The following is a 72089-nucleotide window of genomic DNA, read 5'->3' as shown; positions in this document are numbered from 1 at the left end:
TAAAATACTGGCAAACCAAATCCAGCAGCACATCAAAAAGCTTATCTAACATGATCAAGTGGGCTTCATCCCTGGGATGCAAGGCTAGTTCAACATACACAAATCAATAAATGTAATCCAGCATATAAACAGAACCAAAGACAAAAACCACATGATTATCTCAATAGATGCAGAAAAGGCCTTTGACAAAATTCAACAACCCTTCATGCTAAAAACTCTCAATAAATTAGCTATTGATGGGACGTATCTCAAAATAATAAAAGCTACCTATGACAAACCCACAGCCAATATCTTACTGATTGGGCAAAAACTGGAAGCATTCCCTTTGAAAACTGGCACAAGACAGGGATGCCCTCTCTCACCACTCCTATTCAACATAGTGTTGGAAGTTCTGGCCAGGGCAATCAGGCAGGAGAAGGAAATAAAGGGTATTCAATTAGGAAAAGAGGAAGTCAAATTGTCCCTGTTTGCAGATGACATGATTGTATATCTAGAAAACCCCATTGTCTCAGCCCAAAATCTCCTTAAGCTGATAAGCAACTTCAGCAAAGTCTCAGGATACAAAATCAATGTACAAAAATCACAAGCATTCTTGTACACCAATAACAGACAAACAGAGAGCCAAATCATGAGTGAACTCCCATTCACAATTGCTTCAAAGAGAATAAAATACCTAGGAATCCAACTTACAATGGATGTGAAGGACCTCTTCAAGGAGAACTACAAACCACTGCTCAATGAAATAAAAGAGGATACAAACAAATGGAAGAACATTCCATGCTCATGGGTTGGAAGAATCAATATCCTGAAAATGGCCATACTGCCCAAGGTAATTTATAGATTCAATGCCATCCCCATCAAGCTACCAATGACTTTCTTCACAGAATTAGAAAAAACTACTTTAAAGTTCATATGGAACCAAAAAAGAGCCCGCATTGCCAAGTCAATCCTAAGCCAAAAGAACAAAGCCAGAGGCATCATGCTACCTGACTTCAAACTATACTACAAGGCTACAGTAACCAAAACAGCATGGTACTGGTACCAAAACAGAGATATAGATCAATGGAACAGAACAGAGCCCTCAGAAATAATGCCACATATCTACAAGCATCTGATCTTTGAATACCCATTTTTCAAGCACCCCCCACCCCCCACAGAATACACACCAAGACAGATGACATCCTAAGTCATAAAATCTCAACAAATTTAAAATAATTGAAATCACATAGGGAGTGTTCTCTGAGCACAGTGGGATCTATCTAGAAATCAGTAAGTTAAAGATAACAGAAAAAAAAAAATCTTCAAACGCTTGGAACTAAATAAGCCACTTTCAAAATAACCTATGGGTCCTAGAAGAAGACTCAAGAAATGTTATGGACTGAATGTGTTCCCCCCAAATTCATGTGTTAAAATCTATCCCCTAATGTGATAATATCTGGAGGTAGAGTCTTTGGGAGATAATTATGTTATGAGAGTGGAGCCTTTGTGTTGGGATTGGTGCCGTTATAAGAAAGGATCCAAGAGCTAGCTCAATCTCTTTCTGCCATGTGAACACATACAGAAAAGTCAGCAATCTACAACCCAAAAGAGGGCCCTCACCAGAACCTGACAACATGACACTTTGATTGCGGACTTCCAGCCTCCAGAACTGTAGGAAATAAAGTTGTTTGAGAGTTTATGGTATTGTTATAGCATCCTGGACTAAGACAAAAGGTTTTCAAAAATACATTGAACGTAATGAAATTAAAAACACAAAATATCAAAAGTTGTGGGACTCAGCTAAAGCAGTGCTAACAGGAAAATGTAGAGATATATCTAGCATGAAGGAGTTCTTTGTGGTGATGAAATATCACTGTATTTTTATTGCAATGCTGATATCATAGAATTAGACATGTGATTGAAAAACATATAATTACGTACACACACATGGTTCTGAGATCAAATTCCTGGTGACCATAATTATGTAAAATGTAACCATTGGGAGAAACTGGGTAAAAGATGCATGTGATCTCATTATTCTTTTAAAGAGTTATCTTAGCAATTATTGTGGCTTTTTCTTCTACACAGAGTTTAGTTGTATGGAATGTTCTTTTTCCCTTTAAGATTTTCATTACATGGAAAATTGACTTGTATATGGTAATGTTAACATATTTAAATCAGTAGAATAAAATATTTGAAAATACCTCATTCATTTAGGCCTCATAAATTTTCTGTTTTAACTTTATTTGTTTAATATTGTGTACTTATAAAAGATGTCCAATTTAAAAAAAGGCTGTTGGAATCTTCTATAAAGTATATCCAATGAAACAGCAAAATATATCTTTAAATTAACTATTTGGCTGATATCTGATGTTACCACCTTTGTCGAATCCATCCATGCTTCCATAATTGCCTCTCTGTAATTTCCACATAAAAACTCAGGTTATTTTTATATACAACATCAGTTCATAGCCTCATATTTCTTTCTCTTCCTTCAACCTTAAACCCTGCCAAGTCTTCCCATTTATACAGAATAGTATTTAAACTCCTTACATGGGCATTATTGTCATTAAAATTTTAGCTTAAATGTCACCTTCCCAGAGAAGCCTCATCTAGTAAGAGTCAAAAATATATAATCATTCTCCCTACTATGTGGCTGTATAATTCTTAGCACAGCATTTATTACTATTGCAAATGTTCTATTTGTTTACTTCATTACTCTTTCTCTTCTGTAGAGTGTAAGCTTCCTGAAAATAGATGTCTTTATTTTTCTTCACTACTGAATCATAATAATAAAAATGCATTTATAAACGTAAATTTACATTGACCAATTCAGCCCTCATAACAACAATATATATTATTATTATCATCATCATATTTTATGGTTGAGAAACTGAACAGATAAGTTAGGTAAATTCCTCAAGATCTCCCAATCTGGAACATTTAGGATACATAATTCAAACCCAGGCAGTCTGCCTCTAGTGTCTTTATTCTTAATCACTAAGTTACAATGCCTATAATTGTTTCCAGACCTTAGCAGGTTTTTAATTAATGTTCCTTGATCAGTGAAAATATTAAGTGGGTTCTATTGAAGAGGTGGTTGTGCTTTGAGTTTATTATAGAGCTTGTTTTACTAGGTTAAACATTTTATATCTAGAAATAATTTTACATGTGAACGATTTTGGAGACAATAATCTACAAATTAAAACTTTATCATTTACTAATAGATGTTAATAGATTTGCTTAAATCATTCTTATGGAAAATGTATGAAATTATATCCTGAGCATAAGGAAAAGGAATTTTCCTAATCAGAGCACAAGTTAACTATCATATCAGTGGAGTTTATTAAAGCACATCAGTATTCATTTGTTTTAGATATTATACAAGTTATATGCAAATATATTATTATTATAGAGTAGCTGAAAACTGTCTATGGCAATTTACAGCTTTATAATTTAGCATATTCTTAATCTCTTTTTTAAAAACATATTTAATGCTGTGCTCAGCTCTTAGGGAAATCTAAAGATTAGGCAAAGCCAGGGCTCTGGAAAGCCTAGAGCCTGGGCTCGCTTTAAGGCACATCCTATAACCAGGACAGCTTAATGGCAAGTTATCTTCATTTTTTTCTACATCTTGGATATTGCTAATAGGTGCTATTCAGAATATATAATTGCTCTTTAAAAAGGATAACACTTTGGCATAAAGTAAATGAGTACCCCCCAAATTCACATATTGAACCATACTCCACCATGTAATGTTATTAGAAAAGGCTTTTGGGATGTAATTAGGTTTAAACAGGTCATGAAGGTGGAAACTTCTTTATATGAAGAATAAGAGAACAGAGCTCTCTTTCTATGCCATGTGAAGATATTACAAGGAGGCGGTCTTCTACAAACCGCAAAGAGTCTCTCACAAAGAGCCGAGTCTCCTGGCATTTTGATTGTGGACTTTTTATCATCTACAACTGTGAGAAATAAATATCTGTTGCTTAATCCATCCAGTCTCTGGTAATTTGTTATAGCAGTCCTAGCTAACTAAGACAGTCTTCTTTCATGAAAGTAATGTTAGCAACTAAAGAAAAATAGAATTGCTCTTGTTTTATTCAGTTGAGTCTTTTAGGTGTTTGGATCTGCAAAGTGGTCTAGAGCTTTAATTAGAAATATACCCATGAGAAAGGTACATTATTCTGCATTAGTAAGTAGAAAAAAATATGTTATTCCTAGAAGAGAAATGAAAATATTGACATGGATGAGGAAAGAGGGAGAGAGTTAGGGACAAACAGAGAAATTACCAGAGGACTGAGCCTTCAATGGAGATGACTTAACAAAGAATTCCTGACTGTGGCCAAAACAACCCTTGGAAATAGGTATTTTATCATCTTAGGGGCTCATAGTAAACCTTGCTAATGCGTATACATACAGAAAGACCCTATCATGAAGAATGTTTTGTTTGTTCCCTATAAATTGTAAAGGTAGCTGCTTTTATTACTGTATCATAGTGGTAAAGAATGCAGACAGAATGCAGGGGAGGAAGGAATCCGACTAGTTAGAGTAGGAGTCTAATGCCAGAGATGAAAATGAGAATGCTAGCTACATAGGAATATGCACATATCTTGAGTAGATTACATATGGATAATGAGGTTTGAATACATCTGATAGTGTTGATGATGATGATTATAATAGTAACTTATATTTAGTAATCACTTACTATATATCAGGCCTGCATGAAGCCTAACATGGATTATTGTCTTAAATTTCCTGAGCAATTCCATTCTATTTTCCCCCGCTTATTAATATGTATTTGGGATTCAGTGGGACTAAGTAACCTGTGCACATTCACATTTTTAGTAACCGATGATGATGTGACCGAATTATCAAATTACTGGACATGTTAAATGTGAATTAAGGTAATCATTATTTTACTTCACATCTTATTGCACTTGATGCTAAAGAATATGAGCGATGCTTATTTCATGTCTCTGAGATTTTGTAGATATTACTGCTGTCTTCAATATACTTTCTTCCTTTTCTTTTGGGTTTTCAAGTTTCTAAATGTGATTGAACACAGATTTGGGAGAATAAAAGAACAGTTTAAACAAGATTTTTTGATACTTTACCTACAAAAAAAGTAATTTTTTCTCTATACCTTTATGCATCTTTTTTGTGAATACTTTTACTTATTGAAGCTAATCACTAGTGTCACCCTGACTTGTTTACTTGACTGAGCCCAATTTTAAACCATGAGTTCCTAGAAGAATAAAGACTGAGTCATAATTTGAAGCACTAATTAGATATCTGTCAAGATAAAATTCAATTAGAGTGAGAAGGTGACCCTCAGATTCTATTCTAGTTTTATTTGTTAATTATGACCATGATGAAGTCTGTCAACAAAAAGAGTAATCAACTCTGCTGCTAACTCCATGCTACGAGTTCTAAGAAGAGATATTATTTTGTGACTATTAAAGAGCTTTGAAACAGAAAGGAATTTACTTATTTGTAAAATATCAGACTTTTTATTTTAGGAGATGCTGATATTATAAACACTTGTATAAGCTATCAGTTGTCAAGACTGCTATAGTTTGTTGTCCAAGGTCATGGTTAAGATATCAAGACAATAAGGCTAAGAGAAATATTTGCAAGTGTAAAGGAAAAGCATAATAATATTTTCTGGGATAGTCTTTCCTTCTTTTAGTGAGTTAGAAAATTTTTGAAGACTCAACTCGGTCAACATTTTTAAGAAGCTTTCACTGAATATCCAAGTGTGACACAGCTTGACATTGTGAATCCAGAAAATCTGAGACAGGTCTCAGTTAATTTAGAAAGTTTATTTTGCCAAGGTTGAGGATGTGCCCATGACACAGCCTCAGGATGTCCTGACAACATTTGCACAAGGTGGTCGGGGCACAGCTTGATTTTATACATTTTAAGGGAAACATGAGACATCAATTAATATGTAAGAAGTACATTGGCGCAGTCTGGAAAGGTGGGAAAACTTGAAGCAAAGTCAGGAAAACTGGAAACAGGAGGGAGCTTCCAGGTGGCAGATAGGTGAGACACAAAGAGTTGCATTCTTTTGAGTTTCTGATTAGCTTTTCCAATGGAGGCAATCAGATATGCATCCATCTCAGTGAGGAGAGGGTTAACTTTGAATAGAATAGGAGTCAGGATTGCCTTAAGCAGTTTCTAGCTTGAGTTTTCCTTAGGGATTTTGAGGGCCCAAAATATTTTCTTTTCACATCTCCCCCCTTTTCTTTCTAAAAATCTTTTGGAGAAAGCATTTTACAAGACAATGAGTCTCTGGTCTCTGATCTCTCATGGCTAGGATGGCTTATTCTTAGATGGGTAGGTCCTGAAAGTTCATTTTTAGCAGGTTGTGAAGACTCATGTCCTGTGAAGAGAAAATAGTGGGGAGGAAGGGAGAAAAAACAAACAAAAGAACAATCCTAGAAAAATCGATATAGGCCACATTACTCTGAAGCCTACACATTAGTTGGCAGTGATGAAAGTGGCTTATGTATGTAAATAGCTTGCTGTTATTTTATTCTGAAGTTTAAGTTGTCTGGCTTCAGTTCATAAGGTTTTAGGAAAGCACAGCTTAGTTTTCAATGATTCCAAATTAGGAAAAAGTGGGGAAAAAAAGGAAAAAAAATGAAAACATTATTTTGAAAACTTGTAGCCAAGAAACATTAGAATTCAGTCCAAACTGTAGAAAATAAAAACTGAAGGAAAAAAAACCATTAGGCAAGATTAGAATATAACAACAGGTTTACACGTCCCTGCAAAGGACATGAACTCATCCTTTTTTATGGCTGCATAGTATTCCATGGTGTACGTATGCCACATTTTCTTTATTCAGTCTATCACTGATGGGACTTTGGGTTGGTTTTAAGTCTTTGCTATTGTGAACAGTGCCACAATAAACATACATGTGCATAGGTCTTTATAGTAGAATGATTTATAATCCTTTGGGTATATATCCAGTAATGTGATTGCTGGATCAAATGGTATTCCTACTTCTAGATCCTTAAGGAATCACAACACTGTCTTCCACAATGGTTGAACTAATTTACACTCTAACCATCAGTGTAAAAGTGTTCCTGTTTCTCAACATCCTCTTCATCTGTTGTTTCCCGATTTCTTATTGATTGCAATTCTACGTGGAGTGAGATGGTATCTCATTGTGGTTTTGATTTGCATTTCTCTAATGACCTGTGATGATGAGCTTTTCTTCCTATGCTTGTTGGCTGCATAAATGTCTTCTTTTGATAAGTCTCTGTTCATATCATTTGCCCACTTTTTGATGGGGTTGTTTTTTCTTGTAAATTTGTTTAAGTTCTTTGTAGATTCTGGATATTAGCACTTTGTCAGATGGATAGATGGCAAAAATTTTCTCCCATTCTGTAGGTTGTCTGTTCACACTGATGATAGTTTCTTTTGCTGTGCAGAAACAGTTTAGTTCAAGTAGATCCCATTTGTCAATTTTGGCTTTTGTTGCTATTGCTTTTGGTGTTTTACTCATGAAGTCTTTGCCCATGCCTATGCCCTGAATGGTATTCCCTAGGTTTTCTTCTATGGTTTTTATTGTTTTAGAAGTTTACATTTAAGTCTTTCATCCATCTTGAGTTAATTTTTGTATAAGGTTTAAGAAAGGGATCCAATTTCAGTTTTCTGCATATGGCTAGCCAGGTTTCCTAACATCATTTATTGAATAGGGAATCCTTTCCCCATTGCTTGTTTTTGTCAGGTTTGTCAAAGATCAGATGGTTCCAGATGTGTAGTGTTATTTCTGAGACCTCTGTTTTGTTCCATTCGTCTATATATCTGTTTTGGTACAAGTACCATGCTGTTTTGGTTACTGTAGCCTTGTAGTATAGTTTGAAGTCAGGTAGCATGATGCCTCCAGCTTTGTTCTTTTTGCTTAGAATTGTCTTGGCTCTGTGGGCTCTTTTTTGGTTTCATATGAAATTTAAAGTAGTTTTTTTCTAATTCTGTGAAGAAAGTCAATGGCAGCTTCATGGGGATAGCATTAAATCTATAAATTCCTTTGGGAAGTATGGCCATTTTCACAATATTGATTCTTCCTGTCCATGAGCATGGAATGTTTTTGCATTTGTGTGTGTCCTCTCATTTTTTGAGCAGTGGTTTGTAGTTGTCCTTGAAGAGTTTCTTCACATCTGTTGTAAGTTGTATTCCTAGGTATTGTATTCTCTTTGTAGTAATTGTGAATGAGAGTTCACTCATGATTTTGCTCTCTGTTTGTCTATTATTGGTATATAGGAATTCTTGTGATTTTTGGAAATTGATTTTGTATCCTGAGACTTTTCTAAGGTTGCTTATCAGCTTAAGGAGATTTTGGGCTGAGACAATTGAGATTTCTAAATATACAATAATTTCAAATGCAAACAGAGATAATTTGACTTCCTGTCTTCCTATTTTAATACCCTTTATTTTTTTCTTTTGCTGATTGTCCTCACCAGAACTTCCAATAATATGTTGAATAGGAGTGACAAGATAGGGCATCCTTGTCTTATGCCGGTTTTCAAAGGGCATACTTCCAGTTTTGGCTAATTCAGTATGATATTGGCTGTGGGTTTTTCATAAATAGCTCTTACTATTTTGAGCTAAGTTCCCTCAATATCTAGTTTACTGAGAGTTTTTAGCATAAAGGGGTGTTGAATTTTATCGAAGGCATTTTCTGCATCTATTGAGATAATCACGTGATTTTTGTCATTGGTTCTGTTTATGTGATGGATTACATTTATTGATTTGCATATGTTGAACCAGCATTGCATCCTAGGGATGAAGCTGACTTGATCATGGTGGACAAGTTTTTGATGTGCTGCTGGATTCGGTTTGCCAGTATTGAGGATTTTCACATCAATGTTCACCAGGGATATTGGCCTGAAATGTTCTTTTTTTGTTGTGTCTCTGCCAGGTTTTGGTATCAGGATGATGCTGGCCTCATAAAATAAGTTAGGGAGGAGTCCCTCTTTTTCTATTGTTTGGAATAGTTTCAGAAGGAATCGTACCAGCTCCTCTTTGTACATCTGGCAGAATTTGGCTGTGAATCCATCCAGTCCTGGACTTCGGTTGGTAGGCTATTAATTATACCCCTGTTATTAGTGTATTCAGGGATTTGACTTCTTTCTGGTTTAATCTTGGGAGGGTGTACATGTCCAGGAATTTATCCATTTCTTGTACATTTTCTAGTTTATTTGCATAGAGGTGTTTATAGTATTCTCTCATGGTAGTTTGGATTTCTGTGGGATCAGTGGTGATATTCCCTTTATCATTTTTATTGCATCTATTTGATTCTTCTCTCTTTTCTTCTTTATTAGTCTTGCTAGCAGTCTATCAATTTTGTTGATCTTTTCAAAAAACCAGCTCCTCACTTCATTGATTTTTTGAAGGGGTTTTCATGTCTCTATCTCCTTCAGTTCTGCTCTGATCTTAGTTAATTCTTTTTTTTTTTATTATACTTTAGGTTTTAGGGTACATGTGCACAATGTGCAGGTTTGTTACATATGTATCCATGTGCCATGTTGATTTCCTGCACCCATTAACTCGTCACTTAGCATTAGGTATATCTCCTAATGCTGTCCCTCCCCCCTCCCCCAACCCCACAACAGGCCCTGGAATGTGATGTTCCCCTTCCTGTGTCCATGAGTTCTCATTGTTCAATTCCCACCTATGAGTGAGAACATGTGGTGTTTGGTTTTTTGTCCTTGTGATAGTTTACTGAGAATGATGTTTTCCAGTTTCATCCATATCCCTACAAAGGACACAAACTCATCATTTTTTATTGCTGCATAGTATTCCATGGTGTATATGTGCCACATTTTCTGAATCCAGTCTATCGTTGTTGGACATTTGGGTTGGTTCCAACTCTTTGCTATTGTGAATAGTGCCGCAATAAACATATGTGTGCATGTGTCTTTATAGCAGCATGATTTATAGTCCTTTGGGTATATACCCAGTAATGGGATGGCTGGGTCAAATGGTATTTCTAGTTCTAGATCCCTGAGGAATTGCCACACTGACTTCCACAATGGTTGAATTAGTTTACAGTCCCACCAACAGTGTAAAAGTGTTCCTATTTCTCCACATCCTCTCCAGCACCTGTTGTTTCCTGATTTTTTAATGATGGCCATTCTAACTGGTGTGAGATGGTATCTCACTGTGGTTTTGATTTACATTTCTCTGATGGCCAGTGATGATGAGCATTTCTTCATGTGTTTTTTGGCTGCATAAATGTCTTCTTTTGAGAAGTGTCTGTTCATGTCCTTTGCCCACTTTTTGATGGGGTTGTTTTTTTCTTGTAAATTTGTTTGAGTTCATTGTAGATTCTGGATATTAGCCCTTTGTCAGATGAGCAAAAATTTTCTCCCATTCTGTAGGTTGCCTGTTCACTCTGATGGTAGTTTCTTTTGCTGTGCAGAAGCTCTTTAGTTTAATTAGATCCCATTTGTCAATTTTGGCTTTTGTTGCCATTGCTTTTGGTGTTTTAGACATGAAGTCCTTGCCCACGCCTATGTCCTGAATGGTATTGCCTAGGTTTTCTTGTAGGATTTTAATGGTTTTAGGTCTAACATTTAAGTCTTTAATCCATCTTGAATTAATTTTTGTATAAGGTGTAAGGAAGGGATCCAGTTTCAGCTTTCTACATATGGCTAGCCAGTTTTCCCAGCACCATTTATTAAATAAGGAATCCTTTCCCCATTTCTTATTTTTGTCAGGTTTGTCAAAGATCAGATAGTTGTAGATATGCAGGATCATTTCTGAGGGCTCTGTTCTGTTCCATTGATCTATGTCTCTCTTGTGGTCCCAGTACCATGCTGTTTTGGTTACTGTAGCCTTGTAGTATAGTTTGAAGTCAGGTAGCATGATGCCTCCAGCTTTGTTCTTTTGGCTTAGGATTGACTTGGCAATGCAGGCTCTTTTTTGGTTCCATATGAACTTTAAAGTAGTTTTTTCCAATTCTGTGAAGAAAGTCATTGGTAGCTTGATGGGGATGGCATTGAATCTATAAATTACCTTGGGCAGTATGGCCATTTTCACGATATTGATTCTTCCAACCCATGAGCATGGAATGTTCTTCCATTTGTTTGTATCCTCTTTTATTTCATTGAGCAGTGGTTTGTAGTTCTCCTTGAAGAGGTCCTTCACATCCCTTGTAAGTTGGATTCCTAGGTATTTTATTCTCTTTGAAGCAATTGTGAATGGGAGTTTACTCATGATTTGGCTCTCTGTTTGTCTGTTATTGGTGTACAAGAATGCTTGTGATTTTTGTACATTGATTTTGTATCCTGAGACTTTGCTGAAGTTGCTAATCAGCTTAAGGAGATTTTGGGCTGAGACAATGGGGTTTTCTAGATATACAATCATGTCATCTGCAAACAGGGACAATTTGACTTCCTCTTTTCCTAATTGAATACCCTTTATTTCCTTCTCCTGCCTGATTGCTCTGGCCAGAACTTCCAGCACTATGTTGAATAGGAGCGGTGAGAGAGGGCATCCCTGGCTTGTGCCAGTTTTCAGAGGGAATGCTTCCAATTTTTGCTCATTCAGTATGATATTGGCTGTGGGTTTGTCGTAGATAGCTCTTATTATTTTGAGATACGTCCCATCAATAGCTAATTTATTGAGAGTTTTTAGCATGAAGGGTTGTTGAATTTTGTCAAAGGCCTTTTCTGTATCTATTGAGATAATCATGTGGTTTGTGTCTTTGGTTCTGTTTATATGCTGGATTACATTTATTGATTTGCGTATGTTGAAACAGCCTTGCATCCCAGGGATGAAGCCCACTTGATCATGGTGGATAAGCTTTTTGATGTGCTGCTGGATTCGGTTTGCCAATATTTTATTGAGGATTTTTGCATCAATGTTCATCAAGGATATTGGTCTGAAATTCTCTTTTTTGGTTATGTCTCTGCCAGGCTTTGGTATCAGGACGATGCTGGCTTCATAAAATGTGTTAAGGAGGATTCCCTCTTTTTCTATCAATTGGAATAGTTTCAGAAAGAATGGTACCAGTTCCTGCTTGTACCTCTGGTAGAATTCGGCTGTGAATCCATCAGGCCCTGGACTCTTTTTGGTTGGTAAGCTATTGATTATTGCCACAATTTCAGAACCTGTTATTGGTCTATTCAGAGATTCAACTCCTTCCTGATTTAGTCTTGGAAGGGTGTATTTGTCGAGGAATTTATCCATTTCTTCTAGATTTTCTAGTTTATTTGCATAGAGGTGTTTGTAGTATTCTCTGATGGTAGATTGTATTTCTGTGGGATCGGTGGTGATATCCCCTTTTTCGTTTTTTATTGCATCTATTTGATTCTTCTCTCTTTTCTTCTTTATTAGTCTTGCTAGCAGTCTATCAATTTTGTTGATCTTTTCAAAAAACCAGCTCCTGGATTCATTAATTTTTTGAAGGGTTTTTTGTGTCTCTATTTCCTTCAGTTCTGCTCTGATTTTAGTTATTTCTAGCCTTCTGCTAGCTTTTGAATGTGTTTGCTCTTACTTTTCTAGTTCTTTTAATTGTGATGTTAGGGTGTCAATTTTGGATCTTTCCTGCTTTCTCTTGTGGGCATTTAGTGCTATAAATTTCCCTCTACACACTGCTTTGAATGTGTCCCAGAGATTCTGGTATGTTGTGTCTTTGTTCTCATTGGTTTCAAAGAACATCTTTATTTCTGCCTTCATTTCATTATGTACCCAATAGTCATTCAGGAGCAGGTTGTTCAGTTTCCATGTAGTTGAGTGGTTTTGAGTGAGTTTCTTAATCCTGAGTTCTAGTTTGATTGCACTGTGGTCTGAGAGACAGTTTTTTATAATTTCTGTTCTTTTACATTTGCTGAGGAGAGCTTTACTTCCAACTATGTGGTCAATTTTGGAATAGGTGTGGTGTGGTGCTGAAAAAAATGTATATTCTGTTGATTTGGGGTGGAGAGTTCTGTAGATGTCTATTAGGTCCACTTTGTGTAGAGCTGAGTTCAATTCCTGGATATCCTTGTTAACTTTCTGTCTCATTGATCTGTCTAATGTTGACAGTGGGGTGTTAAAATCTCCCATTATTATTGTGTGGGAGTTTAAGTCCCTTTGTAGGTCACTCAGGACTTGCTTTATGAATCTGGGTGCTCCTGTGCTGGGTGCATATATATTTAGGATAGTTAGCTCTTCTTGTTGAATTGATCCCTTTACCATTACATAATAGCCTTCTTTGTCTTTTTTGATCTTTGTTGGTTTAAAGTCTATTTTATTAGAGACTAGGATTGCAACCCCTGCCTTTTTTTGTTTTCCATTTGCTTGATAGATCTTCCTCCATCCCTTTATTTTGAGTCTATGTGTGTCTCTGCACGTGAGATGGATTTCCTGAATACAGCACACTGATGGGTCCTGACTCCTTATCCAGTTTGCCAGTCTGTGTCTTTTAATTGGAGCATTTAGCCCATTTACATTTAACGTTAATATTGTTATGTGTGAATTTGATCCTGTCATTATGATGTTAGTTGCTTATTTTGCTCGTTAGTTGATGCAGTTTCATCCTAGCCTTGATAGTCTTTACAATTTGGCATGTTTTTGCAGTGGCTGGTACTGGTTGTTCCTTTCCATGTTTAGTGCTTCCTTCAGGAGCTCTTTTAGGGCAGGCCTGGTGGTGACAAAATCACTCAGCGTTTGCTTGTCTGTAAAGTATTTTATTTCTCCTTCACTTATGAAGCTTAGTTTGGCTGGATATGAAATTCTGGGTTGAAAATTCTTTTCTTTAAGAATGTTGAATATCAGCCCCCACTCTCTTCTGGCTTGTAGAGTTTCTGCTGAGAGATCAGCTGTTAGTCTGATGGGCTTCCCTTTGTGGGTAACTCGACCTTTCTCTCTGGCTGCCCTTAACATTTTTTCCTTCATTTCAACTTTGGTGAATCTGACAATTATGTGTCTTAGTTAATTCTTTTCTCCTGCTATCTTTTGAATTTGTTTGCTCTTGCTTCTCTAGTTCATTTAATTGTGATGTTAGGGTGTCAACTTTAGATTTTTCCTGTTTTGTTGGCACTTAGTGCTACAAATTTCCCTCTAAACAGTGCTTTAGCTGTGTCTCAGAGATTCTGATACGTGGTGTCTTTGTTCTCATTGGTTTTAAAGAATTTATTTATTTCTTGCTTCATTTCATTAATTCCCCAGTAGTCATTCAGAAGCAGGTTGTTCAGTTTCCATGTAGTTGTGCAGTTTTGTGTGAGTCTCTTAATCCTGAGTTCTAATTTGATCACACCGTGGTCTGAGAGACTGTTTGTTATGATTTCAGTTCTTTTGCATTTGCTGAGGAGTGCTTTACTTCCAATTATGTTGTTGATTTTAGAATAAGTATGATGTCGTGCTGAGAAGAATGTGTATTCTGTTGATTAGGGGTGGAGAGTTCTGTAGATGTCTATAGGTCTGCTTGGTCCACAGCTGAGTTCAAGTCCTGAATATCCTTATTGATTTTCTGTTTCATTGATCTGTCTAGTATTGACAGTGGGGTGTGAAATTCTCCCACTATTATCGTGTAGGAGTCTAAGTCTCTTCGTAGGTCTCCAAGAACTTGCTTTATGAATCTGGGTGCTCCTGCATTAGGTACATATATATTTAAGTTAGTTAGCTTTTCTTGTTGCATTGATCCCTTTACTATTATGTAAAGCCCTTCTTTGTCTCTTTTGATCTTTGTTGGTTTAAAGTCTGTTTTATCAGAGACTGGGATTGCAAATTCTGCTTTTTATTTTCTTTCTATTTACTTGGGAAATATTCCTCCATCCCCCTTTATTTTGAGCCTATGTGTGTCTTTGCATGTGAGATGGGTCTCCTGAATACAGCACACCGATGGGTCTTGACTCTTTATCCAATTTGCCAGTTTTTATCTTTTAATTGGGGCATTTAGCCCATTTATATTTAAGGTTAATATTATTTTCCTGGAGTTCATCCTGTCATTATGTTGTTATCTGCTTATCTTGCCCGTTAGTTGATGCAGTTTCTTCATAGTGTCGATGGTCTTTACAATTTGGTATGTTTTTGCAGTGGCAGTTACTGGATGTCCCTTTCCATATTTAGTGCTTCCTTAGGAGCTCTTGTAAGGCAGGCCTGGTGGTGACAAAATCTCTCAGCATTTGCTTGTCTGTAAAGGATTTTATTTCTCCTTCATTTATGAAGCTTAGTTTGGCTGGATGTGAAATTCTGGGTTGAAAATTCTTTTCTTTAAGAATATTGAATATTGGTCCCCACTCTCTTCTGGCTTGTAGGGCTTCTTCAGAGAGATCTGCCATCTGATGGGCTTCTCTTTGTGGGTAACTCGTCCTTTCTCTCTGGCTGCCCTTAACATTTTTTGCTTTATTTCAACCTTGGTCAATCTGACGATTATGTGTCTTGGGGTTGGTCTTCTCAGGGAGTATCTTTGTACTGTTCTCTGTATTTCCTGAATTTGAATGTTGGTCTGTCTTGCTAGGTTGGGGAAGTTCTCCTGGATAATATCCTGAAAAGTGTTTTCCAAATTGGTTCCATTCTCCCCCTCACTTTCAGGTACACCAATCAAACATAGGTTTGGTCTTTTCACATAGTCCCATATTTCTTGGAGGCTTTGTTTGTTCCTTTTCATTCTTTTTTTCCCTAATCTTATCTTCACACTTTATTTCATTAAGTTGATCTTCAATCTCTGATATCCTTTCTTCCACTTGATTGATTCAGCTATTGATACTTGTGTATGCTTTACGAAGTTCTCGTGCTGTGTTTTTTCAGTTCTATCAGGTCATTTACATTCTTCTCTAAACTGGTTATTCTAGTTAGCAATTCCTCTAACCTTTTTTCAAGGTTCTTAGCTTTCTTGCATTGGGTTAAAACATGCTCCTTTAGCTCCGAGTAGTTTGTTATTACCCACCTTCTGAAGCCTATTTCTGTCAATTCATCAAACTCGTTATCTCTTCAGTTTTGTTCCCTTGCTGGAAAGGAGTTTTGATCCTTTGGAGGAGACGAGGCCTTCTGGTTTTTGGATTTTTCAGCCTTTCTGCTCTGGTTTCTCCCCATCTTCATGGATTTATCTACCTTTGAACTTTGATGTTGGTGATCTTCAGATGGGGTTTCTGCATTCACGTCTTTGTTGTTGATGTTGATGCTCTTCCTTTCTGTTTGTTAGTTTTCCTTCTAAGAGTCAGGTCTCTCTGCTGCAGTTCTGTTGGAGTTTGCTGGAGGTCCACTCCAGACCCTGTTTGCCTGGGTATCACCAGCAGAGGCTGCAGAACAGCAAAGGTTGCTGCCTGTTCTTTCCTCTGGAAGCTTCATCCCAGAGGGGCACCCACCAGATGCCAGCTGGTGCTGTCCTGTATGAGGTGTCTGTCGACCGCTGCTGGGAGGTGTCTTCCCCAACAGGCAGCACAGGGGTCAGGGACCCACTTGAGGAGGCAGTCAGTCCCTTAGCAGAGTTGGAGCACTGTGCTGGGAGAACTGCTGCTCTCTTCAGAGTTGGCAGCCAGGAACTTTTAAGTCTGCTGAAGCTGTGCCTACAGCAGCCCCTTTCCCCAGGTGCACTGTCCCAGGGAAATGGGGATTTTATCTATAAGCCCCTGACTGGGGCTGCTGTCTTTTTTTTAGAGATGCCCTGCCCAGAGAGGAGGAATCTAGAGAGGTAGTCTGGCTACTGTGACTTTGCTGAGCTGAAGAGGGCCTAGCCCAGTTGGAACTTTCCTGAGGCTTTGTTTACACTGTGAGGGGAAAACCGCCTACTCAGGCCTCAGTAATGGTGGACCCCCCCTTCCCCCATCAAGCTCTAGTGTCCCAGGTCAACTTTAAACTGCTGTGCTCACAGCGAGAATTTCAAGTCAGTGGATCTTGGCTTGCTGGGCTCTGTTAGGGTGGGATCTGCTAAGCTAGATCACTTGGCTCCCTGGCTTCAGCCTTCTTTCCAGGGAAGTGAACGGTTCTGTCTCTCTGATGTTCTAGGTGCCACTGATGTATGGAAAAAAAAACTTCTGCAGCTAGTTTGGTGTCTGCCCAAACAGCCGCCTAGTTTTGCACTTGAAACTCAGGGCCTTGGTGAAGTAGGCACCCAAGGGAATCTCCTGGTCTGTGGGTTGCGAAGACCATCGGAAAAGTGTAGTATCTGGGCCAGAGCGCACCATTCTTCTCCACACAGACTCTCACAACTTCCCTTGGCTAGGGGAGGGAGTACCCTGACCACTTGCATTTCCCTGGTGAGGCGACGCCCCACCCTGCTTCGTCTCACCATTTGTGGGCTGCGCCCACTGTCTAACCAGTCCCAATAAGACGAGCTGGGTACCTCAGTTGGAAATGCAGAAATAACCCGCCTTCAGCATTGATCTCCCTGGGAGCTGCAGATTGGAACTGTTCCTATTCAGCCACCTTGGTAAGTCCCGACAATCTTTTTTTAGCAAGAATGTTTTCCTACAACATATATTAATTGGAGAATACACAGATGATGAAATATCTATTATTTAATAGAACTTTATATTCTAAATTATGACCAGTTTATTTATAAGTATTTACCCCATTATATTTACCTATTTTAATCATTTACCTAGATTATTTATGAAAACTGTGATAGCTATGATTTAATATTATAAAACACCATTGCAAAGTTATAACAGAGACAGTGAAAAAAGATTTGACATAACTGATTTCACCTTCCTCTTAATGTCCAAGCTGTCCTTGGTCATTCCTGGCCATAAGGAGATCTAACTTTGAGAGAAACTTACTTTATAGTTTAGCTTTGAAACAAAGACAATAAGAGTTCTTTCCCAAAACAAGCCTCCTTGTTGTCTGTGGACTAGAATGCCTAAAGCCACAGGATTAGAAGTTATGATAATCTTATTACATTCAAGATGCAGCTATTTTTATTAAACCCATATCAATGCCTTATTTATTTAAAATTACACAAGCAAAGATCATTCTCTTTGGGGTTCGGTTTATAGTTTTGTAACCCCCATGTCAAATTTTGACACCCTATAGTATTTGACAGTGATAAGCATGAAATTGCTTCATTAATAAATGCAAACAAAAATGTATGCTGGTAATTCTTAAGACATTTCTAATATTACTTTACCAATAATTTTAAAGGTAGCTTATTTTTTAAAGATTTTACTTAACTTACATAAACTTGAAAAGGCATTTGACTAGTCTGTTCTTTTTTAGTACCTGACATAAGTGCTTTTATTTTTTAAGCCAATTAATTAGAGCTCTTTTATATATTTTTGCAGTGAAACAGTATATACACAACACATAAATATATAAAAAGATATATTAGGCATGCCAATAGAAGTACATTGCATAGATTTATAAAGATCCCCCCTCCCCCTTTTTTTCCCTATCTTAGACTTTTAGCTTCTTGATAACCTCTTTTATAACCCTAGGCAATTCTCAGCTAAATAGCCTTAAATTTTCACATTAAAGGAAACAACTCAGATGAAAATCAAACAGCAAAATTTATATCATAAGGTACAGAGAGAAAAAAGTTTCATGGTGCTAGAAAGAGATGCTTTAATTTTTGGGGGGCCAAAACATAAAATTAAACTATACTCTTCCTTAAAAACCCAAGAGTAACTTCTATTGCAATAACTGTTTTAGTCAAAAAAATCAGGTGAAAACAGAATTCGGTCAACTGAGAAGAAGAAGAAAAAAAAAAACTATTGCTCATAAAAAGACAAGGTATTAGGAAAGAAAAACAAAAAAAAACATGAAGGCCTTTCAAATACAAACATGCACACATGCATACACACACATCTTGCACGTTAGACTTTTAATTAAGCTAATTCTTAACCATTAAGCACCTATTATTACCATATTTAAGCTAAGACAAAACGCTGCTATTTCAGAAGTATAGCCATTGCTCTTTCAGTTTGGTCTTGCTGGCAAAAATGTGGCCTTGTTATGTAAATATGTAAATAAAGCCCCTTTAGTAGTTATAGTTACATTAAAAATCAATTGTTTTCCTTTTGTAGGCCATTTTCCTCCCACTTCAGAGGCCTTGTTTCCCATAATTTAGGGTTCCCCTTCAGATTTGACAAGGGCAGAAAAAACCAATAAAACAGTTAAGCAAAACTAACAATGATCACATAAATTATACAATTTCTGAGCATTCTAAGTGTAAGCAGAAATTAACACCAGCTGGTTGTTAAATGCTAACTTTAGTCATTTGCAAATAATTTGCAAGACAGGATCCCAAACCAGTTTGTTACCCAGTGGTGGGTCTCATGCTGTAGACTGCTCTCTACCATCCTAGAAGCAGGGGAAAAAAAAGTCTCATCTTTCCTGTTGGAAGCAAGCTCAAACTCCATAAAGGACTTAGCTGCCATCCATCCTCATGGAAGCTGGAAAACTTGCCTTCCTTGTTGAGGCAATTAAACCCCCCCCCCAAAAAAAAAAAAAAAACCACAGTTGTACAGCAAAATAAAATTTAGATCTCGACCAAATTTGGGGAGATAAAGGATCTCTGGAGAGGATGCTCTCAGACCTCAGCAATTTGTCCTATTGGTTTGAGCCATACAGTTAGTTCACGCTGGTAACAAGTACTGATAGAAGATTTGTCAAAGGTCAAGGGCATTTCCATTCAGAATCCTTCCATGGTTACCAAATTTTGAACCCAAAAACTCTGAAACAGGTCTCAGTTAATTTAGAAAGTTTATTTTGCCAAGGCTGAGGACGTACCTGTGACACAGCCCCAGGAAGTCCTGACGACATGTGCCAAAGGTGATCAGGGCACAGCTTGGTTTTATACATTTTAAGGGAGACATGAGACATGTATCAATATATGTAAGAATACATTGGTTGTGCCTGGAAAGGTGGGAAAACTTGAAGCAAAGGCAGGAAGAATTGAAGCGGGAGGGAGCTTCCAGGTCACGGATAGGTGAGACACAAAAGGTTGCACTGCATTCTTTTGAGTTTCTGATTAGCCTTTCCAAAGGAGGGAATCAGATATGCATCCATCTCAGTGAGCAGAAGGATAACTAACTTTGAATAGAATGGAAAGCAGGTTTGCCTTAAGCAGTTTCCAGCTTGGGTTTTCCTTATTGATGTTGGGGGCCCAAAATATTTCCTTTCACAACATAACATTACTGTTTATTTTTTTATCTCTGTATTGGTCCATTTTCACACTGCTGATGAAGACATACCTGGAATGGGGCAATTTAAAAAACAAAGATGTTTAATGGACTTAGAGATCCACATGGATAGGGAGGCCTCACAATCATGGTGGAAGGTGAAAGTCACCTCTTACATGGTGGCAGAAAGAGAGACAATGAGAGCCAAGCAAAACAAGGTTCCCCGTATGAAACCATCAGATCTTATGAGAGTTATTCACTACCACGAGAACAGTACAGGGGAAACCTCAGCCAAGATTCAGTTATCTCCCACCAGGTCCCTTACACAACACATGGGAATTATGGGAGTAAAATTCAAGATGAGATTTGTGTGGGGACACTGAGCCGAACCACATCATTCTGCCTCTGACCCCTCCCAAATCTCATGTTCTCAAATTTCCAAACCAATCATGCCTTCCCAACAGTCCTCCAAAGTCTTAACACATTTCAGCGTTAACTCAAAACAGCGTTAACACAATCCAAAGTCTTATCTGAAACAAGGCAAGTCCCTTCTGCTTATGAGCCTGTAAATTCAAAAGCAAATTAGTTACTTCCTAGATACAATGTGGGTGCAGGCATTTGGTAAATATAGCCATCCCAAATGAGAAGAATAGGCTGAACCAAAGGGGCTGCAGGACCCATGCAAGTCCAAAATCCAGCAAGGCAGTCAAATCTTAAAGCTCCAAAATGATCTCCTTTGACTCCATGTCTCACATCCAGGTCACGCTGATGCAAGAGGTGGGTTCCTATGGTTTTAGGCAGCTCTGCTCCTGTGGCTTTGCAGTGTACAGGCTCCTTCCTGACTTCTTTCATGGGCTGGTATTGAGTGTCTGTGGCTTTTCCAAGAGAATGGTGCAAGCTGTTGGTGTATCTACCATTCTAAGGTCTGGAAGATGGTGGCCCTCTTCTCACAGCTCCGCTAGGTGGTGCCCCAGTAGGGACTCTGTGTGGGGGCTCTGACTCCACATTTTCCTTCTGCACTGCCCTAGCAGAGCTTCTCCAGGAGGACCCCACCCCTGTAGCAAACTTCTGCCTGGTCATCCAGGCATTTCCATACATCTTCTGAAATTTAAGCAGAGGTTCCCAACCCCCAGTTCCTGATTTCTGTGCACCCAAAGACTCAACACCATGTGGAAGGTGGCAAGGCTTGGAGTTTCCATCCTTTGAGGCAACAGCTCAACCTGTAACTTGGCCCCTTCCAGCCAAGAGAAGATGGGATGCAGGGCACCAACTCCCTAGACTGCATGCAGCATGGGAACCCTGGGGCCAGCCTCCAGGCCTGTGATGAGAGGGGCTGCCATGAAGACCTCCAACATGCCCTGGAGACATTTTCCCCATTGTCTTGGGGGTTAACATTCAGCTCCCCATTACTCATGCAAATTTCTGTAGATGGCTTGAATTGTTCCTCGGAAAATGGGATTTTCTTTTCTATTGCATTGTCAGGCTGCTAATTTTCTGAACTTTATGCCATGCTTCCCTTATAAAACTGAATGCATTTAACAGCACCTGAGTCACCTCTTGAATGTTTTGCTGCTTAGAAATTTTTTCCTCCAGATACCCTAAATCATCTCTTCCAAGTTCAATGTTCCATACATTTCTAGGGCAGGGGCAAAATGCTGCCAGTCTCTTTGCTAAAACATAACAAGGGTCACTTTTGCTCCAGTTCCCAACAAGTTCCTCATTTTCATCTGAGACCACCTCAGCCTGGAGTTTATTGTCCATATCACTATCAACATTTTGGGCAAAGCCATTCAACAAGTCTCTACGAAGTTCCAAACTTTCCTACATTTTCCTGTCTTCTTCTGAACCCTCCAAACTGTTGCAACCTCTGCCTGTTATCCAGTTCCAAAGTCGCTTCCACATATTCAGGTATCTTTTCAGTAGCACCTCATTCCTGGTACCAATTTACTGTATTAGTCCATTTTCATGCTGCTGATAAAGACATACTTGAGACTGGGCAATTTACACAAGAAAGAGGTTTAATGGACTTACAGTTCCACGTGGCTAGGAAGGCCTCAAAATCATGGCAGAAGGCAAAAGGCACTTTTTACATGGCACTGGCAAGAGAAAGAATGAAAGCTAAGTGAAACGGCTTTCTACTTATCAAAGCATCAGATTTCGTAAGATATATTAACTACCAGGAGAACAGTATGGGAGAAACCTCAGCCATGATTCAATTATCTCCCATTGGGTCCCTCCCACAACACATGGGAATTATGGCAGTACAATTCAAGATGAGATGTGGTGGGGACACAGAGCCAAACCATATCAGTCTTCTTCACTAAATTTTAGCTGCATGAAGAACGTTTTATGGCCTGAATTGTTTCCCTATCACTTAGAATATTTGCTGGCAAATAGTAGGTATTCATAAAATTTTTTTGAATAAATAGAGGCTAATATATATTTGTATTATAGATAGTATATATGATTTATATATTATCTATGTATTTATTATACATAATATATAATACATATACATTATATAATGTATGTGTATATTTTACACATACATGAGTGTATACACATACCTCCACACAAATTTGAAAATTACATTAGAACAGTGATGGTGGGTGTTTTAGTTTTATGCTCCCTTAACCTAGTACAATATCTGATTCTTGGTAAATAGTAGTTGAATACAATGAAACATCAGTGGCATCCTATTCACAAGATTAATCAGTTCGTTGTATGATTCTTTATAAATCTAGTGTGAAATGTAGTAAATATCTACTAGCTCAAAATATTTAAATTACTGAAACTGGATATAATAAAAATATTAAAGCCACTTAAAACTTTAAAATAAACTATAATTATTATGCATTCATGGTTCTATTTATATGTCCATTTTTCATAATTTTCTTCTAAAAGTATTTGTGTACTGATATCCAAGTATTTGTGTACTGATATCCAAAACAAAAGCTCTAAACTTAATTCAACAGTTGCTTTTTGCATAAACTTTTTTCATATTATTTACATTTAAATAAGTAGAATTAGATTTTTATCAAAATATATTGTTATAAACCCATTGTACTATTTTAAAACTCCAACATCAAGTTAGGGCTTGTTTACCAAACAAGTATTATTGATTTCTTGCTGAAACCACCTTTGCAAAAATTATGTCAGATAACCATGGTGGTTGAGGAGATCTGATCTAGCCAACCGCCATCTTGCCTTTAGCCTTGAAACTGCTTTAAGTAATCATGGGCTTAGGCCAGCTAACTTTGGGAGACATTTAGTTTATAGTTCAAATCATTTAAACTACACTTAGTTTGTAGTTTAAATCATTTAAACTACACTTAGTTTGTAGTTTAAATCATTTAAACTCATCTGCCTTTGTAAAGCTAATGAGAGTTAACAAAGCTAGGGGTAGGAGAGAAGCCTGAATTATGCTAAGGTGTAGACCCAGAAACCATTGTCAGGCATTTTTCTGGAGGTCCTAAGATGTGCAACTTCCCCAATTTCCTTTGCAGATAACAACATCACTATTGTAGAAACTAAGATTGGGCTTTTGAGATATTTTTTCTGTTTTTTTTTCATGTCTCATGATTGATGGCTCCACCTTCACCTGCCTATCACTCCTGTGGTCCCACCCAGAAATGACTCAGCCAAAGAGGCCAGCTTCGACTTCCCCATGATTTCTTTTTTTTTTTTTTGTCATTCCAAAAAATGATTATTATTATTATTTTTATTATTATACTTTAGGTTTTAGGGTACATGTGCACAATGTGCAGGTTTGTTACATATGTATCCATGTGCCATGTTGATTTCCTGCACCCATTAACTCGTCATTTAGCATTAGGTATATCTCCTAATGCTGTCCCTCCCCCCTCCCCCAACCCCACAACAGTCCCCGGAGTGTGATGTTCCCCTTCCTGTGTCCATGAGTTCTCATTGTTCAATTCCCACCTATGAGTGAGAACTGTGGTGTTTGGATTTTTGTCCTTGCGATCGTTTACTGAGAATGATGTTTTCCAGTTTCATCCATGTCCCTACAAAGGACATGAACTCATCATTTTTTAAGGCTGCATAGTATTCCATGGTGTATATGTGCCACATTTTCTTAATCCAGTCTATCGTTGTTGGACATTTGGGTTGGTTCCAACTCTTTGCTATTGTGAATAGTGCCGCAATAAACATACGTGTGCATGTGTCTTTATAGCAGCATGATTTATAGTCTTTGGGGTATATACCCAGTAATGGGATGGCTGGGTCAAATGGTATTTCTAGTTCTAGATCCCTGAGGAATCGCCACACTGACTTCCACAATGGTTGAACTAGAATTAAATATTTCTTGTCTAACACAAAATAATTTTTCAAATATACCAAATAAAATTAGTAAAATGAAATCTTTTAGGTTTTCTCAAAATGTAAATGTCATAAAACGTTGTTTTTCATTAAAAATAAAAATCTGATTTTGTTGGTTCTCAACTCAAAATCTTCACATGGCTTTTTTTAGAACTTTATTAAAATATTTATTTTTCCCATCTGTGGCTGGAGATAGATATATACATATCTGGTGAGAATAAAAGGAATTCTGATAATACTAGCCTGAAGTATAAAGTAAATCAAGTTTTTCCAAGTCTTTCTCCAGTCTCATCTCATATAGCTTTCTGCTTATTGAACACTGTATTCTCTAGTCATATTGAAGTATTCACAATTTTTGGCATATCTATTTTGATTCCCGTAATTCAATTTAATTCAATAAATAAGTCCTTAATTGATAACACGCCCAGTGCCAGAATCCAAAGACAATATCCCTTTTGTGAAATTGACATCCTGATGGAGTGGCCATTTTCTCTGACTGGGTTACTCTCCCTAACTGAAAAATCCCTATATTCTTATGTTTTTATTCCAGTTCCTCTCCTCAATTAAGCCTTTCTTAAAACATCCAGGCAACAGTAATTGTTTCCTGTTCTGAGTTTCCAGAACTACATCTATATATCTCTTCTATAGCCATCAGTTTGCATTATACACTGTCCTATCACTGTTTATGGTAATTTTTGCTAACATCTATTAAGTTCTTTCAGTGGACAATACATCATGCTGCACTTTACACTCATTATCTTAACAAATTCCATCCCTAATCTATAGTGTGCATTCTTAGTATCACCATTTATACAAGAGTAAATTGAGGAATACAGAGGTTTATTAATTTGGCCAAAAGAAAAAGTGTGTCTCCCAAAAATTTGTATGTTGAAATGCTAACCTCCAAAGTAATCATAATAGGAGATGGACCCTTTTGGGAGGTGACTGGGTCATGAGGACAGAGGTCTTATGAATGAGATTAGTGCCCTTATTAAAGAGCCTGATAAAAATCTATAGCCCTTCTACCATGAAAGAACATAGAAAGAAGGCACCCTCTGTGAACACCTACGAAATTGACTTTCACTAGACCTTAAACCTGCCCGTGCCTTGATCTTGGACTTTTCATTCACCAGAACTGTGAGAAATAAATTTCTGCTGTTTATAAGCCACCCAATTTATGATATTTTGTCATAGCAGCCCAATGGGACTAGAGCACCAACTATTTTGACCTTTAGCAACACATATTTCAAAAATAAAGACGTTTCTTTCATTTTGGTTTGGCACTGGTTTTGATGTTAAAAATGTGTCCAAAAGCATCTTGAAGTTGGATGTCATTATATCTGTTATCTTCATTTTTTCATAATGAAAAGGTTATCTGTTTTTCATTATTTTGATTGAGCTATCAAAATCCATATTGCATTGGCTAATTCAGATTTTAGATCAGTTTCTGATTTCATTTTGGAGTATTGGACAACAAAATTTTTTACCTTCTGTTTGCATTTCTTTTTTTGGCATATTTACAAAAAAATGATATTGATAGCAAATTTGAAGAAACCCACTGAAAAATGTCAGAACATTTTTGAGTGGTTGGATGACATTTAATTGGGTAGCATATAAACAACTTAACATTCACAATTTCTAGCACAGTTAACAACACCTCACAAAATCATTTGTCAAAATTGCCAATTTAAAGACTGGGTGACAGAGCCAGACTCCATCTCAAAAAAAAAAAAAAAAAATTAACAGATTCTAAAGATTATGATAAAATAGGCCAAATTATAGGCACTCATCTAATCAACTGGTAACTTCCACAACCCTCTAGTTCCACATCACAGTTTTAGGGAGAAGGAATTATCCAAATCTCAAAGCTTAGGGAATTCTTAAATAAAAATGACCTATCGTATTTTTTCCCTGATAATTACATCTACATATATTAAACATTATTAAACATGATATGCATTGTTTGTGATGGCCATTTTGTGTTTCCATTTTTATTTTCAGAATTAAATTGCTGCCAGCTCTGCATCCCATTCAGATCTTGTTACCCATATAACATCTGAGCAGTTACATTGTGCCTCTACAAGGTATCACAGGAAGAGATAATGACTAGAATTACGTAGGACTAGTCTCATGGGAAGATACTGTACTTGAAAAAAGAAGTGTTCATATTCTCTATATTTTGATATATTAAATCTTATTGACAATTTATAGGCAAACTCTAATCATGTGTATTGATTATAACAAAACCATCATAAACAAAAGCAATGACTTCAAAGTATTTGAATTAAAGCAGCAGGAGGATATCATCAAAGAATTTCCAAAGGAAAATGAATTAAGAAAATTATTCTGGTGTGTCATGTTCCACTGTATTGGATATAAGTGGCCATATCTTGTCATCTTCTTGGGAACACAATTTGAGTCTTAAAGTCCTAGGCTTCTGGAGGTTTTTTTTAAAATAGTGTTAATTTGAGCTCACTCATGAGTGTAAAATTCCACTGGTATACAGGTTAGTAGTATGCCTGCACCGTTTTGAATCTTGACTGCTATTGCTATGATCAGAAGGATATAAAATGTTCTCTTCAAGCAAGGATAAACAACTTTTTTATTACTATTAGTCTCTCTTCCAGTAGATCCAGTTTCCATGCGGAAAACCATGCAATGTTTGGAAGGTGGCTTGTACTTGCTAAATCTAATTATAACAAGTAAGTCCTTGACTGTATTTAGCTAGATCTATGTGTAACATGAAGCCAGTTACTGGAAAAATTTTTCTAAGTATTACAAATTCCATGAAATGTTTTGATATGATTTCACAGGGAGAAAGTTGCTTTGTACTCTGAGATTTTTTCCATGACCACTAATGTTAGTGAAAAAATTTTAGGCCAAGACTGAGAAGCAAATTCTTATATTTTGGACAATTTTAACTTCAGCATCATGTTTACAGTTACTAATTTTCCTAATAACTGGGGGTGATATAAACAGTGAACTAATTTCTGAAGTAAGAGAAGAAGCTTGACGGACTCTTTCTGTGTAGGGAATAAACAGTGTAGTATTTAGGTTGGTGCAAAATTAATTGCAGTCTTTGACATTACTTTTGCACCAACCTAAATAGTATTTTTGTCACTTCATCAGCTATAGCCCTCTATCAATGAAGATATCATAGCTAACCAGAAACTTTATAAACAAGAACTTTATAAAATATACTCATAAAGATTTGGGCTGTTGCATGAAATTCATTTGTAAATAAATGCTCGATAAGACTTTGAGGAGGAAGCCCTGAACAATTTTTCATCTTTACATATTCTCAGGATTTTGCTGCTTATAGATGAGCCATGTAGAAACTATCTTTTTAATTATGTAAAGAGCAATAAAGAAGCAATTTGACCGGGATCCATTAGCTGAAATGTAATGTTTCTAGGAAGCCAGGATAAAATCAATCACCAGTATCCATCATTAAAGAGGGAGAAGTCCTCTGATAGTGGATATATATTTTTTCAGAAGTTTGAGCTGATTGCTTTGAGTCAATCACAATTTTATAAATTTATTAGCACTTAATATATTGGGTGGGTAAATGCCACATTTACCAAGGGAATAAGACAAGCCATTGCCCTTAGCTTCAGGAGTGGTCTCTAATATGGAGTACTAGTTTATTTACAAATATCACTTTGCTGCACTGAATAGTTTTTTAAACTGCACTGTTATTTACCATTTTCAATTGACCTGTGTATTTCAGCCATATATTGTCAAACAGCACAAAACTCGGAAAGCACATCTACTGTTTGCATAAGTGTTTACTTTTTAAGCTTTTTCCAGGGTTCATGCTCAAATTGGAGATGTTGAGTTTAGTTACATGGGCAGTTTAAGGGTTAAGAATAGAACTTCTTTGATAACTTGAAGTTCAGTGGTAATAGCATATCCCACATAATGAACACCTTCACCATTTCTAAGAGCCATATCAAACAATATTAATTTAGTATTGAATAAGAGGGATCTGTACAATCATAATTGAACATTCTTAATTCTTGAGTTACTGCTAAATAGTCATGTGGTTCTCCATGTAGAAGAAGTAAACTTGCAGGATTAAGATTTTAATAAAGTTTAATGGTAGTATAAACAATAAAAACTTTTCGTGAGTCTTCATGTGGTAAATTAAGAATTAACCAGAGTTATCTGCATGTGGAACCTGTCAAGTTAGCACAAAGCAATTTGGCTGCCACTGATACTGCACACAAGCAGAAAGCTATGCTTTACCTTTTGAGTGGAGGGTTAAGCTAACAGCATGGGTCTGGTATAAAACTACTTTACCATGTTAGTAGTCCTAATTCACAACCTCCTCTTTCATAAACAAAAAGACAGAAGGATTTAGCATAATTAGGGATACCCAAAGTTGGAGGCTGCTGCAGACAGGTCCTTAAGAGAAGGAACTGTTTTCCTTTTCTATACCATGGGAGATACCAGTATTAGTAAACACATGTGAAGGCTGATATATTTTAGGGGAAAAGGCATTATTGCCTACACAAAGCAGTCAATCCTAAAAAAAAATTGAAAAAGCTTTTAGTTGTTTTTAATTTGGAGTCAATGTAGTCAAATAACCTTATTCTCACAGAGTAGAATATATGTCTGCTGAGATCGCAACCTAAATATTGCATAATTTCTTCACAGATTTGCAAGTTTTCTCTAGGTGCTTTCTGTTCCTCTTCAGTTAATCTTTTCGAGCAATATATGGACTTCTCCTGTAGACTCCTTCAAAGAGCACAGCACTAAATCATCTACATTTCATTCCAGGGTGTATTTTCAAGCAAGAGTCAAATCTATGGTTATTATTTAGACATCGGGAGAAATATAGGGAGTTTTCATAAATACCGGAGGCATAACCAACTAGGGAGATTGCTGATTGTCCCAGAAAAGAGTAAATAAATACTGACTTCCCTTACCTACTAGTTCCTAAATAAGACTGCAAATAAATCTGCCATCTTAAAGTGTTTACTTGGTGGTTAGAAGCTTCGGGAAATCTAGGGATCACAGTTCTATTGATTGCCCTGAGGCCTTGTACACATAAGCAGCCTTTTACACTAGGCTGCTTAACTGGCAATATGGGAGTACTGCAAGGACTCATGCCTGACACAGTGAGTCCTCAATAATAGGTCTTCTTCCTGAGGTTGCTTGAGGTCTCAAAACACATTGAAATATAATTCGGGTAAGGGCTTATATGGAATAATTTTAATTTTAATAAAGTAAGCTCCATGTTTTCTGCTCAGTTCAATAAATCTTTGGCCCAAAGAGTAGAGGGTAACTAATCTCATATTTGATTTGTAGAGGTCATTATTGGGTGCACAGAAACTGGGGTATACATGATTGCTATAAATTGGTTTACACAGCCTATTCCTTTGGGATCTCTAGATATCTACCAGCTTAAAAAGATTTAATTTGACAGTTTTGACCTAATAAATGTTGCTGGAGCAGTGTTGCAAAATAGAAAGTCATGTTCTTCCTCCAATTATTTGCTTCAAATTGTTAAGGTTGTGAGGCTGCTAGGATCATAGGTTCATTTGAGATGTCCACTGCCTCTACTCTATTTGTATCTTAAGGAATATTTTGGCATAAGTAAGTCACAAAATTTATTCTGAAAGAGAAGCCACTGTATCTGTGCCAGCCTTTCCTGAGCAATCATATTAATTTCATTTTAATTATCTAGAAAAATCAGTAAATATATTAATTTGATCCGGATCCATATAGATGGGGAATTGTTGAATCCCTAAGTTGGCTCAGTAGACCCCCTTTTTAGTTTCTGAGGAGCAGTAAATTTTTTAGTGTTCATATTTTCCAGTCAAGTTCTCCATACTAGTCTACTGCTGGTCTTTGCTTTGTTAATATAAATTATGCCAAATATTTTGCCCAAATATACTTTCATAAAGAAGACATTTAGGATGCCCTGAGGCTATCCTATTTCTTTAGTGTTCTACACATTTTCTTCTGACTTGTGATATGCTAATAATCTTCAATTGAGTTTCAGTTTGCTCTTTGGAACCATCTGTAAGCTTCTGATGGTGAGACTATTATATGTATAGGTGGATAAAATTCTAGCAGAACTGGACTTTAGCAGTAGAAAATATTTTAATTGCAGGAAATGTGTTGGGTCTCAGTAGGCTTGAAGAATCATTTTACTGTAACATGGAGCTTCACTTGTGACCAGTTTTCAAAAACAATGGCATAAACTTTCCCTGGAGGGTGGGAATAAAATCTTAGTGGGGATTGTGAGATAGTTTTTCCTTTACTGAGATTAAGCTCAACAATGAGGAAGAATATGGGGCTAACAATGAAAGCAGGAGTTTGGAAAACCCCATGAGGATGATATTGGGAGAATATTGCAAAGTTTTAGTCTTCTAAACAGTCAGAGTATTATAACTAACTTTGCAGGATACAGTAGAAGTAGACTGTAAGGTCTAGGAAGACAGAAATGGAGAGAAGTAGAGAAAAATAAGTGGTACAGTCATAAATGGTTAACTTGATAATTAGCTAGCCTTTTGCTTAGTATTTACTACAGGATTCTTTAAAAAGTTAATTTTGAATTATGAAAACACTTAAATCCTTTGACCCACACTCAAATAAAGAGATCATGAAAGATAGAGGCTTACTTTACTTTCTTTTTGTTGTAAGATGCAACAGAAGTGTAAGGCCTTGTGGAAAAATGAACATTATTCAAAATTCAATTCTAAACATTTTTAGATATAGGTGTGCGATTTTATTAGCCATATACATTAATCTGACATGTAGCAAACATAAATATAAGTCATAGGGATCCTGGTGTGTGGTAGGGTTTGATTTTTTGAATTGACAGAATGTTATTATAAACAACAAAAAGGAGATTACGTCAATTGTTGCTAGACACCTGTAAACAAGGCACTCTCCTCACTCCACAGTTTGGGCTGGGCTACTGGTCTGAATTACAAGATGCTGATTCCAAGTAATGGAATAGCTTATATTCCAAACAATGAGCTATTTGAGAAACTCCTTGACAATACACAGATCCACTAACAGAACAGATCAGACATTGCAGAGATTCCCTCTCTTTGTGGCATTCAAAGGAGAAACTGTATTACTTCTCTGTATTCAAGCATGAAGAGACTAGAAGGCTGTGAATCAAAATGAACAGAAACTCATAAGAAAGAACAAGAAAAAACTCAGTGAGATCCAAAATTAATGTAGTAACTATAATGTACTCAGTCAAACAAGCCAAAAAATAGTTGAAATCAAGACTTGATGGGCCCATGAGGTATTTAGTTCAAGAGTCACTGGTTAATTTACTTCAAGAGGTATTGTGATCAAGTAATTTTGGTGGCACTTCTAGAATGTTAAAGAGTATGAAGACCAAAAGCATTGCTACCAACAATATAAGCTGATACAACACAGAGTCTAGGTACGTTCTCAGGAATAAGATAAGTAAAGTAAAAGGGAAGTTGATCTTCAAAAGCCAAAAGACTCATATTAAGAAGTATACTGATTGGCCCGCAAAATCTAGATTTGTTGGTTGTGAGAGCACTACACTGGTAGAAAGTGTTCTGTCTGTCTCAAGATTATAAATACCTTTACTGGATACCTGAAGTTTCCATCTTGAGATTATGGCTTTCAGCTGTCTCTTCACGTGCCCAGTTCACAGTTATTTCACCCAGTTGAATCTGCATCAGTGTAAACAGGGTAGGTGGCCAGATCAAGAATTCTCAATCAGGTCTACAACAGTATCAGACAGCTAGATGATCAGTTTGAGGACTCAGTCAAGACACTTTTATACTCTCTTAACAAAAATCTTGACTTAGTATTATTATAAACAATGACGTATAATTGGAAGTCTAGGAGTAGGTCTGATTCCAGGGATATCTGAGCAGTAGCTTAATAATGTCATCAAAGACTGAAGCCCTTCTATTCTGTGTGTTCTCTGATAGCAGTATCACACAGGGGTTAAGAGAATAGGTTCACAAGTCCAACTGCTTGCCTTGCTTGAACTCTCTTACTAATGCACCATACAGAGCCCAGTACCAACTACTGCTAGTAAAACACACACATACATACACACACACACACACCCCATAGAAAAGTACCTTAAACTAAATATTAGTTGTTATTCCATCTTATTTGCTTTAACATTTTGTTGTAGTAAGATGAATATCGATGCCATATACAATTTGTTCTTCCTATTCATCATTCCATATGTACATAGTGTGACTCTATGCTAAGTCCTGTTCCGTGCCACAGAAGGAAAGAAATACTTCATCTTAGAAAATGAATTATTGGTCTTTCCATTTAATTAAGTAAAGTAGATGAATATGCAATGAAAGAAAGAAACCTGAACCAGAGAGGCAGTCTAGTAGGAAAGAGAAAGGTAGAAAAGAAGGTTGGGAAGGCAAAACGTATTCACCACACATATAAAAATTAACACATAAGGTACAAAGATATAAAAATAAAATCAGTAAAAGTTAGTGTATTGCTATGCCATTAATATAGCTAACATCTGTGAAAGTGAAATGGGAGAGTTCCCTGATCCCCCTCACAGGACATGTGACAAGAGTGTGGCTCATCTGTTCGCCCACTGTGCCCTCAAAGCCCTTACAGGAGGGAGAGAATGCAGACCGGCAGGTTCAGGAGTCAGGGTGAGCACTTTTGGCTTCAGCCCCATGGTAGCGTCTAGGGATGGGTGCCAGCAACTCCCAAAACCCCAGTGTGCACATTACAGTGCTCTTGTAGCTCTGCCATCTGCAGATGGCTTAAGTGTTAACCAGCTCAATGCCCTCCCCAGGTTCTTGTCTGGCATCCAGGAAGAATCAAATTGAAGGATGGTAAATGCGGGAGTTTTATTGCTGGATGGAGGTGGCTCTCAGTGGGATGGATGGGGAGCTGGAGGGGGATGGAGTAGGAAGATGATCTTCCCCTGGACTTTGGCCGTCCCATGGCTGATCTCCTCTCTGACTGTCCCCAGCTGAACTTTTGACGTTCAGATAATCCTTCTCTTCTCTCCTTCTCTGCCACGCAGCTCTTCTGCTACTCTGCTCATCTGCTCATGGAGCCTCTGGTTTGGATTTATATGATGATATGGTTTGGCTGTGTCCCCATCCAAGTCTCATCTTGAATTATAGCTCCCATAATTCCCAGGTGTTGTGGGTGGTGGGGGCATGCTGGGAGATAATTGAATCATGGGGGTGGTTTTCCCCACACTGTTCTCATGGTAGTGAATGGGTCTCATGAGATCTGATGGTTTCATAAGGGGAAAGCCCTTTTGCTTGGCTCTCATTCTCTCTCTTTGCTGGCCATCATTTAAGACGTGGCTTTTGCCTTCCACCATGATTGTGAGGCCTCCATAGCCATGTGGAACTGTGAGTCTGTTAAACCTCTTTCCTTTACAAATTACCCAATCTCAGGTATCTCTTTCTTTATCAGCAGCGTGAAAACAAACTAATACACATGGGTACAGGATGGGGTGGGGGGGGGCGCGTTGTGGGCCAAAAGGCAACATATCGGTGCAAAAACAGGAATGCCCGTTTTCACTTAGGGCCGTAGGTTTCCAGGCTTGATGGTGGGGCATTTGCTCTGGAATCACTCTCTTCCACTCAGAATCTGCCTGCCTCCTGTCTGTATCAAAAGGTTACTATGTTCTGAAAGTTCAGTTAGTCATCATTATTTCATTTAATCTTTAATAACTTTTCAGATACTCTATTAAATATTTTTACCTGAGAAAATTAAAACAAAAATAATTTCATAATTTACAAAAATAGCTTATAAAAGGTAAAGCTAGTAAGAAAACCTAAATTCAACTGATTCTAGAACTTAAGCTCATAAACCCTATTCTACCTTTGATTACCTGAATTTTCATTATACATAAGCAAAGTAGAGTGTTACTACAAGTCATTGGGAAAAATAATTATTCAAGAAAAAACTCTGGAACAATGAGATTAGTGCACAAAAACATTTCACTAACCAAATACATAGCCACATGATACAAGCATGCTAAAGAATTAAAATTATAAATAAAGCTGTCAATCAACTGTCAACAAAAGAAAGCAAATAGATATTTATCAGCTAAGGTATAAGGTTATCATTTTTAATCATAAAAGTTTCAAAAATTTGTTATACACATTTTAATAACTTTGTATTTATATCAATCATTTTAAAACTAAATATTTTAAAGCAAAAATATGGAATGACATAAATTAGAAAACATTTTGGTATACAATATATAAAAGTCTTTTATTAAAATCAATAACAGAAATACACCTTAATAAAAAGTAATGATCATGACAAGAGAGTTTACTAAAGAAATACAAATACATTTAGCAATGAAAAATTTTATTTGTTTGCTTTGAAAGAATAAAGAAATGCCATTTTATTCGGTTAAAAGTGTACCATCTTGAAAAAACAAAGATACCTTATTTGGATAGGGTAGGCCTAATAATCACTCTATTATAATTCTTCTTGGAAAGTTCATTTTTGCAATCTTTCTAGAAATACTTAAGGTAGGGATCTACCAGTCACCAGTGCTTTCTCACATAAGAACTTAAATGAGGATAATCAGAGATTAATATTGTATGTCCCTATCAGATTATAAACTAGTGAGTAGCTTCTTTTTTATTTTATTCCTCAAATATTTAGGACACTTTAGGCTCTGACTAGACCACGAATACCCTCACCCAATGAGATCCTGAGAGAAGTATATTTAGAAGGTAAAATAGCTGTAAATAAATGCAAACATTTCATAGTTAGCTCATATGTGTAGAATAGAAAATAAAAAACACAGGGTGGAGCCAAGATGGCCGAATAGGAACAGCTCCAGTCTCCAGCTCCCAGCCCCAGCGACACAGAAGACTGGTGATTTCTGCATTTCTGCTTGAGGTACCGGTTTCATCTCACTAGGGAGTGCCTAACAGTGGGTGCAGGACAGTCGGTGAAGCGCACTGTGCGCGAGCCGAAGCAGGGCGAGGCATTGCCTCACTCGGGAAGCGTAAGGGGTCAGGGAGTTCCCTTTCCTAGTCAAAGAAAGGGGAAGCAGACGGCACCTGGAATATCGGGTCAGTCCCATCCTAGTACTGCGCTTTTCCAACGGGCCTGGAAAACGGCACACTAGGAGATTGTGTCCCACACCTGGCTCAGGGGGTCCTATGCCCACGGAGTCTCGCTAATTGCTAGCACAGCAGTCTGAGATCAAGCTGCGAGGCGGCAGCAAGGCTGGGGGAGGGGCGCCTGCCATTGCCCAGGCTTGCTTAGGTAAACAAAGCAGCCAGGAAGCTCGAACTTGGTGGAGCCCACCACAGCTCAAGGAGACCTGCCTGCCTCTGTAGGCTTCACCTCTGGGGGCAGGACACAGACAAACAAAAACTCTGCAAGAACTTCCACAGGCTTAAATGTCCCTGTCTGACTGACAGCTTTGAAGAGAGTAGTGGTTCTCCCAGCATGCAGCTGGAGATCTGAGAACGGTCAGACTGCCTCCTAAAGTGGGTCCCTCACCCCTGAGCAGCCTAACTGGGAGGCACCCCCCCAGTAGGGACAGACTGACACCTCATTCAACCCAGTACTTCTCTGAGACAAAACTTTCAGAGGAACTATCAGACAGCTGAATTTGTGGTCTCATGAAAATCCGCTGTTCTGCAGCCACCGCTGCTGACACCCAGCCAAACAGGGTCTGGAGTGCACCTCTAGTAAACTCCAACAGACCTGCAGCTGAGGGTCCTGTCTGGTAGAAGGAAAACTAACAAACAGAAAGGACATCCACACCAAAAACCCATCTGTACATCACCATCATCAAAGACAAAAAGTAGATAAAACCACAAAGATGGGGAAAAACAGACCAAAAAAACTGGAAACTCTAAAAAACAGAGCACCTCTCCTCCTCCAAAGGAACGCAGTTCCTCACCAGCAACAGAACAAAGCTGGATGGAGGATGACTTTGATGAGTTGAGAGAAGAAGGCTTCAGACGATCAAACTACTCTGAGCTACGAGAGGAAATTCAAAACAACAGCAAAGAAGTTAAAAACTTTGAAAAAAAATTAGAAGAATGGATAACCAGAATAACCAATGGAGAGAAGGGCTTCAAGGAGCTGATGGAGCTGAAAGCCAAGTTTCGAGAACTACACGAAGATTGCAGAAGCCTCAGTAGCAGATGCGATCAACTGGAAGAAAGGGTATCGCTGATGGAAGATGAAATGAATGAAATGAAGAGAGAAGGGAAGTTTAGAGAAAAAAGGATAAAAAGAAATGAACAAAGCCTCCAAGAAATTTGGGACTATGTGAAAAGACCAAACCTACGTCTGATTGGTGTACCTGAAAATGATGGGGAGAATGGAACCAAGTTGGAAAAGACTCTGCAAGATATTATCCAGGAGAACTTCCCCAATCTAGCAAAGCAGGCCAGCATTCAGATTCAGGAAATACAGAGAACGCCACAAAGATACTCCTCGAGAAGGGCAACTCCAAGACACATTATTGTCAGATTCACCAAAGTTGAAATGAAAGAAAAAATGTTAAGGGCAGCCAGAGAGAAAGGTCGGGTTACCCACAAAGGGAAGCCCATCAGACTAACAGCTGATCTCTCAGCAGAAACTCTACAAGCCAGAAGAGAGTGGGGGCTGATATTCAACATTCTTAAAGAAAAGAATTTTCAACCCAGAATCTCCTATCCCGCCAAACTAAGCTTCATAAGTGAAGGAGAAATAAAACACTTTACAGACAAGCAAACGCTGAGTGATTTTGTCACCACCAGGCCTGCCCTAAAAGAGCTCCTGAAGGAAGTACTAAACATGGAAAGGAACAACCGGTACCAGCCACTGCAAAAACATGCCAAATTGTAAAGACCATCGAGACTAGGAAGAAACTATAGCAACTAACGAGCAAAATAACCAACTAACATCATAATGACAGGATCAGATTCACACATAACAATATTAACGTTAAATGTAAATGGGCTAAATGCTCCAATCAAAAGACACAGACTGGCAAACTGGATAAGGAGTCAGGACCCATCAGTGTGCTGTATTCAGGAAACCCATCTCATGTGCAGAGACACACATAGACTCAAAATAAAGGGATGGAGGAAGATCTATCAAGCAAATGGAAAACAAAAAAAGGCAGGGGTTGCAATCCTAGTCTCTGATAAAATAGACTTTAAACCAACAAAGATCAAAAGAGACAAAGAAGGCCATTACATAATGGTAAAGGGATCAATTCAACAAGAAGAGCTAACTATCCTAAATATATATGCACCCAACACAGGAGCACCCAGATTCATAAAGCAAGTCCTCAGTGACCTACAAAGGGACTTAAACTCCCACACAATAATAATGGGAGATTTTAACACCCCACTGTCAGCATTAGACAGATCAACGAGACAGAAAGTTAACAAGGATATCCAGGAATTGAACTCAGCTCTACATAAAGTGGACCTAATAGACATCTACAGAACTCTCCACCCCAAGTCAACAGAATATACATTTTTTTCAGCACCACACCACACCTATTCCAAAATTGACCACATAGTTGGAAGTAAAGCTCTCCTCAGCAAATGTAAAAGAACAGAAATTATAACAAACTGTCTCTCAGACCACAGTGCAATCAAACTAGAACTCAGGATTAAGAAACTCACTCAAAACCGCTCTACTACATGGAACTGAACAACCTGCTCCTGAATGACTATTGGGTACATAATGAAATGAAGGCAGAAATAAAGATGTTCTTTGAAACCAATGAGAACAAAGACACAACATACCAGAATCTCTGGGACACATTCAAAGCAGTGTGTAGAGGGAAATTTATAGCACTAAATGCCCACAAGAGAAAGCAGGAAAGATCCAAAATTGACTCCCTAACATCACAGTTAAAACATCTAGAAAAGCAAGAGCAAACACATTCAAAAGCTAGCAGAAGGCTAGAAATAACTAAAATCAGAGCAGAACTGAAGGAAATAGAGACACAAAAAACCCTTCAAAAAATTAATGAATCCAGGAGCTGGTTTTTTGAAAAGATCAACAAAATTGATGGACCGCTAGCAAGACTAATAAAGAAGAAAAGAGAGAAGAATCAAATAGATGCAATAAAAAACGAAAAAGGGGATATCACCACCGATCCCACAGAAATACAATCTACCATCAGAGAATACTACAAACACCTCTATGCAAATAAACTAGAAAATCTAGAAGAAATGGATAAATTCCTCGACAAATACACCCTCCCAAGACTAAACCAGGAAGAAGTTGAATCTCTGAATAGACCAATAACAGGTTCTGAAATTGTGGCAATAATCAATAGCTTACCAACCAAAAAGAGTCCAGGACCTGATGGATTCACAGCTGAATTCTACCAGAGGTACAAGGAGGAACTGGTACCATTCCTTCTGAAACTATTCCAATCGATAGAAAAAGAGGGAATCCTCCCTAACACATTTTATGAAGCCAGCATCGTCCTGATACCAAAACCTGGCAGAGACATAACCAAAAAAGAGAATTTCAGACCAATATCCTTGATGAACATTGATGCAAAAATCTTCAATAAAATACTGGCAAACCGAATCCAGCAGCACATCAAAAAGCTTATCCACCATGATCAAGTGGGCTTCATCCCTGGGATGCAAGGCTGGTTCAACATACGCAAATCAATAAATGTAATCCAGCATATAAACAGAACCAAAGACAAAAACCACATGATTATCTCAATAGATGCAGAAAAGGCCTTTGACAAAATTCAACAACCCTTCATGCTAAAAACTCTCAATAAATTAGGTATTGATGGGATGTATCTCAAAATAATAAGAGCTATCTACGACAAACCCACAGCCAATATCATACTGAATGGGCAAAAACTGGAAGCATTCCCTCTGAAAACTGGCACAAGACAGGGATGCCCTCTCTCACCACTCCTATTCAACATAGTGCTGGAAGTTCTGGCCAGAGCAATCAGGCAGGAGAAGGAAATAAAAGGTATTCAATTAGGAAAAGAGGAAGTCAAATTGTCCCTGTTTGCAGATGACATGATTGTATATCTAGAAAACCCCATTGTCTCAGCCCAAAATCTCCTTAAGCTGATTAGCAACTTCAGTGAAGTCTCAGGATACAAAATTAATGTACAAAAATCACAAGCATTCTTGTACACCAATAACAGACAAACAGAGAGCCAAATCATGAGTAAACTCCCATTCACAATTGCTTCAAAGAGAATAAAATACCTAGGAATCCAACTTACAAGGGATGTGAAGGACCTCTTCAAGGAGAACTACAAACCACTGCTCAATGAAATAAAAGAGGATACAAACAAATGGAAGAACATTCCATGCTCATGGGTTGGAAGAATCAATATCGTGAAAATGGCCATACTGCCCAAGGTAATTTATAGATTCAATGCCTTCCCCATCAAGCTACCAATGACTTTCTTCACAGAATTGGAAAAAACTACTTTAAAGTTCATATGGAATCAAAAAAGAGCCCGCATCGCCAAGTCAATCCTAAGCCAAAAGAAGAAAGCTGGAGGCATCACGCTACCTGACTTCAAACTATACTACAAGGCTACAGTAACCAAAACAGCATGGTACTGGTACCACAACAGAGACATAGATCAATGGAACAGAACAGAGCCCTCAGAAATGATGCCGCATAGCTACAACTATCTGATCTTTGATAAACCTGACAAAAACAAGAAATGGGGAAAGGATTCCCTATTTAATAAATGGTGCTGGGAAAACTGGCTAGCCATATGTAGAAAGCTGCAACTGGATCCCTTCCTTACACCTTATACAAAAATTAATTCAAGATGGATTAAAGACTTATATGTTAGACCTAAAACCATTAAAATCCTACAAGAAAACCTAGGCAATACCATTCAGGACATAGGCGTGGGCAAGGACTTCATGTCTAAAACACCAAAAGCAATGGCAACAAAAGCCAAAATTGACAAATGGGATCTCATTAAACTAAAGAGCTTCTGCACAGCAAAAGAAACTATCATCAGAATGAACAGGCAACCTACAGAATGGGAGAAAATTTTTGCAACCTACTCATCTGACAAAGGGCTAATATCCAGAATCTACAATGAACTCAAACAAATTTACAAGAAAAAAACAAACAACCCCATCAAAAAGTGGGCAGAGGACATGAACAGACACTTCTCAAAAGAAGACATTTATGCAGCCAGAAAACACATGAAGAAATGCTCATCATCACTGGCCATCAGAGAAATGCAAATCAAAACTACAGTGAGATACCATCTCACACCAGTTAGAATGGCCATCATTAAAAAATCAGGAATCAACAGGTGCTGGAGAGGATGTGGAGGAATAGGAACACTTTTACACTGTTGGTGGGACTGTAAACTAGTTCAACCATTGTGGAAGTCAGTGTGGCGATTCCTCAGGGATCTCGAACTAGAAATACCATTTGAGCCAGCCATCCCATTACTGGGTATATACCCAAAGGACTATAAATCATGCTGCTATAAAGACACATGCACACATATGTTTATTGCGGCACTATTCACAATAGCAAAGAGTTGGAACCAACCCAAATGTCCAACAACGATAGACTGGATTAAGAAAATGTGGCACATATACACCATGGAATACTATGCAGCCATAAAAAATGATGAGTTCGTGTCCTTTGTAGGGACATGGATGAAACTGGAAAACATCATTCTCAGTAAACTATCGCAAGGACAAAAAACCAAACACCGCATGTTCTCTCTCATAGGTGGGAATTGAACAATGAGAACTCATGGACACAGGAAGGGGAACATCACACTGCGGGGACTGTTGTGGGGTGGGGGGAGGGGGGAGGGACAGCATTAGGAGATACACCTAATGCTAAATGACGAGTTAATGGGTGCAGGAAATCAACATGGCACATGGATACATATGTAACAAACCTGCACATTGTGCACATGTACCCTAAAACCCTAAAGTATAATAAAAAAAAAAAAAGAAAAAAAAAAACAATTTATATATCAAAATAGTAGGATAATAATTAAATATATTTGTTATATTTTTAAAATATTTTATCCAGCTATTTTAAAATTATATGTTATGAATATTCTTAGTATTTTGGTTGAAATGACTAAAATTATATTTAAATTTAATTAAATATATTTTACATATGAAAGCATGATTCCAATTTTTAAAAACATAAATATAAATGCTACTTTGATGATGTGCTTTTGAGTTCTGATTCTGTTTATCTAACCGAGTGTAGATGAAAAGATAAAGACAGTAATGATTTCTGTATCGCAAATCTTCCTCTATGGAAGATTATTCCGTTTAAAACAGAAGTAAAGTGTTATACAGTTAGCCTTTCATATCCATGGGTTCAACATTCACAGAAAAAAACAACCGTGGATAGAAAGTATTTTTAAAAACCTAAAAAATAACAATACAATAAAAAATAACCCAAATAAAAAATATGGTTTAACAATTATGTACATAGCATTTACATTGGATTGGGTATTTTAACTAATCTAGAGATGATTTAAATTATACAGAGGATTTGCACAGCTTACATGTAAATACTACACACTGCTCTACATAAGGTGCTTGAGCATCAGCAGATTTGGTATCTGAGGAAGTCCCACAACCCACCCCTTGCAGAAGCCAAGAGCTGACACTGCATTGATACATTTGGTGTCCTTGGGCTTAACATACATCTTGAATCAATAATTAGTCTGGTTAACAACATTTGACTGGGAGAATGAAACAACTTATTAAAATCATCTTTCTCCAGTAAAGTAAGTGGGTGAATAAATGTTAATTAGTATCAGAGGGTTAAATGAGCTGGTCACAGATAAGATGTCAATTTCAGAGAAAGCATGGCATGGTGATGAGGCACACGGTTGCACAGCACACACAAAAAACTAAGCCTTGGTTCTGGCGCAGCTGTCACTACACCCACCTCACTTGTTTATATTATGCTTGGAGAATCAACTGATCACTTACATATTCTACACAGAGAAATATAATTTCTGTAAAGTGGATCTCCAGCACATCCAATTTTAGTGCCAGGGGAAAAGAAATTAAATTCTGAAGTCATACCAACATTTACTTCTCTACATTAAAAGTCAGTGTGGGGAACTTTGTATAGGTACCAGCAAGGATGTTTTGGTGCCATTACCATCTTTTCTTTACGAATCCATTGTATCCTGTTGACACAGGTGGACTAGATAGGATTTAAGTAAACTTTATGCATGTAATTTAATTTATTGTAGAATTCATTCTGCTAAAGTCAATATCTCCAGTCATATTAAAATATTAAAGCAGGAATCTGCAAACTGTGATCTGTTGGCCAATCCAACCTATTGCCTGATTTTGTACAGCCTGTAAGATAAGAAACGTTTTTAGTTTTCTAAATGGTTGAAAAAAATTAAAAGAATAGTAGTATATTATGACATGTAAAATTATATGACATTCAAATGTTAGTGTCCATAACTAAAGTTTTATTGGACCATAGCTATGCTCATGTATTTGCACATTGTCTCTGCCTGCTTTCATACCACAACAGCAGAGTTGAGTAGTTGTGTTAGAGACTGTTTGAACCACAAAGCCTAAAATATTTACTCTCTGGCCCTTTAATGGAAAAGCTTGCCAACCCCTGTATTAAAGTAACCCAAGATGCTAACTCTTACATATTTTTGAGTTTGATAGTATTTTGTAATATAATCTGTATACTAAAAAGGAAAAATATGTACATTATAATGAAAATGGAGAACTTGGGCCAAATGCAGTGGCTCATGCCTGTCATCCTAACACTTTGAGAGGCCGAGATGGGAGGATTGCTTGAGGCCAGGAGTTGGAGACCAGCCTGGTCAATGTAGTGGGAGAGATCCCATCTCTGAAAAAGAAAAAAAATGAGGAACTCAAGATGTAGATTTACCAGAAATTTGTTGCTTTGAATAGGGTATATAATTTGGAATTAGGTTAATGTCAACTACCATTCAATTATGTGTTTGTGTAAATATAGTAATAATTCTATACCTCAGTAATGTGTAAGTAAAATGTTGGTTTGATCGAAGGAAGTGGTTACTAAATAACTGTATTTAGCAAAATAAGGGAAAATGCATAGATTATTATTTCAAAATAAAATTTTAATTTAACTTGGTCTAACCTTCCTTTTTTGAAGCTGTTTTATTTCTGTGATATTAAATATCTTTCTTTTTTATGAAGATTCCCTGACAGTAAATAGAATTTGGTATTGTGGTTCTTATTTTTCATTTACAAAGGGCAAATTAAAAACAGGAACCCATTTACACAGATGTGCAAACTCACACACGCATACACATATACACACAGATGTACAGACACACATACACAGAAATATATGTATATGTAAATATACAGACATAAATGAACATGTATACATACTTGTGCATATATTTACATGCTAAATATTTTTAAGTGTTCTGAATAATTTGGCTAGCTGTCACGTTATATCCATCTTTAAAGTAAATTTATGCTTTATGCCTGTGAGTTTTCAAATAAAGACTAACCCAGCATAATTTTTGAGAAAATGTCTAACCCTGCTAGAACATTAGGGGAAATTTAAATAACTACTACAATATTGTGTATTCAGTGGCACAATGGTTACTTAACTGTCATGCTGTCTAAAATACTGACTTAGGTCATATGAGCTAAATCATTTCTCCTATTTTTTTCTAAGAAAAAAATTACACCAAGGTTTTAGAATTCATTGTGATTCATAGCTTCTGTGTCTACAGAAGTATTTCAAGTGCATTCTTCTCTAACACGATCACCTTGTGAATTGATTTGCTATATTACATGTTAGAACAAATGACCAGCTGCTGTAAGAAAACAGAGCGATTCCCATCACAACCTCCACTCTAAACTTTTTATCTTGGTGGGCAGTTTGAAGAACATGACTAAGGAATTATATCTATTCTTTTCTGACAGTATGTGCCCAATTACTTAAATATCTAACTTGTATCTATCTATTGATCTCTATTGAATTTCCTTTGTCCTCAAAAGCCTTTGAGGACTTCTCTAAATTCAAAGAAGTATATTTTCCTGAAAGGTAAAAATGGAAACCCTAGGGGCCTGATATTTGCAAGAATAATTCTGAAATGTTCTATTCATTGCATCTATACCATCTCATGAATTGTTTTCTTCATGTTCACAATTTTATATCTTGTTATAAACCTCTTGGTGAAGTTGATTTTAGTTCTGTTCATGATTGATGTATAAAATTATGTGAATTATACACATCACACAGAAAAGACCAAGTCATTAAAAAGTATAAATTGTTAAAAAGTAAAAACAACCTGGCTGGGTGCGGTGGCTCATGCCTGTAATCCCAGCACTTTGGGAGGCCGAGGGGGGCAGATCACGAGGTCAGGAGATCCAGAACATCCTGGCTAACACGACGAAACCCCATATCTACTAAAAAATACAAAATGATTAGCCGGGCGAGGTGGCAGGCGCCTGTAGTCCCAGCTACTCGGGAGGCTGAGTTGGGAGGCTGAGGCAGGAGAATGGCGTGAACCCGGGAGGCGGAGCCAGCAGTGAGCTCAGGTCGCGCCAGTGCACTCCAGCCTGGGCGACAGAGCGAGAGTCTGTCTCAAAAAATAAATAAATAAAAATAAAAAATAGAAACAACCTTTTGACTTGCATCAGATATTATCAATATAGGTAGCTGAAAAATAGGCATACCTGACTCAAAGTACAATTAACCCTCTTTAAAGGACAATGAATAATGGGAAAAAATATGAAAATAATAAAAATGAGAAAATACTCTCCTTTGTGGGTGAGGGACATTCTATAAACCTCTAGACTTAGCTTCACCTTGATGCAAGATAAATTTTAAATTATTGTAAAAGAGCTTATTATATTACTTAAGAGTTTGTGTCTAACAAGCAACATTATTTTAATAGGTTAAATTCATATGAGACAATTGTCTTCCTCTCCCTTGATGAGGCAACTGACTTTGTAAAGCATAATTGGAGAAAATATGATTACAGGAGAACCAACGTGAAGCTGACTTCAACTTGTTGATTACTCAATAGAATAAATTGATGTGATGTGGCTGTCAGCTAAAAGCTCTTCACTTGCATATGAAATTTTAGCTTACATTATTGTAAGCAAAAATAACTTTCCAAATGAGAGGAATATAAAAAATAGAATTTAGGGTGGAACAAGCTCTCCATAGTATGAAGCAATTATCAAGACTCTTAGCAATTCATTGCATATTTCAGTTTTTGAAAAGATCCAGAGTACAAATGGTACTTCATTTTTGGATGAAAGATATTACAGAGCAGGAGTTGCAGTCTGGTATATGGTCTTTCTTCACAATTCCTTGTGTTGTGTTCTCTAATTCTAAAAAGTATGCATTCAACCTTATGTTCCTGACACATAGTCATAGTTGCTTTATTTTATGACTAGAAGGGCAAAGCATGTCTTCATGTTGCCTTGAAAGTGCTCAAAGATAATATAGGCAGACAATTAATTTTAAAATATAAAAAGAAGCTATCATAAATTATGTTAAGTTTTCAAGAAAAAAATAAAACCCAGTCATAGGGTTGGTTGGCTGGTGCAAGAGATTGGGTTAGAGGAGAAATAGACGGCTCTACTCAATTAAGGTTTGGTGGGTCCAGTAAGTCCTGAACTAAACTGTTCCTGCAAAGACAGGTTTGATTTGGGAGATGGAGAATCATAATAGTACAGTGTGGGATGATGTCACCTGTATCTTTGCTTCGCTACCATGGAGGAGCCATAGATTTATAACTCTCATGAAAATGAAATCAGAAGAAATGGCCTAAAGAGCTGACTATGGCCTAAATAGTTGACTAATAAAACAAGTTGACTATAGAGATTGCTGTTCTTGAATTCATTTATGAAATTAATTAGTAGTTTTTCCACCAGGTATGTTTTGAAGGCTGGCTACTCTAGTCTTTCCAAGACTTTAAGTGTAGCTACATCACAACAAAATGACCACTGAAAAGCCTTTGATTCTTCAGGAATTAAGGAACCATATGCACAATTTATTTTGCAAACCATTCTGCTTAATCTCTGTCATTCTCTCTAGTTGCCAGCCACAACTCTCACATTTTCTTAACAGTAAGGTTTACTTGTAATCATATTTCCTTCAGTATTGCTTTAAGCCAGCAACCTCATCAAAGGAGACATTAAGTCTGTAAGACTTAAGACTTACAGATCTGCTCGAAAAATCTGAAGGCATTCTGTTTTCTCTCATTTGCTGTATTATATACACTCGTGTTCTGTTGTAGGAAAAGTCTGTATCCATGCTCTGCCTGGTTAATTTCTCATCCTGTAAGATTTGGTTCTGTTGCAATACTCACAAGGATGCTTCCTCTGATTATCCACCAGTTGGAGTTTAGCTCTTTTCCTATGGAGCCCCTTCCCATGTTTTCTACTTTCATAATGCTTACTCAAGTCTTCTAAAACATTTGGTTTATTTGCCTATTATTAGAGTAGACTAACCTATTTCAGGGTGGGAACCACGGTTTCTAAATGTTTCCATCTTTTGCAATAATATAATACCTGAAAGGACATAGCTAATTAATGAATACTATTAATAGTTAAATGAATAAAAGAGTGAGTTAACCCACATAAACACAACACACACTCACATCCACTTAATACACAAACACGAAATTGCCCAAAGCCATGCTTAGAGCAACATGACCCTCAAGGTGCATAGCCTTCCAAGTCCTCTTTAGATGTCAATGTCATCTGAGATAAATATAATTCTGAAGGGTATATTGGTGTGGAATGATGAATAATAAAGAACATCTCTAAACTCTTGCAGCCAGAGGGTATGTTTAATGATGCTATATATGAAGAAGAAAAAGAGTCTACCTTTGTACATAACAAGGGAACCCATTTTCAGCTCAAACATCAACAAGAAAGTTACTTTCATCAAAAGGAACAAATTATTGTAGTATTTTTGCTGCAAAAGTATGTAGCAGAATGCAAAACACAGAGGCAGAACACAAAATTATCAAGTCAGAGAACACAGAGTCCTTGATTTGGAAAGAAGCAAGATAGAAAGCTGCAGGGCAACACTGAGAGGCCAAACACATGACAATTATTAACTCATGAACTAATGGGTGGCCTTTTTAGAAACACATTTAAAGGACAAAGACTGATTACTGCAAGTGAACCTGAAAAGTTTAATAAAAAATTCAGAAAATCATTTAAAATTGAGCCAAAGATGAAAATTATTAGGCATACCAAAAAGAAAAAAAATATGGCAGTGATTCAGGCAATTTAAATTAGTGCCTCAGAAGGCAGAATTGTTTTTTGGAGTAGTGACAATAATTGTAAAATTCATCTTAGGAGGAAAAAAGCATGAGAATAATAAAATTTTTGAAAAATAAAGAATATTAACAATCTGTACAAAAGTACAACAATGCATTATATGTTATTTCAAATGGGTAATATTGACACCTAAAAAGAAAAATTAATAGAGCAGATTAGGATCACTATTTATATAATTTTGATATACCAAAAAAGTAGAGCATTTCACAAAATTCTTATCTCATTTCCTAGTTACTTTGATTGTGGCATTATAATTAATTCAGTTGATAATCTAGAGTATCAATACTTTCAGCATTTCCTGCACAATGTTTTTTTAACCACGTCCTTTATCTATCTTTCTCTCTCTGAAAGGTCATGAGGATGGAGTTCTCATGAATGAGATGAGTGCCCTTGTAGAACAGACCCAAGAGAGACTCTTGCTCCTTACATCATGTGAAGACACAGAAAGAAGGTATCATCTATGAATCAGGAAACCATTCCTTGATCTTGGACTTCCCAGTCTCCAGAACTGTGAGAAATAAATGTTTCTGGTTTATAAGCCACTCCATTTATGGTATTTTCTTATAGCAACCTGAACAGACTAAGACAAAGGATAACTTGCTTTATTCAAAGTCTGCCTATGTAAATGTTAGTCTTATCTAAAAAATATCTTCACAGCAACATCTAGACTGGTATTTGACCAAATATCTGGATATCATGGCTTTGCCAAGTTGACATATAAATTTAACTATCACAAGTCCACCCTTTGTCAACTTGGCATTAGTATACATATCCTTAAACTTTACATACTTAATCTCCAAATAGAAATAAATAACAATGTCGTATTTCCTCCTAACATGATACAATCATCCTGCATACAACCTGAAATGCATAACCTTTTTTTCCAGAAAAAGATACAGAGTGCTTGGGTGATGTTCACTCTTCTCCTTAATATCTTGTAACTTAAATATTATAATATTAAGCTAGCAATACTTAAAACCATGATGTAAAGTCAATACATATTATAAGGGGATATAAGAATGAAGAAAATATTTTATATATATGATATATATATATTATATCATAGATATATAAAATATGCACACACAAACATAACAAAATAAGGAAGAGATACTCATGGCAATTAGTCTTCTTTTCTGTAAATGTTCATGTGGTCATAGCTAGTATTCATAATTACCCTCTACCACTACACATTTTGTTTTCCCTCTTTCCTCAACAAGCAAGCACCTCAGCTGGTTGTGAGTATTTACCAAACTTTCATTCGTGAAGTATCTGGACCATCAGTAGTCCTGCCTGAAGGGGGTTCTTGTAGTTTTCCATTGACCTTAATCACAGGATATGGGAATATGAAGAGATGCCCTAAGAGAGCTGCTATATTTCAGACACACCCTTTCTTACTTCCGTTGTGGATTACTAGTTCAATTTTCCCTTGGTAATCAGGATCAATCACCCCAACCAGCACGGTGACTCCCTGTTTTGCCTGTTGATTTGGAGACATGAGAAGCCCAAGTGGTCTGAAGGCAGTCTTCACTTCCAGTTCTATTACATCATTGTGTGTCTCTCGGTGGAAGCATTTCTCCCTTTGGAACTAAGACCTCAAGGTCAGCAGAGCAAAGTATATCAGGAAGCAAAAATTTTAGTAGTGGATCACTAGGGGTAATGGTAAGTGGTAACTCTTCCATTTCCAAATCTTTGATACCTGAACACAAGAATCCTGGCTATGGAAGAAACAGCACCATATATTGGATGCTGATTCAGAACATACACAGTCATATATTAGTGTAAGCATGGCCTCATAACAATAAAGTTGGCATTATCCAAATTTATGTTGATTCCATCATTATTCCACATCCTTAATATTCATTCTCATACATGCTCTCTAGATTTCTGGCCATATAAATTCGAGATATCATGTAGTTCTTTTGGAGTATAGCACAATTCTTCATTGGTTACACTTTGTACATCACTTTTAGTGGCTGGCTGAGACATAAGTCTAGTTATAGGTCTAGAAGCAAAAAGAAGCAGGCAAGAGTTGATCTTGAGGTTCAAGTCCTAAGGCAGTCTGGTGACAGAATTCTGTCTTGAAGGATCTCAGTCCTTTTCTCTTAAGTCCTTCAACCGATTAGAAGGCTTACCAGCTTAGGAAGAGTCACTTATTTAAATGATAACCTCATTTTAACAGCAACATTTGGACTGGTATTTGACCAGATATCTGAATCCTGTAGACTAGTCAAGTTGACACACATAAGATTAGTTATTACAACAATCATTCTTCTTCATTTATTTGCCTCCTCTTCTTGCCTTCTTTCACAGTTCCAACAAGAGGCCCAGTATTTGCGTGAATCATTTCTGCACTCTACCTGCAGTTTGCAGTGCCTCTTTCTTTTTTTGGCTATAGCTGAAAAATGGAGTTATCTTTTCAACAGTACCAAGAGCTTTAGTAATGATAACTCATGGTATCCTATATTCATGGCCCTTGCCATCTGTTGAAAAACCCTTCCTCCACCTCTTAGGACACCTTGGGGCTTACCTGCTGTTGTTTCATAGAATTATGATCACTTTCTAACTGGAAAACACTTAGCTTGAGCTTGTTATTAGTTTCAGGAAATCTAAAATCCTTGAGTAATTATGACTCATTTCACAAAAAAAGTTCCAAAAATGTCCTATAGCTATAGACTAAACTGTGTTGATTACTAGTTAATAGATAAACAGGTGACTAAACTTGATAAATCCAAGGGAGGCTTTCAACCAATTGTTTCCATCAAATCCTAAAACATAAACTGTTGGACAAATCTCACAAGAAAAATAGAAGCCTTTACTCTGGTGCGTCAAAGGCAAGAAAACAAAGATGGTGACATGATACAAATACACGTTTTTAATTTTTTAAGTTGTTGTCTATGTAACAAGTGCCTCCAATTTACAAGCTGCTATCCTAGATATTTTAAAATATACAGTATCACTTGTCACAGAATTATTATGAATTGATTAGTATATCTATTTCAAAGATATATAAATCAAGCCTTGAAAAGGTTAAGGAAGTAGTTGAATAGGTATTGTTTGTGTTAGAGCACCCAGTATGAATCCCTATGCTTTTTTCTAGATCGTGTATTCTCTCTTGACCCGCATCTAGTCCAAAATTAAAGTGATATGACATTTGGATCTCAATTGACATATTCTTATTTCTTAGATTTCTACTATAAATACTTTGAAAACTGCCTTGCCCACATTTTTGTCTTTGCCTTATTTATTGCAACCAATGAACATAAAATTGTTTTTTATTTGTATCCATTATTTAATGAGTTTGAGGATTATTCTAGGTATAACTTTTTGGTATTTACTAATGAAAGCATTATCTTGTGTATTTATTATGTTAAGGTGAAAATTAGCCCTCTATTTTATCTATAGGCATTATTTGAAATATTTAACATCTGATGAAAATTTTTCCTGAAAAAAATTTTTTCTTTGTTTCTTTCAGGTTCTTGCAATCACTATAGATCTATGAGTTAGGATTTTAAACTGTGTTTGCTATTTGCATCATTTTGGGCCATCCAGGTAGTTTGCTAGAGATTATCTATCTACCTCAGGACTAGTGCATGGTCACAAAATTTCAGGAAAAAGAAATGAATTTTTTCTTTTAATCTCTGCTCAGGGCCAAATTTTCTGAACAGATGTTCCCTTATCAAGGTGATAAGACAGTTATTGCCAGTTTTCTATCCAGAGTAATTTTTACTGCTGTGTCAGGGATGTATTAAAGATGCTTGTTTTATAACAGCATTTTGATTATTATCAGCAGAAGTACCAGTGTAGTCAACTGGGTATGGCAAGAATTGTAAGTTCTTTCTTTCAGTATGATTTGCAGTTTATCATATTTTGTCCTTAGTTTCAAAACCACTACTACATCAGAAATGTCCAGTTTTTATTTTATTTAATTTCTTGTGAAATTTATTGGTTTGAATTTGCATTGCCAGAGGCTTTTCTATTTGGTTAACCATTAAACACAAAATCTTTTCGGTATTTTGAACATATGTGTGTGTGTGTATGTGTGGGTAGATACACATATTATTATATATGTTACATTTATATAATATATATAGGATTCTGTAGTCTATATTCTATATTATGTATTATATATTATTATGTATATATAATTAGCTCCATTAATTGTCATAGTATTTGCTCCCTGAAATGCTAAAAACTGTTGAGTTCAGACTAAACATGAAGTTCAAATGAAATATGATGTATGAAGTCAATCTGAAGAGCCAGAAAATAAACATATTTTAGTCACCTGAAAAGGCATCCTGGAGTAGATAGACTGGGGATTGAAGCTTGAATGAATAGTTTGTAGGGAAAAATGGAGAGCTGAGACAAGAGAGATCATTGCATATGTTGTCTCCTGTAATTCTCACACATGTGTGCATGTTCAAGTAGTGACTATCTCCATTACTTAGGAAAGGATAGTGAGGTTCAGAATGATTAACTAGGTTTAAGGTTTTACAATTTGTAAGTCATAGGTAGCTGGATAAAAAGATTTGGGGTTTTGTTTTGCTTTTGTTATTTTAACTTCATGATCTTACTTATTGGTTTCTTATGTCTTATACCCTTCTTAACCCATATGTCTAGTGTTCCATTAGTGGAATGCTAAGCATGTAGGAGTTATTTATATCCTACTGCTCAAGGTCATCACAAAGCTCTGATTGCAAGAATTCAAAAAATTGCAACCTCAGGCATAACTGGGTTAAGGCTGAGAGGAGAATATGTACAGTATCAGAGGCAGGGTGAGCCTATCATGCCAGGGCACTCACCTCACCAGAGAAGCAGGAGGTAAAGCATGATATGTTCGGTTTTGCTTGTTTTCACCTTACGTGGCACAATAGTGGTAGATCGATGACAGATAATAGACAGCTAGACAGATAGTGAAGCCTTAACAAAATACCACAGAGCAGGATGCTTAAACCACAGAAATGTATGTTCTCATAGTTCTAGAGGCTGGAGCCATTGACAAGATCTGTTTATTCTGAGTTCTTTCTCCTTGTCTCACAGGTGGCCCTCTTCTCCTTGTATTCTCACTTGGTCTTTCCTTGGTCTCAGGAAGCAGGGAGAGAGATATAAGGTCACCAATGTCACCAGATTAAGACCCCACCCTTATGACTATATTCAACCTTAACTACCTCTTAAAATATCTGTCTCCAAACACTGTCACATTGCAGGTTAGGGCTTGAAGATTTAAATTGTGGGGAGCTACAGCTCAGTCCACAGCGGACAGACAGTTGGGTCAACAGATAGATAGAAAAATAGTGTATCAAGAAATGACAAGACCCACTCACACTTTTCATGAAAAAACAAAATCTGGAATCATTAATTAATAGTTGGTGTTATTTTAGCCAAAAACATATGCATAAAAAGAAATTGGAAATGCTGAATTCCAACAGATTCTGGCAAGAATGCTACTGAAGAACTACACTAGTGACTTTCTCCTGCTCTGCATCTTTGGGCCAGATTCATGCTGTATGTTAAATAATGGCTTGCATGTCCCATGAAGAGCATTCTGAAGGAATTTAATTTATTTTGACTTGAGGGTAGTGAGATGTTTCCTACACATTGGCATGGATCCCCTGATACGCATACTATGCATACCACCTCCCAATCTCTTTTCAAGTAACACTGACTTTGGAATTTTCAAAACAGAACCTTAACATTTAATGCTTTTTTTAATGATCTCTCACTTCTTTCACCCTAGTCCCATGATTTAATGGGCAACCTAACATCTAATTATATTAAGGTGAAATGTATCAAATTTCTGATATTTAATGGTATCTGACCTACAAAAAGAAAATATTCACCTAGGTTTAATATAATACCCAATATTACACTGAGTGTGGTATACACATAGAGACATTAGAAATGATTTAATGTAAATTATTTTAAAACTGAAAAATATTCAGCTACTTGGGAGGCTAGGACAGGAGAATTGCTTGAACCTGGGAGGTGTAGGTTGCAGTGAGCCAAGATTGTGACACCACACTCCAGCCTGGCGACAGAGTGAGATTCTGAAAAAAAATATATATATATACATATTATATATACATATATAAATATATACATATATATATATGAACAAACATTTACTTTTTCTACATTTAATGGAGTCTAGCATGAACATATGCTTACTTGGCTCTCTAATATTTGCCTCACTGCCACTCTTACTGCTGAACATTCTGATTCTAGTCATCCTCATCATCTTTTTGACAGTCATAATAACTTTGATTGTGTCCTTCCTGACCATTTTTTATTTTCTGCCACTCCTTTTCAGTTATCTTTATAAAATTATTTCTGGGCCTGTCATGTCATTTTCATGCTCAATCATTTTAGAGATTTTTTTTCTGACCTACAGAAAAAAATCTGATAGCTTTATCACATCATTCTATATTCCTAACAATGCCCAACTTATATTTCTGCTCTCTGTGTCTGTTTCTCTCTCTCTCCCCACCCCCAACAATAGTGCTACAGCTGATCAGCTTATACAGCTAATGTCTCACTGTTGTCCAAGTATCACTACAAAATCTTAGGCCTCTACTCTTTCCCAAATAGTGTCTACTGGGCTTGAACCAACCACTCCATTCTTTTCCAATTGGCAAAAGTTTGATTATATTCCATTATTTAACTGATTGTCATCTCTGTTCTTATTTTTTCCCCGGAAGGATCATATTCTATCCCTAGTACAATAAGAAAAAACTCGCTCTTCTGTCTGTCCTCAGAACTTTCCCATATACCTAACTTATCGTATTGTGTTATGGTTATTGCATAGGTACCTATTTTCTCTCCTGGATTGTGATGTCTTTCACGGAGAATTAATGTACCAAAATTTCAAGCATAGGAAGGAACTTGAAATGAACTCTCCATAGGCAGGTATTCAATTTAATTAAATTAATTTGGGATTGGTACTTAAATATTACATACACACACACACACGCATCTATTTTATTCTTAGAACTCTGAATATTATCTATGGAGTGATTCCAGTGCCACGGTTCATTATTTGTTTTTCTCTGACTCCATGCAGTTGCAATTTAGGTAATTGTTTAAAAATGTTGGAAATTGTGGCCTCCAGGCTTGCCCCACATGTAAGCCCTTTCTCCTTGAAATCTATGATGCAGAGTTAAAAGTTGGGAACAAACTTAAAAAAACAAATTTATAGTTTTGGATGAAGTTGATCAACCTACAGATTCGGAGTAATATAGAAATCTCTACACGAGGAATATCTGCAGTTTTACTTGGTAACATGGGTTCTTTGTTTCCCAAACTGCAGCACAAATTTCTTTTCTAGGCTTACCCTAAATCTTTCTAGCTAAAATTCTAACTCATTCCCTCAGTTAACAGCAAAGGCCAGTGCTCATTGTTCCATAAGCAATATTTCTTTTCCTTGAAGATTAGGTCTCCATTCAACCTTCTCCCTTTCTGTAGATAATGAACGTCTTTCTTCTCTCTCTCTCCTGCAGGGCCAATTCTATGGCTTTTCATCACTCTACTTGCTCCTCTGTGGTTTCTTGCTCAAACCCCTGTAACCACCTCCTTGCTTCTTGCCAGGGTCTCTGTCTCATCCAAAAGCTGCCCTGGGTCCGTCCTATCTTTTTCATCCCTACGTGACACACATGACAATCAACTATGCAAAAGTCTGTGCTCCCATATAGATTTCTCCAAGGAAGCAAAATGACTTCTTACTCTCGCACAGTGAACACTGTAGGTTTCATAGGTTTTATCTAATCCACAAGACATCTGCAGATAGGCCCTTAGATAAACAGTTTATCACATCAGCTTGGCACCTCATAATGTAAAAACGCAGTAGTTTTCAGTGACAGTTTTTTGTGGTTTCCTAAAACTGGGCCTTCTCTGAATATTTTATTTCTTTTTAGGAAATGCAGAGATGTTGTTAAACATAACTCAATACTTTTAAAACTTTAGAGTCTTTGGCTTGTCAGCAGAACAAATAGACATGGCTCCAATGAGCCCTGCATATGAAATCACTAGCAGAATAATCCTACAGGATGTCAGCTTCTATGCTCCAATGACAAAGCACTTCAATAATAGTTTTCTACAGAGGTATATTTTACAATCCAATGAGCTAACAAATTCTAATCCACCGAGCTTAAAACAAGATGAAATAAAATAAAACATAAAACGTTCTTGTTCTGCAGAACTGGGCATAACAATTTTTTGTAGCTTTTTTTAAAAATTGAACTTCAAATGGCTCTTCTCATATGTTTGGGTAAAAATAATTTCATACAAAGAATATGTATTAATAGATGTGTGTTATTAAAAGGCGGTCCATGTTATTCTTTTCTCCTCATGGTATGAGAAGATTTTATTTAAAGCCTTCAGTAGGACAATTTAATATTCATTTCATCCCTTCTGATGTCTTCACTTGTTTATTAATTATCATGATCTTCTAACAAACATTTAGTAAGACAAACCCTGCTGAACACTGGGGAGATACATTTGGAAAAGAAATATAATAGCTGGTGAAAATGCTACCTCATAGCCAGCCTTCTCGCTTTATCACTTTGAATCAAGACAGGTTTGGGTATAAACCATCGTCACTTGATATTTATATGCAATGCTTCCTCATTAGCAACCAGAGAGAGACTGAGGATATGGCTGATTAAGCTGTTTGTCCCACGTTGTGGCATGTTGGAGTAACATAGAAAGTGAGGCATTTGAAGTTTTATCAGAGAAAAATTATTTAACACTTAGGTCACCATGGCAAGGCAAGCAAGTCATGTGACATGACACAGTTGTCCTTCTCAGAGGCTGTCCTGGACTTATTCAATTCCCATGTATATGGTACCCCTATCATATGTTAATCACTGGATGTAAAACAGATGTAGACTTTGTTGTTTCCTCCAAGACTTGTCTGTCAGGGCATATAAACACTAATTAAATAATCATCTGATGAATATTAAATTAAAATCTGTGAGACTTATTTTAAACACCCACAGCAATAGCAACAACAAAAGGAATCTAGGAAATCTTCCCTGAGATAATGCTTACTCTAAATATCTAACAAGGTGAAGACAAGTGAGAATAGTTTTGGTTTTGTTAGCATGCTTATTATTACACGATTATTTCATGAAGTTATTTTCAAATAGTGTTCTATAGTCACAGAAAATATGCTTACATTTCTTCACAGCTTTTTAATAGAAAAGATTTACTATAAAATTAACTTTTTTGGCAATCATTTATAAAAATTACATGAAGTTTTGTAACTGCAAAGTAATTTTTTTATGCTTGTGGGTGTATAGATTTCCAGACTTCATGACAACATATATATTTGCAATAAGAATTTAAGTACACACACACAAAAATACACACATCTCATTTATCCATACCAAAATTTCTCATTAAATGTACAAATAATAGAAAGCAAAGAGAGGAAAAGGACCAAATGATGTCTCAGAAGGCCAGTCATGTGTCAATAATCTAAAACAGGCTTGGATTCAAAAGCATATCTGTCATCTAAACCTGTACTGAAGTGACCCAGTGCCATTATCTTAATGGGAGTTATGAAGTATAATGTTCCTAGATAACAAAGTATGTGACATTAATTCTGAATCTGTATTATATTTTTGGGTCAAAGGCCTTATAAATTCAGAAGAATAGCAATGTGACCTGTTATTCAATATTTAATTTTCCTCAAATAATATGCTAGGCTTACTTTTGCTAATTTTGAAACTAGCATCCCTGGGTGGTTTGCAGGGATGCCTCTGTGCTCCTGCACCTCCTCCGGCACCTCATCCCTCTTCATTTGCCTCATTTCTCGTTTTCATCACTTTTTCCTTTCTTCCTTTTTTATTTTCTTTGTATGCTATGTCCTTCCCCTTGTTAGAAGTTATATAACTTGTTCTATAAAGCTAAATCTATTAACTTGATTCTAACAAACATAATAATAACTTGGAACTTAAAAAAGAAGAAAGAAATTTACTTCTATCACTCCATGTTTTCAAATACATTTTTCATAAATTATAGAATTTACATTCATTTTGTCTTACTACTTTATTTTTGGTCATTGTATTGCTATGTTTCAAAAATTAAAAAGCCCAGTATTTCCCATTAAAGCACTAGTTCCAAACATATATTTAATGAAATGCAGTTATAAATCTTCATAAAACCTTGAATATCTTCCTGCTCAGTTCTTTGAAAATCCAAATGCCTAATAAATTTTGAAAGTGAACATAGAAATGGAAATGAGGGCTTGCTAATACAGCTGGAGCAGTGGTGATTATTTAACAATAGATAACTTCCACCTGCTTTTAAAAAGTTAAAAGGTTTGTTGATGCTTTGACATTAACCCAAAGCAAAAAAGAAATTTCCTTTTTAAAAAATAGTCAAAGAAATAGATTATTAAATTGAACAAATATGCAAAAGTGACTAATGTGTCAGATGGTAATTAGACGAAATATCTGAAAATTAATTACCTAATAAAAATAATTAATAAAGAATAAATGGGAGGGTAGAGCCAAGATGGCCAAATAGGAACAGCTCCGGTCTACAGCTCCCAGCATGAGAGACGCAGAGGACAGGTGATTTCTGCATTTCCATCTGAGGTACTGGGTTCATCTCACTAGGGAGTGCCAGACAGTGGGCGCAGGACAGTGGGTGCAGTGCACTGTGCGCGAGCCAAAGCAGCGCGAGGCATTGCCTCACTCGGGAAGTGCAAGGGGTCAGGGAGTTCCCTTTCCTAGTCAAAGAAGGGTGACAGATGGCACCTGGAAAATCAGGTCACTCCCACCCTAATACTGCATTTTTCTGATGGGCTTAAAAAATGGCACACCAGGAGATTATATCCTGCACCTGGCTCAGAGGGTCCTACACCCACAGAGTCTCGCTGATTGCTAGCACAGTAGTCTGAGATCAAACTGCAAGGCAGTAGTGAGGCTGGGGTGGGGGGTGGCTGCCATTGCCCAGGCTTGTTTAGGTAAACAAAGCAGCCAGGAAGCTCGAACTGGGTGGAGCCCAACACAGCTCAAGGAGGCCTGCCTGCCTCTGTAGGCTCCGCCTCTGGGGGCAGGGCACAGAAAAACAAAAAGACAGCAGTAGCCTCTGCAGACCTAAATGTCCCTGTCTGACAGCTTTGAAGGGAGTAGTGGTTCTCCCAGCATGCAGCTGGAGATCTGAGAACGGGCAGACTGCCTCCTCAAGTGGGTCCCTGACCCCCGAGCAGCCTAACTGGGAGGCACCCCCCAGTAGGGACAGACTGACACCTCACTCGGCCAGGTACTCCTCTGAGACAAAACTTCCAGAGGAACGATCAGGCAGCAGCATTTGCGGTTCACGAAAATCCGCTGTTCTGCAGCCACCGCTGCTGATACCCAGCCAAACAGGATCTGGAGTGGACCTCTAGCCAACTCCAACAGACCTGCAGCTGAGGGTCCTGTCTGTTAGAAGGAAAACTAACAAACAGAAAGGACATCCACACCAAAAACCCATCTGTACATCACCATCATCAAAGACCAAAAGTAGATAAAACCCCAAAGATGGGGAACAAACAGAGCAGAAAAACTGGAAACTCTAAAAAGCAGAGTGCCTCTCCTCCTCCAAAGGAATGCAGTTCCTCACCAGCAACGGAACAAAGCTGGATGGAGAATGACTTTCAGGAGTTGAGAGAAGAAGGCTTCAGATGATCAAACTAATCTAAGCTACAGGAGGAAATTAAAACCAATGGCAAAGAAGTTAAAAATTTTGAAAAACAAATCAGATGAATGTATAACTAGAATAACCAATACAGAGAAGGGCTTAAAGGAGCTGATGGAGCTGAAACCCAAGGCTCAAGAACTAGGTGAAGAATGCAGAAGCCTAAGGAGCCAATGCGATCAACCGGAAGAAAGGGTATCAGCGATGGAAGAGGAAATGAATGAAATGAAGCGTGAAGAGAAGTTTAGAGAAAAAAGAATAAAAAGAAATGAACAAAGCCTCCAAGAAATATGGGACTATGTGAAAACACCAAATCTACATCTGATTGGTGTACATGAAAGTGACAGGGAGAAGGGAACCAAGATGGAAAACACTCTGCAGGATATTATCTAGGAGAACTTCCCCAATCTAGTAAGGCAGGCCAACATTCAGATTCAGGAAATACAGAGAACGCCACAAAGATACTCCTCGAGAAGAGCAACTCCAAGACACATAGTTGTCAGATTCACCAAAGTTGAAATGAAGGAAAAAATGTTAAGAGCAGCCAGAGAGAAAGGTCGGGTTACCCACAAAGGGAAGCCCATCAGACTAACAGCGGATCTCTCAGCAGAAACTCTACAAGCCAGAAGAGAGTAGGGGCCAATATTCAACATTCTTAAGGAAAAGAATTTTCAACCCAGAATTTCATATCCAGCCAAACTAAGCATCATAAGCAAAGGAGAAATAAAATACTTTACAGACAAGCAAATGCTGAGAGATTTTGTCACCACCAGGCCTGCCCTAAAAGAGCTCCTGAAGGAAGCACTAAACATGGAAAGGAACAACTGATACCAGCCACTGCAAAATCATGCGAAATTGTAAAGACCATCAAGGCTAGGAGGAAACTGCATCAACTAATGAGCAAAATAAGCAGCTAACATCATAATGACAGGATCAAATTCACACATAACAATATTAACTTTAAATGTAAATGGACTAAATGCTCCAATTAAAAGACACAGACTGGCTAATTGGATACAGAGTCAAGACCCATCAGTGTGCTGTATTCAGGAAACCCATCTCATGTGCAGAGACACACATAGGCTCAAAATAAAAGGATGCAGGAAGATCTACCAAGCAAATGGAAAACAAAAAAAGGCAGGGGTTGCAATCCTAGTCTCTGATAAAGCAGATTTTAAACCAACAAAGATCAAAAGAGACAAAGAAGGCCATTACATAATGGTAAAGGGATCAATTCAACAAGAAGAGCTAACTATCCTAAATATATATGCACCAAGTACGGGAGCACCCAGATTCATAAAGCAAGTCCTGAGTGACCTACAAAGAGACTTAGACTCCTACACAATAATAATGGGAGACTTTAACACCCCACTGTCAACATTAGACAGATCAACCAGACAGAAAGTTAAGAAGGATACCCAGGAATTGAACTCAGCTCTGCACCAAGTGGACCTAATAGACATCTACAGAACTCTCCACCCCAAATCAACAGAATATACATTTTTTTCAGCACCACACCACACCTATTCCAAAATTGACCACATAGTTGGAAGTAAAGCTCTCCTCAGCAAATGTAAAAGAAGAGAAATTATAACAAACTGTCTCTCAGACCACAGTGCAATCAAACTAGAACTCAGGATTAAGAAACTCACTCAAAACCACTCAACTACATGGAAACTGAACAACCTGCTCCTGAATGACTACTGGGTACATAAGGAAATGAAGGCAGAAATAAAGATGTTCTTTGAAACCAACGAGAACAAAGACACAACATACCAGAATCTGTGGGACACATTCAAAGCAGTGTGTAGACGGAAATTTATAGCACTAAATGACCACAAGAGAAAGCAGGAAAGATCCAAAATTGACGCCCTAACATCACAATTAAAAGAACTAGAAAAGCAAGAGCAAACACATTCAAAAGCTAGCAGAAGGCAAGAAATAACTAAAATAAGAGCATAACTGAAGGAAATAGAGACATAAGAAACCCTTCAAAAAATTAACGAATCCAGGAGCTGGTTTTTTGAAAAGATCAACAAAATTGATAGACCACTAGCAAGACTAATAAAGAAGAAAAGAGAGAAGAATCAAATAGATACAATAAAAAATGTTAAGGGGATATCACCAGCAATCCCACAGAAATACAAACTACCATCAGAGAATACTACAAACACCTCTATGCAAATAAACTAGAATATCTAGAAGAAATGGATAAATTCCTTGACAAATACACCCTCCCAAGACTAAACCAGAAAGAAGTTGAATCTCTGAATAGACCAATAACAGGCTTTGAAATTGTGGCAATAATCAATAGCTTACCAACCAAAAAGAGTCCAGGACCAGATGGATTCACAGCCAAATTCTACTAGAGGTACAGGGAGGAGCTGGTACCATTCCTTCTGAAAATACTCCAATCAATAGCAAAAGAGAGAATCCTCCCTAACTCATTTTATGAAGCCAGCATCATCCTGATACCAAAGCCTGGCAGAGACACAATCAAAAAAGAGAATTTTAGACCAATACCCTTGATGAACGTCGATGCAAAAATCCTCAAAAAACTACTGGCAAACCGAATCCAGCAGCACATCCAAAAGCTTATCCACCATGATCAAGTGGGCTTCATCCCTGGGAAGCAAAGCTGGTTCCACATATGCAAATCAATAAATGTAATCCAGCATATAAACAGAACCAAAGACAAAAACCACATGATTATCTCAATAGATGCAGAAAAGGCCTTTGACAAAATTCAACAACCCTTCATGCTAAAAACTCTCAATAAATTAGGTATTGATGGGACGTATCTCAGAATAATAAGAGCTATCTATGACAAACCCTCCGCCAATATCATACTGAATGGGCAAAAACTGGAAACATTCCCTTTGAAAACTGGCACAAGACAGGGATGCCCTCTCTCACCACTCCTATTCAACATAGTGTTGGAAGTTCTGGCCAGGGCAATCAGGCAGGAGAAGGAAATAAAGGGTATTCAATTAGGAAAAGAGGAAGTCAAATTGTCCCTGTTTGCAGATGACATGATTGTATATCTAGAAAACCCCATTGTCTCAGCCCAAAATCTCCTTAAGCTGATAAGCAACTTCAGCAAAGTCTCAGGATACAAAATCAATGTACAAAAATCACAAGCATTCTTATACACCAATAACAGACAAACAGAGAGCCAAATCATGAGTGAATTCCCATTCACAATTGCTTCAAAGAGAATAAAATACCCAGGAATCCAACATAACAAAGGATGTGAAGGACCTCTTCAAGGAGAACTACAAACCACTGCTCAATGAAATAAAAGAGGATACAAACAAATGGAAGAACATTCCATGCTCATGGGTTGGAAGAATCAATATCATGAAAATGGCCATACTGCCCAAGGTAATTTATAGATTCCATGCCATCCCCATCAAGCTACCAATGACTTTCTTCACAGAACTGGAAAAAACTATTTTAAAGTTCATATGGAACCAAAAAAAAGCCCTCATTGCCAAGTCAATCCTAAGCCAAAAGAACAAAGCCGGAGGCATCACGGTACCTGACTTCAAACTATACTACAAGGCTACAGTAACCAAAACAGCATGTTACTGGTACCAAAACAGACATATAGATCAATGGAACAGAACAGATCCCTCAGAAATAATGCCACATATCTACAATCATCTGATCTTTGACAAACCTGACAAAAACAAGCAATGGGGAAAGGATTCCCTATTTAATAAATGGTGCTGGGAACACTGGCTAGCCATATGTAGAAAGCTGAAGCTGGATTACTTCCTTACACCTTATAGAAAAATTAATTCAAGATGGATTAAAGACTTACATGTTAGACCTAAAACCATAAAAACCCTAGAAGAAAACCTAGGCAATACCATTCAGGACATAGGCATGGGCAAGGACTTCATGTCTAAGACACCAAAAGCAATGGCAACAAAAGCCAAAATTGACAAATGGGATCTAGTTAAACTAAAGAGCTTCTGCACAGCAATAGAAACTACCATCAGAGTGAACAGGCAACCTACAAAATGGGAGAAAATTTTTGCAACCTACTCATCTGACAAAGGGCTAATATCCAGAATCTACAATGAACTCAAACAAATTTACAAGAAAAAAACAACCCCATCAAAATTGGGCGAAGGACATGAACAGATACTTCTCAAAAGAAGACATTTATGCAGCCAAAAAACACATGAAAACATGCTCATCATCACTGGCCATCAGAGAAATGGAAATCAAAACCACAATGAGATAACATCTCACACCAGTTAGAATGGCCATCATTAAAAAAATCAGGAAACAACAGGTGCTGGAGAGGATGTGGAGAAATAGGAACACTTTTACACTGTTGGTGGGACTGTAAACCATTGTGGAAGTCAGTGTGGCGATTCCTCAGGGATCTAGAACTAGAAATACAATTTGACCTAGCCATCCCTTTACTGGGTATATACCCAAAGGACTATAAATCATGCTGCTATAAAGACACATGCACACGTATGTTTATTGTGGCACTATTCACAATAGCAAAGACTTGGAACCAACCCAAATGTCCAACAAGGATAGACTGGATTAAGAAAATGTGGCACATATACACCTTGGAATACTATGCAGCCATAAAAAATGATGAGTTCATGTCCTTTGTGGGGACATGGATGAAACCGGAAATCATCATTCTCAGTAAACTATCGCAAGGACAAAAAACCAAACAGCGCATGTTCTCACTCATAGGTGAGAATTGAACAATGAGAACACATGGACACAGGAAGGGGAACATCACACTCCGGGGACTGTTGTGGGGTGGGGGGAGGGGGGAGGGATAGCATTAAGAGATATATCTAATGCCAAATGACGAGTTAATGGGTGCAGCAAAACAACATGGCACATGTATACATATGTAACAAACCTGCACATTGTGCACATGTACCCTAAAACAAAGTATAATAAATAATAAAGAATTAATGAATTCCTAGAATGTATTTTATAGAATTTGAAACATCAGAGTGAAAACAAGAAATGAAGGGATGGTATAAATTAGTGGAATTATATGGAGGATAAGCACATAGGCATATGGGATATCAGAGAGACTGGTTTACATATTAGTTACTCAGAAAATAAATTTAGACTGAGGCTCTCTTGAGGTGGGGAGGAGCCAGCTACGTCAAGTAGTTTGGCCAGGTCCTCGCTAGTCTCATGTGTTAAATCACTCTTCCTTTTCCTCTGTATTAGTCCATTTTCACACTGCTATAAAGAAATACCCAAGACTGGGTAATTTATAAAGGAAAGAAGTTCAACTGACTCACAGTTCCACACAGCTGGGGAGGCCCCAAGAAACTTACAATCATGGTGGAAGGTGAAAGGGGAAGCAAGCACTTTCTTCCCAAGGTGGAAGGAGAAAGGAGCGCAAGCAGCGGAGATGCCAGGTGCTTAGAAAATCATCAAATCTTGTGAGAAAAAACTTCTCCTATGATCCAATCACCCCCCTCCCTGGACACAAGGGGATTACAAGTCCCTCCCATGGCACATGAGGTCTACAATTCAAGACGAGATTTGGGTGGGGACACAGAGTCAAACCATATCACCCTCCTTCTCTAGAGAGCTGAGCAGAGTTTGCTCACATTCTTATTGTCCCTGGACCACAGTATTATTGACGTTTTAAACTCAAGAATCAATTGTCAGAGGGGGCTGTCTTGTACATTGTACAATGTATGGCAGAGAGTCCTGACCACTACCACTAGATGCCAATGGCACTCCTGCCCCACGAGTTATTATAATAAAAAATGTCTCCAGACATTGGCAAACATTATCTGAGAATAAAAATTGTCCCCTACTTGCAAACCACTGGATTAGATGTAATCACCAGGTTGGGGCAGTCCTCAGGCTGTCAGAGCGTGGCCAAGGTAGCACTTCTTTTCATGTTCTTGGAGGCAACATGCTAAACTTTGGAAGTGATACATACGAGTGAGAGATCTTCAGGTTTAATCTTCATGGTAAATTTGCTTGTCAGTCCATACTGCCTATACAACTGTATTACAGTATGTTCAACAGTTTGAACACTTTAAGGATTTGTTTGTATATCTGTAGGCTGACCACCAGCACTCTGAATCCAGGGAATGTCTCTTTGCTTAACTCTGTTTGCTCAGTACTTCCAAAATGCCTGGCAAACGTATGACCCTTGATAGGCATTTATGATAAAATCACAAAATAATTCCACTGACTTTCTAAATTAATTAGCAATAGGATAATATGTTCTTCTAAAAAGAAAAGCATAGCTGATGAATTTTATCAAGGTAGAAGTCTACCCCTCAATGAATATGGTGAGAAATTTAAAAAATAATAAAGAATCCTATGGAAGAATTTTTCTCATACTAATTCCATCATGTGTAGGTCTCCTTTCTCCTCTCACAGTTAGTGACTCACAATTTAGAACAAAATTTTGCTTGTCATGTCCTGTTACCTCATAGACTCCCAGTAGTGTGGCTTATCTCCACAACCCCAGTGCTGAAGCCACAACAAAGTCATCACCAAAGGTTTCTCTCTGTGCTCAGTACAGACACAGAATGAATGCTCAGCAAAATCTTAAATCATTTGACTGAAAACTTTTTTAGTAGTTTGTTAAAGTAAATATGAGCTAGTTTATACAAAAATCCAAACTGTTCAGACTTTAGATTTACTTGAATTACTCTGCCACAGTCCATGTAGTAATTAAAAATCTGAAAGAACTGAAGACAGATATATTTCATTATGCCAAAGTTTAGTTATTTCTGTTCACTCATTCTTTCATTTATTAACAAAGACTATCTGTTCTTTTATTTAATGCAAAACTCATAATCTAGTCATCAAGGTTGCCATGGAAACACACAGATGTTATAAAACACATAAATGTTACGATAAAAATAAGTGGACAAATTCAGTACAGAGTAATGGATAACAACATAGATTCTGTAGTCATGCTGTGTGGGTTCATGCAGCAGCCCTGACACTTACTACCAATGTGACTTTGGAAAACTGACTTATTCTCACTGGTGCCTCAATTTCTTCATCTGTAAAGTGTGGATAATGATAATGACAATCTCTAACCTCAGAGTTGTCACAATACAGATTTCTACATTGTTTATTTTTCTTTCAATATTTAAAACATTTTTCCTCCACCCTCTCTTTGCTTGCATGGTTTATCATGAGAAGTCTGCTGTAATTCCGATGCTGGCTCTTCTACAAACAAGAAGTGTTTTTTATGCCCTCTGGATTCTTTCAAGATGTTTTCCTTTGTCTTTGGTCTGCAGCTGGTTGAAGATGATTGTGCATGAGTGTTTGTGTGTGTGTGTTTTTCTCCTCAGTTTTCTAATGGGCCCCGGAAAAGCCATTCATTTTCTCTTTGTGTAGATTTTCCTTGTAACTATGGAAATTCCAATTTCTGCACCCTTTACAGGTCAACACTGAAACTGGAAGTTAGTAACAGGTTTGAAAGGACATCTTCTAGACTTCTCTTCATAATCCTTTTCCATAGTAAAGAAAAAAGGAATGTTTTCAGTTTCCTGTCATATTTCAAAAAGCAATACAAAAACATAAAGGGAACATAAAATTCACATCTAGAACGTTAAGTCACTGCTACTTGCATTATTCTTTTTTTTTTTTTTTTGAGATGGAGTCTCGCTCTGTTGTCCAGACTGGAGTGCAGTGGCGCGATCTTGGCTAACTGCAAGCTCCACCTCGCCAGTTCATGCATTCTCCTGCCTCAGCCTCCTGAGTAGCTGGGACTACAGGTACCTGCCACCACGCCTGCCTAATTTTTTCTATTTTTAGTAGAGACTGGGTTTCACTGTATTAGCCAGGATGGTCTCGATCCCCTGACCTCGTGATCTGCCCGCCTTAGCCTCCCAAAGTGCTGGGATTCCAGGCGTGAGCCACCACGCCCGGCCAACCTGCATTATTCTTTTAGACTCATTATTTGAAGAAGATGTTCCTTTTTTCTCACTCAAAATTGTATAAGTAAAATACCTCCTTTTTAAAAAATTTACTGTTGAATGGTAGTTTAGATTTTCTATATTACCTTTCTTTCCTATGGAATACGTAATTCTCTCTCATTCTCTGTGTGTGTGAGTGTGTGTGTGTGTGTGTGTGTAACTTTACTAGTAAGTTCTTTGGAAGCAAATGTATTAACTCTTTCACCTTTAAAACAAAGTGTCTAACAGTGAGTTGGCTATGTAATGGGGCTTAGCAAAATTATTTGGAATAAACGAATGAAGCATTAGCGTTATTTCCTTTTTAGTATCTGTACACATAAGGCCAATCTTGAAACAAATGTGAATTTGTGTATTAAATTTCCACCTATTAATTTACCTGTTTACACAGAAATACTCTCCTCTGGGTGCTTTTTGTGTCATTCTCTTACCTTTTCCTTCTACTCAAATTTATTTGATCTCGGTTTCAATTCTTACAGTCCAATAAGTGATTCCAATGTCCTAATATAGTCCCCTTTAGATTAAATTGGTCATCCATAAAATAATATATTTGGAACTAACTACTATCTTTAAAAAAATATGTGCCTATTTGCAGGTAGTCTATGCATCTCTGCATGTCAAGTCGTGCCCTTTGTTGTCAAGTTCAAATGCTCACATTGGCATATTTGAGAATGTACTCGTAATCGTATAAATGCCAGAAGGAAGTAAAAGATTAAGCCTACTAAAAAGTACTTCTGAGAGAGATAGTAAAACCTTAGAAATTTGAAAGTCTGAGGCAAGTACATAGGGCAGTTATCTCCCTATGCAATGGGGACTTCTGTCTCATAGAATTTATATTCATCTATGACCATTCAAGCACATTTTAGAGAAAAGCGTATAAAAATCATCAATAGTAACCAAAAGAATGTTTATATGTTAGAAAATATTCTTTAGACAGATGTTCCCATTTTCAGAACTTTAATACTAAGAAAGCAATCAGGATTAATTCACACATATATATAATTAAAGTCTTACTTCGACCAAATTGTTTTTTAATGTACATAATTGGTCTTTGTGAATGGACATAGTTCAAGTTGCCATGTAAAAATAATTCCGTATATCTTCAGACAATATTCCTAAGCATTTGAGGTTATTCAATTTTTAATCTGTAGAAACTGTGAGCTAGTGTTTTAAGGATGCAATTTCTATTGTCCAAGTAAAACACGAGAACAAATTTAGTAAGAATCAGAAATCTCTTTCTTGCTCTTAATGAATTACAATTACAAAATACACTCACTATGGTAGAGTGCCACAAATGGCAATGAACAATGAAATTATTTTTTTCCATCTTCATTGTTTTGTGCAACAGGATTCAATATATTCATATATATTGCAATATACAAAAAAGGCACAATTTCAAAAGCATAAAATTTTAAAGTCATGAATATTTCTAGCAGCAAATTCAGACATTACCTCCACCATATGCATTCCTGCTGCATTTTAATTAGCAAAAAGGTTGCAATTAAGGCCACACATCTTATTAATTCTGTAAAGAAATGAAGTGCTCCTATTTGATATCTCTCACAAGGAAGATTTGGAAATGTCAGAGACTGAGTTATAGGAAAAAGAACATTTCATGGCCTACTAATTCAGGCAATACATGCCAAACAATCAGAAGGGGAGAAAGATAATTGAAGTAAGTAGGGCAGAGGAAAGATTGCAAGATAAACATTATGTATGGAGGCATACTCCTCAGGTAATGAGGTGATAGATCTAATCTTTTGTAAAATGTAATATACAAATAGCTGTTTTCTAGAAATAGACAATACTTGCAGCTGTAAAAGAATTTTCTTGAGACAGAGTCTTGCTCTGTCACCCAGCCTGGAGTGCAGCAACGCAATCATGGTTCACTGCAGCCTCGATTTCCTGGGTTCAAGTCATCCTCTTGCCTAGATCCCTGAGCAGCTGGGACCACAGGCGCGCACCACCACGCCCGCCTAATTTTGTACTTTTTTTAGAGGCAGGGTTTTGCCATGTTCCTCTGGCTGGTCTCAAACTCCTGAGCGTGGTCATTATCAAGATTCAATGAAATATGTTGTGTGAAAACATTAGGGATCTATTTAAATTACAGGTTTTAAAATTGTACCACAAAGACAGATTGCTTGTTTGTTTTTTAAACATTCTTTCCCAGTACGTGGCCCAGTAATTGGCAAACAGGTGGACACTAAATATTTTTTGAAGAAACAAATAAATAAATTCTCATTAGTATTATCATAAACTATAAGATAAACAAGTTTCTGATGACCCCTTGAAAAGGAGGTATTTTTTCTTAGGACAATAGTAGAGAAAATAATTTTTGAGGAACCATGTAGAAATATAATTAGCAAAATCTAAAGCTATAAACTTTAGTTTATCAACTCTCCTTCAGACTTGTCAGTGATCCACTTTGCTTGGTCAGCAGTATACTAATATGATGTGATGGTTAATGCTTTGAAAATTTCCTATATTATAGCTAAAATACTCCTATTTAATGAAACCTAATACTATTTGAGTACATAATATTTATATAGAATCATATCATTTAAACCTCAGATAATCTGATTGATATAAAGTATTATTATGCTCACTGAACAGATGAAGGAACACAACTGAGATAAAGAAGGTTTTAAAACTTGTCCAAACATAGAACTAACAAGGAGTCCATCTGAGATTTATATTCTACTGTGTGACTCTGTCTTGACTTTTTCCTTAAAAAAACTTAGTCTTTGGGTAAATTGAATACTTGATTATTGATTTCAGCATAAGAACAAGATGTAAAATGTAATATTTATTATATATAGGTAGAAAATATATTATTTTATTTTATATAAAATATAATACTTATACATAATACATGAAATAAGTATATTATATGAAATATTATATTTATACATATATACTTGTGTACTAATTTATAAGTTTATATTTATACTAATATATAATATATGTTTTATATAATATATTATATTTATGTATAAAATAAAATGTATAAAATAGCATTATATATTCTTTATTATAATTATTATATAGTACTTGTATATTTAGTAGTATATATTATTAAATATATTTATACTTTATAAAATAATATATGATATATGTTATATTTTATATAAAATAAGATATATTTATAAAATAATAAAATTTATAAAATATGTTTATTATATATTATTTATAATTATTAGTAGTATATATTTATTATATCTCATTAAATATAACATATGTATATTTATTATTTATAAAATAATACATATTATGTATAAGTATATTTTATATAAATATATTTTATATAAAATAAGATATATAATATACATTTAAGACATGTTATATATACATTATATGAAGATAAATAGATTATAATATATAATGTATTATATAAGTATATTTTATATGAAATAAGATATATTTTATATCTATATAAAATAAATATTATATTTTATATCTGTTCTTATGCTAAAATCAATAGTCAGGTATTCAATTTACCCAGAGACTAAGTATTGCTAAGGATAAAGGCAAGGCATAGAGTCACACAGCAGAATATGAATCTCAGATGGACTCCTTTTTAGTTCTACGCTTGGAGAAGTTTCAAAACTTTACTTATTTAATACTTATTATATATTATATCTATTAATATGTATACATATCATATATATATTCTCAAGTGTATGTACATTCAGCCTTGGTAGGCAGAATGTCTTAGGATTCTTGTTTTACAAAATCATCCACTATAAACCCTAAGGACTTCACCTTTTTGTCAATTTCCATCCTTTTATTTATGAAGCAAAATTAAGGGTAAGAACAAGATATGCAGATTGCTAATAAACATTTACAGCCACCTCAGCCTCGATAGTTTGTACTACTTAGGGTTTTAATATTCTTACTTGTAAAATATCCAATGTTCAAAGCATATTTGGGAATTAATTTTAGGTTGGGTAGAAAACAACAGACAATTTTTAGAGCTTAAAAATTAGGAATGTGAAATGCACCCATGCTTGTCTCATGTTTACCTTTATTCCCAAAATCTACAGCAGTCTCCATATATGAATATTTGATCAAAACATTTTTATTATATAATTAAATGAGAAAATTTGAAATACAATGTTCCTGAAGCATAGTAGAGACACAGAATACAATCCCCTTTCTCACCAACTTAATTTTGTTCAGTATTTGTGAAATTGTCTATAAAAATGTATAATATTAGTCAATGGGATGGATATAAAATATAATAAAATCACTTACATAATTAGTATAGCTGGCGATTCAAACTGCATTTGTAGATGTGTTTGCCTTCTGACATTTCCTTGTTATTTTCATTTCAATAGGTAGAAATTGTGCTACACTAATCACTGTTAAAGCTGAGTTTGTATATGGCAAATAAATTAGAATATATGTAAAGTCCATAACCAAATTAGCAGGGAAGTAATATAGCAGCACGTAGCCCATCGAGAAAAGCAAATAAAATCATTGGACAAGAGCCTTCTAGGAAAATCAGAGTGATTACATAAAAAGCAGATGATGATGACAATGGTGATTAACCTGATAACTGTGTAGATAAAAGGAGGACAATATTACATAATAAAATAAGGTATACTTTCACCTCTTTCCTATCTCAGGTTTCTGAAGTGAAGTTGGTGAATTTCCTGACAACCAAGGAGCAAACTTGGGACTGACAACATACTGGGAATGTAGTGGTTGGGAATGAGGATTGAGGGAAGGGAGGAGAGATGCTTTGACGAAAACCTTGCCTACTTCTT

The sequence above is a fragment of the Nomascus leucogenys genome, chromosome 19, assembly GCF_006542625.1.
Source record: "Nomascus leucogenys isolate Asia chromosome 19, Asia_NLE_v1, whole genome shotgun sequence".
Classification (NCBI taxonomy): domain Eukaryota; kingdom Metazoa; phylum Chordata; class Mammalia; order Primates; family Hylobatidae; genus Nomascus; species Nomascus leucogenys.
Note: the sequence above shows the minus strand (reverse complement) of the source record.